Source organism: Heloderma suspectum, chromosome 4, assembly GCF_057233095.1.
Source record: "Heloderma suspectum isolate Gila_16-S chromosome 4, 16-S_ref, whole genome shotgun sequence".
Classification (NCBI taxonomy): domain Eukaryota; kingdom Metazoa; phylum Chordata; class Lepidosauria; order Squamata; family Helodermatidae; genus Heloderma; species Heloderma suspectum.
In genome coordinates, this window is record NC_139461.1 from 137,830,679 (window position 1) to 137,902,486 (window position 71,808).

The 71,808-nt window shown below is 47.4% G+C and overlaps 1 protein-coding gene and 1 long non-coding RNA gene across 3 annotated transcripts; one reads left to right on the forward strand and one right to left on the reverse strand.

Moving 5' to 3' along the window:
- Positions 1-12,381: 12,381 nt before the first annotated feature.
- On the reverse strand, positions 12,382-33,774 carry IRX4 (iroquois homeobox 4). Of its 2 annotated transcripts, none has more exons than XM_084848154.1 (6): positions 33,628-33,774; positions 23,083-23,245; positions 20,692-20,946; positions 18,934-19,040; positions 14,943-15,256; positions 12,382-13,820 (listed from the first exon to the last, which is right to left on the reverse strand). In XM_084848154.1, the coding sequence occupies exons 2-6, from the start codon at positions 23,125-23,127 to the stop codon at positions 13,063-13,065; spliced, it is 1,479 nt and encodes a 492-aa protein (XP_084704280.1). In that variant the 5' UTR covers positions 23,128-23,245; positions 33,628-33,774; the 3' UTR covers positions 12,382-13,062. The 2 variants fall into 2 exon arrangements, with proteins under 2 accessions (XP_084704280.1, XP_084704281.1); XM_084848155.1 differs by having other exon boundaries at positions 33,458-33,700.
- LOC146347445 (uncharacterized) lies at positions 33,769-47,956 on the forward strand. The gene is made up of 3 exons (XR_014789875.1): positions 33,769-33,892; positions 41,564-41,713; positions 47,212-47,956. It is a non-coding gene; the product is annotated as an uncharacterized LOC146347445 (long non-coding RNA).
- Positions 47,957-71,808: the final 23,852 nt, after the last annotated feature.

Sequence of the window (71,808 nt, forward strand, 5' to 3'; positions counted from 1 at the left end):
CCTCTTTGTGTCTTGACCATGTCAGACCTGACACCCATTGTGTCCTTGAAAACTTTGTTAAAACAATATAAGGGGGTTGGACTCGGTGGTCTTATAGGCCCCTTCCAACCCTACTATTCTATGAATCCCAGGTTTCAAGCCCTCAGCATGCTGGTTTACCTAATCGGTTCCATTTGTGGCTGTTGGACCAGTAACATACTTGGACCAGGCTACTGAAATCTCTTTAGTCTCCTGGCCTACCCACTCATGGCTTGGTACCAACCCGCTTTCTGAGAGTGCAGTAAACTTTGGAGTTCAGTAAGCACCCAGGTACTATTCCCTTTTATTACTGTAGCTGTGTACCAGGACTAGCCTGATCACACCACCTGCTGTTAGAACAAGCCTCCATGAAACCCTTTCTGTCATCCCAGTCCTTTAAGCTCATCCCAGCTTTCTTTCCTTCCCTTGGTGGAGAAAGGGCTCACTTTGCCTAGTCCTGACTGTCTCACCACCTGTGCACTCAGAAGTCCAGCCAGCCATTACACGCCTGTCCATAGCCTAGTCCATGCACTGCAGCCCTGAGAACTAATCTCCACAGTATTCACTCTTGACTGCATCTTGGTAGAGATGCTAGGTCCTTCCTACCAACACACACTCTTGATTGTTTTTTTCTTTTGGGAATGCTCTAAGGAACACTCTACCAGCAAGCTTTCTCAAGTAATGAGTGTGCATTTCAAATGTTTGTGTGTTTAACACATTCCACCTCTTTTGAAGAAACCAATATGTGTGTGTGTGTGTGTATCATTAGGTCCTTCCCACCAAGACACACTATATTTCATTTATTATTGTATTTATTTTATTTACAGTATTTGTATACTGCTCCACATCCAAAGACCTTGGAGCAGTGAACAGGAAACAGGATAAAGAGTAAAAACACTGTGTTAAAACAATGTATTTAAAAAAAGAAACAGAAAGCCAACGTTTAAAAGTCCCTCAACGAATGCGTGTCTTGAGAACATGTGTAAGTTTGTACAAGTGTCTAAAGGAGTACATTCGGTAACAATTTGGTTTTGGATATCCCAAAAGACCCTATGTATGGATTTAAGTCATGTTTCCCAGAATATTTTAAAACATACACACATAAGATTATGATGTTGGTTTGAGAGGTGAAGTTATTTGTCCCATCTAATTTGGATCCATTTATCACCCTCTTTCTTCATCTTTTCAATGGCTTTTCAAACCGCAGATAATGGAGGATGCTATGTATTTCCACTTGCAGAAATTAGACAGATCGATTCAGTTTGCATAATTTATAGAAGTTGCATATTTTCACTTTTCTTACTGCAGAATTTGGATTGCCTGGGTGCAGAATTTTAATTTTCTTTTAGGTCAGAGTATTCATAGCCCTGGGCATAACGTTGCAGAAGGCTTAATCCCAATGGACCTGTCATTAAGCATTCTTGATGCTTCATTTCTATCACTTCCTGGTTGCTGTGATCAAGCAATATTGGTACTAGTGGGGGAAAGTATGTCATTTTCTTCATGTTTATGCTTGCAGTGCCATTAATTCTTTCCCTCAGTGTTTGTGCCAGACAAGATTTCTGTTGACTAACAGAGATACCTCTGAATCAATACTTTTGCTGCACTTTTTGTGGTTATATCTTCTTTTAATTTTTTTTCCTATGAGCAGTGAAGATGTGCCAGACATGGTGAATTTTGGGCTGCTTGCAGTAAATCTTTGTTGATTTCAATAGGAGATAGTTATGCATCTGTTTAAATTTCCCATTAAAATCAATGGGATGTGATTAACTTTGGCTGGATCATGCTCCTCCATTTATATTTTAAAATCTGCCTCACTCTGCCTAATGGTAGGGTCAGCCCTGGAGAGGATGGAAATGGGTGTTCCTTCATTTACTTGAATCCCATGCTTAGTTTGTGGAGCTTTAAAGGTAAGCACCAACACTTTGAATTGTGCTAGGAAACAGACTAGATGCCACTCAAATCAGTGCAACTTCTTATCATAGATTCAAACTGGATTTGGTCTGTAGATTCAGTTTCTTATTTCTAATCCAGGGAATATTGCCTTATGACTTCTCCAATGGCAGATTGAATGGTAAATAATGATAATCATATAATCTCTGGTCCTTAATCATATAATCTCTGGTCCTCTAGACCTTACGCATGGCTATCAATTGATTGAATAATTCTTGTTGATTCATTATATGCCTTTATATTATTTGATTCAAGGTAAATAATTTTTATATTGGTAGAAATTCAAGGCAGGCACCTTTTTTCAGATGTAGGCAGTATAAAATAAACACTATTAAAACAACTACCACCACCTTATCATTCTATGTTAGAAGGAAAGGCCAGCTGTAATGTTTTCTTTTTCATTTTCTATTACAGTAACACATCAGAACTGAAATAGCCAGTAACACACCCACAGCTCAACAAGTAAACAAGTGCGTCCTTAGATTGCAGCCCCATTGATTAAAAATGTTCTTCACTGATTAACCCACCAAAGCTTTCACTGATTAACCTACCAATTAAGCTAATTAAAGCTTGTGGCCATAATTATAAGAATTTTTATGAGTCATTATTAATAGGTTTTCCTATCAGTGACAGTGACTACTTCTACAAACTTGCATACATACAACATTTTTTAAAGGTTTCAGATGTTTACAAATGGTTCTGCTTTATTGTCTTTCGGTCCACCTATCACAAATGCTTTTTCTTGTTGATTTTTCACTTTCCACTTCCCTGTTTGATTTATGTGTTTGTCTTTTGTACAGTCAGTGTGGAGTAGGGAATAATGTGTCCTTGGACTGAAGGAGACCAGGATGCAAATCCTTGCTTAGCCATGAAATTCTCCAAATGACCTTGGACCAATCACTCTCTCTCAGCTTAGCCTACCTCACAAGGTTGCTGTAAAGATAAAATAGGGGAAAATACCCTGGAGAAAGTTAATGTTGTAATCAGTCATTATCAAATATCTTCTTTCATTTCTCTTTTACTAGAATGTATTTTAAAGCAATGCAGCCTTATCTTGGCATTGTGACTATGGAGCTATTCTGCCTAGCACAGGAGAGTCAAACTATTTGTGGGGGGGGGCAGACTCCCCCCCCAGCCTTCCATGGGCTGGATGATATCAGGGGTGAGGCCCCTGACATCAAGGGATAGTCCATACACCCTGACAGCATCTGGTCCCCAGTCAAAACACTGTCTAGAACGCCTTTCCAGGCCCAAGCAAACTGCTTTTGAAATTCCCTAAAATGAGATTAACCAGTAAGAAATGTACCGATATTTTCTAGCTTACTGTAGTCCTTTTACAATCAGTTTGAGCCAAGTACACATGGAAAGAATGTGCTGAAATTCAGTATTTATTTATTTAAATGTAAACATTGATAAAGTTGCCAACAGAAAACTGCATTACTTTATGACTAGGGATTTTCCGGTGATATGACTTTATCTCTTTTGAGATCTTCACGATTAACATCAATATTTCAAAGAGAAAACAAATGGTAAAGACACAATCCCTGGTTCTGCTTCAGAGAAATTAATTGGCAAAACTCCAATTGATTTCAGCTGGAGACCTATTGACCTCTGAAGTGAAATCAATAATTATTTGGCAGTTTAAGGAAATTAAATAAAGTGGTATCACTGAGAGAAAGGGGGGGGGGTGAATTCCAAGCTCTAAGACTCTCACCCTGATGCTAATATGTGTGCAGGAGATTTACCGACTGTCCCAATTTTTATGGATTTTTCATATTTCTCAAGTTCTGCCCATATTAAATACAACAGGCATTAGGATGGAGTTTGTTTACTTTTTTCCATGTAAGGGCAGAATTACGTGCCTGAATCAGTCTTCCCTATCAAAAATGTGTGTGAGTTTAATAAGAGGGTTCTTGAGGCACCAAAGTGCACATGCGTGTGTGTGCACACACACATGTAAGGCAGGCTTCCAAACAGCAGAAGTGATGCTAAAATTGTTCCTATACTGAGTGGGATTGTTTGGAAGTTTGCCCATATGCACATCAGAAACTAGATGACAGGAATAGCCAGGCATTGTCCCTGATCTGCTTGTTTTTCCGTGTTGTGATTTTTTTTCCTGTGGGTGAGAGAGATGGATTCTCTTGGCCCAGCATTGCTGCTTGCCATCTGAAGTGGTACAGTCCAGATTTATCACTGTGTTTGATGTTTGTGCAAACCAGGCCTGAGTTGCATTGTGTTTGTGTGGGTGTATGTACACACACACACACACACACACACTACCCACACTGAAAATGAAGCTGCAGTGGAGGAAGATAAAAAGCTAAAATGACCATTAGAAACTAGTGCAGCCTTCTCCAACCTGGTGCCCTCCAGCTGTTTTAGACTACAACTCCCAGCATTCCTGACCATTGGGCATGCTGGTTGAGGCTGATGGCAAATTGAAGTCCAAAACATCTGGCAGGCACTGGGTTGGGAAAGGCTGCCCTGGGACATCTGCCAGGGCCCCCAGGGAATAGATGATACTATCAGTGTTTCCACTGATACTTTAGCATTCAGATTATCTTTCCTAGTCATGTAATTGCCTTCATTTGGTATATATGTTTTTCTATTTGTGTTCAATTAAAGAATGAATGAATCAATACAATACAATACAATACAATACCATGAATGAATGAATGAATGAATAGTTGCACTAGTGAGCCAACAAATGTACATTCAATTTTCAGTGAATGTCTATTTGCAGCTTTCTGGCTTGAGTGGAGAGCCTCCATAGATAGAGGAGGCTCTTATTTTCAGAGAGTTGCTTTCCATGAGTAGAGGGTGATGAATATGATGATAGAGAGCAGCAGGACTGGAGTGCTCCCTCTCCTTTTATGTTTGCCCTATTCTGGCACAGAAGGTCGGAATAGGGCTATTCTGACACCCTAATGGCTAACAACTTTATTCTGGCATAAGCTCTCATGGACATCGGAGCCACCAGCCGCCACTGCCTGGACAAAAACATCTATCAGCAGTCCTTGGCTGGTAAATGAAACCTCTGTGTTCACAGGTATTGTGCTTCTGAGCACACTGAGGTCCAACCACACATGCCCTGCTTGTGAGCATTTAGTGTGCTGCTGCTGCTTGAAATCGAAACTGAATGTTCAAACTGGCTCTGGTGACACAGGCAAGAAAACCCTTATGCTCCTATTTGGAATGACAAGTTCTAACAAAGCAGCATTTGGTCCTTCTTGAAGTTGTTCATGCTAAAGGCTAAACTAATGCTAACCAAGAAATCACAGAAATGATATCTGGCACCTGGATTGCACAGCCACAATCCAGCATAGAATTATGCATACATATCCCAATGGAATCACTGGAGTTGTAGTCATTCAATTTCTATACTGCCCAATGGCTGATGCTTAAGCGCATAACTCTGTGTGGAATCATAGCCATTTACCTGGAAGTCATGTCTTGAGCACGCTCCGGGAGAGAGCGGAGGACAGGAAGGCCTGGGGTGCTATGAGGACAGGAAGGCCTGGGGTGCTATGGTCCATGGGGTCACGAAGAGTCGGACATGACTGAACGACTGAACAACATGTCCCTCTGGACTGTATCCAATGTTAGTCCTAGTTAGAGTAAACCCACTGAAATGCAAGGGACTAAAGTTAGACTAACATTGGATACAACCCATCGTTAGCAATTGGTCTTACTCTCAAATAAGTATTTTAGCTTCTCTGCATAAAGTTTTTGATTGTCCAATTCCTTTTTCTTTCTTTGTTGGCCTACATAGAGAAGAGTTTATTAAACTCCATGCATTGGGGTCAATTAATAAAGGGAGTTGATAGTCAGACACAGAGCAATTTTGAGAGAGAGAGAGAGAGAGAGAGAAGCTCAGTGAAGTGTTTCCAGAAAATGCCTTGATGCTTTCTTTAAAGCTTTTTTTTTTCATTAGCAACATAAACACTTAATTGACTGCTGCGAAAGAGCCTTTTCTTCACCATAGTTAAAGTCCTTATTTTTGTTAGCTTCTGGCTAACCACCGACATTGTTGAGAACCCATACTTGTCGCTGGTTATAATTGCTACTATTTCTTCCCTCTCTTATTAATATACAGAGCTTCTGCGTATATCTGCCTACATTTATGCACGTACATGCACGAACTCTGCTGTCTTGCGATTTTGCACGCATGCTTGGAAGAAGAGAAAAAGAAGCAGAAGCAGGTGACATAAATCGCATGCAGAATCTCAGGAGACAATCATTTGAAATCTTAATTGGCTGCCTTTTAAATATCATTTAAGGTCTTGTTCTCCCTGTCTCTCTCTCTCTCTCCGATTAAGAAGGCGTTGTGTCAAAGCCTATTGCTTTGTTGGACGGCTCTCTCGCCTCTTATGTTTTTTTCCTTACCAAAAAAAAAAAAAAAGAGTGGGAAGAAAAGAAAAAAAAAAGAAATAGACCCATCAGCCGAGGTTTGCGAGGTCGATAAAGCTTTTAGATTTGAAGATGTTTTCAGAGAGCCCATTTCCTGCGGCTAAGAGTTGTTAATGGAGCTTAAGGAATTATCTTATGACTCCGGCCGGGAGCACCCTCTCCCCCTCCTTATATATTCCCCCCTTTCGCCTTGCTTCTGTTCCCTTGTCGAGACTGAAGCTACCGCTGCCGCCGACGCTGCTGTCAACCTCTCTTAATGAAAAGTAACGCGCCGCTGATTACAGTTTTATTTGGGCCCTATGTAAAAAGGCGCCGTTAATTTCCCATCTCCTCCTTGGTGGGTTGGAATTTGCCACGGCCGATTGAGTTACTAGAGGCCTTCCCTTTCAAGCTCTGTAATTCCCCCCACCCTCCCTTTCGGATCCTTCTCCCCCCCCACTCCGTTCCAGTGGGTCCCCCCCCCCCGCCCCGGTGGCTCTTTTCATAGCCATCATCACCTCGGGGTAGATCGGGAGAACCTTTAATACAGATAGATAGATAGGTATAGGATGTGTGGACCTACGAGAGAGATGTGAAAGTTATTGATCCGGGCACGCTCGAGAATAATTTCCCCGATAGTCTGATGTTCGGACTTGATGTGGCTTCGCTGGGGAAATCGGTGGATCTCTGTCGTCGTGCTTCCTTTGAACACAAAGGGGCCCAATCCACTCGGAAGATGCCCTGCGCGAGCCCCCATTGAAATGGATAAGGACATATTTTCCAATGCGGCTTGCACGCCACACTTGTCCCTCGAGATGCGCACTCCATTCCTAAACACTAACTTGGGAGTAAGTTCCGGGACAGTGAGCTTTCTTTCACACCCACCGCGCCTGGGGTCAGAACGCTCCTGAGCAAGTCCAGTTCATTTCAGTGGAACTTGCGCAGGAGAACTTCCTGGAGGATTGTATCCCCATCCTTTCTCCATCATCAATCATGATCAATCACCATCGTCGTCATTAGAAAATTACAATTTCTTGCAAAGGCAACAAAACTTTTTTTATTTCTGGGAGCCCTCCTCAACCAAGTCCTGTTGCAGAGAACTTACCCCATATCTTGGCAAAACCTTCCCATGCTTTGCTAAACTGAGCTGAGAGGCTCTCAGCCCTTAATCCAGGCCTTTGAGCCTGTATTCAAATTAATGGTGCTGGTAAAGGGGAGGGGATGTTATCTGCTAACTATCTGCGAGGAAATATAATCAGTGATACTTTCAAATATAGGACATGATCCATCTAAATTTACAGCGCAATCATATCCGTGTTTTCTCTGAAGTAAACCACAACTGTGTTCAAAGAGCCTTACTCCCAGGAAAATATGTATAGAGTTGCACTGTTAAGCACTTTTATGTCTCATTCATCTCAACTGGACACATTTTTCCTGCAATCTTATACCCGCTTACCTGGGAGTAGCTTCCATTGAACTTAATAGGGCTTACTTTTGAGTGGACATCCATAAGGATGGTGCTGTTAAACATGCGCTTTAGTCTCATTTTGAGATTAACAGGACTTCAGAGCGCGGCATCCTTTCACCAGGTATTTGCTAGCATTACAAGAGAACAAAACCCTGCAAAGTAACAGTGAGCTCTCTGTTGAGTCGCTCCCTTCTAAATTTTTCGAATAAAACTCAGAGATCGGGAATAAAGGTTGTGGGGGGAATTCGGCATGAAATAGTTGAAAAGCTCCACCGCAACACCCCGAAATGTTTATGGAGGTTAGTCGGTTGACAGGGAGGGAAGTCTTTCCCTCTTCGACGTTTTGAAACTCCTATACCTAGTTCCAGTTGTATGGAAAATTAAATACTTAGATGGCTTGGAAAGATTTAAATATTTAATGTAAAAAACCGGTGAAAGAAGGATATCTGAATAACAGCAGATAATTCTCTCGAGATATAATTTCTAACTCTGGCGTGGATTTCCTTTCCACGGTCACTCGGGGACATAAAGAGAGACCGAAGAACAGCTCAGCTGGAGAGGAAGCTGTCTCTCTCCCCCTTCCTCCATTTTTAAAGGCTTCTTATCCCCTTTGCTTTCACCAGAAGGTGGACTCTCCCCAAATCCGTGCCCTCCGTCCCCCCCCCCCCAGCTCCCACTGCCCTCCTTGTTTTGGCCTCAAAGATGATTTGCTTTGTCTATCCACGGGTTTGTTTCTTTGCAGGCAGCTCGCAGCCTCCCGCTCGCCCAGACTGCATTAAAATTCCTCTTGGTCCAGCCTCTGGCTGCAAACCCATCTCCCCAGAGACTCCACTTTTCGCTATTACTGTCAAGTACCCTTGACTCTTTATTTTTGCCCTTTTTATCTATTACAACTAATTCGAGTTCTTTTGCCCTTTTCAGACTTAAGACGTGGCTTTCCATAAAGTCTCCCCTCCCTCCTTTTTCCTCCCCCTCCCCCCTCCCCCCTCCCCCCTCCCCCGCACCGAGATCTCCGGGTGCTGAGCCTTTTAGAGATGGAAGAGGGTTTTTTCTTCTTCCTCTTTTACTGTCAAAATGAAAATTTCACTTCAAATTATCTTGGCTGATGCAACGGGTCCCCCCCCCTCTCCCTCCCCTTCTCCTTTCCCCCCTTCCCTTTCCCGAGGCCGGGGGCCTCCTGTCTCAGCCTTTTGACAGCCCCCATCAGCAAAGAGGTCCACTCGTTTCAATAATATCATCCAAGAGAGCGAAAGTCAATATAATGACAGGGGGGGGGGATAGGAGGAGAAGGAGGAGAGGGGGTTGCAGTCCAATTACAGCCGCTTGCAGTGAGAGGGAAGGGAAGCGGCGCGCTGCAGCCGGCGCCTCCCACACCCCGCGTCCGAGCGCCCCTCCGTTCCATCGCAGCGGCCCCATAGCAGGTCTCGCCAGAAACTCCGCTCGGCGCCCGCCCGCGCTCCCTGCGCCTTACAAAGTCCGGATCCATAACCCACTTAAGCCCAAGTATAACCCGGTGATTATTCTTTTCTTTTCTTTTCTTTTCTGGTTTGAAGCCGACTGCAAGAACTTTGGCTGCGGACCAGGTGGCTATTGCGCGGCGCCTGGTTTCGAATGCATTGCCTGGTATTCCAACGTATGAGGTCCTTGGAGAGTATGCTCAGGGGTGCCCTTTCGGAAGATCATACAGGGTGGGAGGTTTCACGGCATTTCGGCAAGGAAGAAGGGCCGGTGCAAAATCCACATCAAGTCCCATACAAGTAAATTCCATTGTGTTCAATCGGGCTTGTTCCCAGGTGGGTGGGTATAACAGGATTGCAGCTTAAAAGGCCGGCTCTAGGTTATTTAAGTGGCAACATCCCCCGCACCATAACGGTGTATTTTGAGGATATCTGTTGTGGCTGGGTACGGAAATCCGCCGCAACAAACCCCTTTAACATACACTGTCGGTGCGTGCGTTGCAATTTAATCCTGAACATACACACCTCAGATTAATTATAGCGAGGTCAAACAGTCAGTTATTTTGAGGGGGGGGAACAGAATATAAAGGGATTTGAACCTTTGGTTCGCAGGGGCCTATTTAATTGGCTCAAACAAAGTCTCTTGGTACGCAGAACCGGCCGGAGATACAGGTGCGCTTGAGAAATAATCATATGTGTTCCGAAGAGGGGGGAACTCAATCCCCCCCCTTAAATGACATTTCTGGTGTGAATCAGATCACTTACTGGCCAACGTGGGATTCGGGTGGGTTTTCCCCCCTCCATAAAATTCTAGTTCTTTATATTGAAATAGGTGTCCACCGAACATAGCTTTTTAATGTTTGCTCTGAGGGTGGGAATGGCGGGTGCCCCCTCAACTCATCAACCCTCCCCACTTCCGGATTGTGAGGATAGACTTATTTATTTATTTATTGCATTTATACCCCGCCTTTTTTCCTCTTGCAAGGACCCCAAGGCGGCTTACATTATCCTCCTCTCCGTTTTATCCTCACAACAACAACCCTGCGAGGTGGGTTGGGCTGAGAGTCTGTGACTGGCCCAAGGTCACCCAGTGAGCTTCCATGGCCGAGTGGGGACTAGAACCCAACCCGGATCTCCCGGCTCCCAGTCCGTCACTCTCACCACTACACTACACTGGCTCTCAGACTTCACAGACTTCAGACAACCTCTTCAGTCGGTACTCCCCTCATCCTGTAGAAAAAGTTTACACTTCTGCCCCCAGATTGCGGGAGGGAAATCTTGAAAGAGAAGGAGACCAGGTCTTCTCAAGAAACTCGGCCAGGGCGGGGGTGAAGCGTTCCCTCTTTCTCTTGGCTGCGCTTCTCTTTAATGTCAAAACGGTAAAGCATCCGTCCTGAGGTGCTGAAATATTCATAGCGAATCCAGCGTTGCTCTCTCCTTACCAGCGCAGAAGCGTCAAGTTAAAACGGTAGTTTAAAACATCAAATGTTCCATGAGAATCAATTCCTTCGCACACATTTTTTTTAAACAGAAAAAGAGCTCTGGACTTCCCGACTTCGCATTCGAGCAACTCAATTAGCCCCGTCCTTTCCCTTCCCATTCTCACTTTTCATGGAGTTCTAGCCTATTTCTCCCCGCTCTCACCCCTGCCTCTGAATAAATGGGGTTCACTGATCATTTAACCCTGAACACTTTTATAGTCTCGACACTCTGCATATTTACTCGGAAGGTCCCCGCTGGGTCAGTTGAGACTTGCTTCCAAACAAGCGTCCATAAGATCGCAGCTTTACAGAGCAATCCTATACTCAGAAATAAGCCCCACTGACCTCAGTGGGGCTTATTCCCATGTAAATAGGATATAGGATTGCAGCCCCAGCTGGACGGCCCCAGCCAGTCTGAATCACAGCACTGCATCACTCTTTTAACTGGCTTGTGGATAGCCAGCCATTGCACTGCTTCGTATGTAAAAGGCCATGCACATAAAGCCATAACTTTCTTTTTATTAAAACAAAACAAAGCTCAGGAGGGGGCATTCAAGGGGGGAAGGAGCAGGGCTTCCCCCAAGTTCCAGACCGCACGTGATCCTTGCTCAAGAGCCCGTGTTTCTGCTTCTACTACACACTGAAGGACTCTCATAAACAGATTGGCCTGTCTTTTTGCTTAATCTGCGTTGCATAATATTATTATGCATAATCTGCATAATAACAGAGTTATGAGGATTTTAAAAAGCATCCTGATATACAAATGTTTTTCTCCTTCATCCTGAAATATATCCAGCAACAATCCTTTGACCTTTGCTGAGGGTTTTGCCTCCCGATTTACTGACACCTGAAATGCCCCCCCGGTCAGATTCCATAATCGTGGCAGATGTCCGTAGCAAACTTCATGGGGAGGGGTGTTAGCTAAGATTCACTGGGTGACTGTGGACAGGAGGGCAGTTTGTTCAAAAGAGTCCTCTCTTGGCTATTTCCTATTTCAAACTGAAAGTAGAGGTAAAAAAACCCGAATCTTTTTAAAGATGAAAAATGATCTGCCTCTCAGATTTCTCGTTGGAGCTGCTCATGATCTGACGGTTCCACCCTGAACCAAATTAAGCCGAAGTTGTGGATGTTAAGCTCGTTTAAGGGGCAACCCAGATCACTGGCAAATTCTCCGTTGGGTTTAGAGGTTGCGGCTTGCAGCGCTGCTCCCATTGGCTCATGAATTAGACCTTTACCACCCGATCTCTTGCAAGTTTACTTGGAAGTATGTCCAGCTGTGTTGAAAGGGTCAGCGCAAACGTACATGTACTTGGAAATAAATGCCACTGACACGTACTCCTAAGAATCGCTTGTCTTACATATATTGACTAGGAAACTCCATTAATTTCGGTGGGACTTACTTCGAAATAGACATTGGTCTGCAAACGTGGTTAGAATCCAGGCGTACAAATTTAGTCCAGTTACTTCATCCTAGGCTGCAGGAGATCCCACTTGGCTATCTATGAACTCACCCCCACCTCGTGCGCTGATCGCTACCCGCTTTTCTGTAAATGCGATTGCGGGAAGGTACTTCTTTCGCGGACAATGCCAACAGACCACAAATTATAGGGCAGCTCTGAGAGACAGACAATTTATTTGGAGTGAGCATACCTTTTCGACATAACTTATTTGTCAAGTTCAATTCTGTGTTTGTGTGCGTGCACGCAATGGTGTCAACTCGGTGGAAGAAGTGCAATTTTTTTTTCTTTTGTGGGTGAGATGCTAACAAGGAAAAGAGGAACGTGGGGGGGGGGGGAACAAAAGTCCAAGGAAGTCTTTTTGGTAAGATTGGCATGCCACAAATTAAAATAAAAATAAAAACTAGGACAAACAGCTCCCCGCCCCCCCGCCCGAAGAAGCTGAATTTGAATTTCTTGTCTTGTAAACTTGCCCAAGGTAAACTCTGAAGGACGCCTCTACAACTAGTGGAAACGTGCTATGGACTTAAATAACCGTGAAGACGTTGATCCCGTAAGGTCGCAGCCAAGTGACAATCTTCCAAACTGCAGAGAAGTCTCTCTCTCTCTCTCTGTCTCCTTGAATCAGCAAACGGGACTTTTAAAATCCGTGTTTTGTTTTGCTCCTGAAAAACGCCTCCTGTTTAAATTCAAACTCTCTCCAAGTCTCCCCCCCCCTTTCTTTTTTGGCCCCCCCCCACCCCGCCAGGGGCTCGTCTGGCCCGAGTCTCTCTCGCTCGCTCTCTCCCCGTCTTGCCTTCCCCCCACCCTGCCCCAGGGAGGCGGACGGGGCTTGGCCGCTAGGAGCAGAACATTTTGCCGCCTGCTTTGGGGAAAGCCAGGAAGTCTTTGCCGGAGTCCTGGGGCGCAGCCAGGCCCGCCAGCTGCCCCTTGAGCACGGCGGCGCCGCCCCCCAGCGAGCGCCCCAGGGCCCCCGCATCCAGGGCGGAGCCTTTGGCGGTCGCCCAAGACACCGCGGCGCCGCTCAAGGCCTGGTTCAAAGTACTGTGCCTGAAGAGCGGGTCGTGGAACACGCCGTCCACCCAGTTCCTGAGGCTGGCCACGGGGGAATCCCTCGGGGGCCGCTCGATGACGCTGGCGGCCGGCGCGGCCGCGGCGCTGGAGGCGCTCGGCGCCCCCTGCGGCCGCTTCAGCATGCACGACGGGTACTCCGCCTGGCTGAGCGACGTGGCCGTGTGCGCCAGCGACCAGATCCTCGGCTTGCCGCCGGCCTCCAGGAGCCGCTGCCGCTGCTGCTGCTGGTAACACGGCTTGGCCTCGCAGCTCCGCTGCCGGGCGCTCAGCAGCTCCGCCGCCTCGCAGGCTTCCGGGCCCGCCGTCGGGGCCTTGAGGCAGCTGGCCTTGGCCCGCTCGAGGCCGCTCTCCGGCGCGCCCGCGCCCAGCGAGGGCTCCTTGCAGGGCTCGCTGGCGCACGCGTCGCTCTCCCCGCGGCCGAAGGCTTGGGCCTTCAGCTCGCCCTCCGAGCTCTCGGACTCCAGCGGGTCGTAGTCGTCCAGGTCGCTCAGGGCCAGCTCTTTGCCCTCCTTGCTCGCGGGCTCTGAGAAGAGAAACGGGCGTGGGCGTCGGGGGCGTGGGTGGGGAGAGAAAGTGTAAATTAATGTGTGGAATTCAGCCCCTCGAAATACACAGTGGCCACCCACGAGTCGGGGGCTAGTCCAGCCGTCTTCAGCCTGGTGCCAAGGGTGCTGGCTGCGGGATGCTGGGAGTTGTAGTCAAACGCATCTGGAGGGCACCAGGTTGGGGAAGGCTGGACTAGACAGACACGGTCACGGTCACGGTCACGTTCAAGGAAGCCTCCAAATTCGTCTGCATCCCCCCCACCCCTTTTACAATGTTGCGTTTCCTCAGGCAACAGCTCTGTGGGGCATGCGGGTCCTATTCCCATTGAACAAACAGGGCACTGAAGGTGGGAGTCACTTGTCCACGACCACCCACCGACTTGATGGCTTACAAAGGATTTGAAACCCAAACAGAGATGTCTTCTGAAATTCCGACTTTGTGTTTAGGCCTGGCAGAATAAAAGACATATGTACAGCAAGCACATTTTCAATGGAATTTAAGGTTATCTCTTAAAATCAGTTATATTTCTAGTCCTTGGGGTCACAGGGTGGCAAGAAAACAAAATTTTTAATTGAGGGGACGGGCAAAATGCGAGGCCTAGTTGCAAAGCAGGGCAGCTGCATCCTTCTTTTGATAGCCACACCTATCAGCTCAGGTTGGCATATGGGATGTATAGCTAGATTCTCCTTGAATTTAGGGATATTTCCCCGGCAGAGTTTGCATATTTGCCTAATGGGGCTACAAGACAGGACATTGGCCTGCACAACTCAAATGCAAGTTCACAAGATTCTTAAGTTGTCTGAGGGCAACAAACTCATACCATTTATTTTCTACAATTTAATATATTTTCCGTTTTAATTATCATCCTCATACAGCACTTTCCAATGGAATTTCCCCATCGATCCACCCTGCGCTGGAACTAGGATACTATGCCCATCTGCTTCCCACTTCTTATCTCTTATGTGAGTGGTACCCTAGTCCCAGTGGAGGAGGAGTGCATATTCAATGGCTGCTGCTGCTGCGGTGAGATGGTGGGGGTAAAAGGGATAAGCTGGTTCCTCCAGTATTCTGCAAAGGGGCTAGAATGTTTGGCAGATACCCTCGAGTTTCTCGTTCTTCAGGCTCTCCCCTTGACCCTCTCCCTCATCCTCGTCCTCGTAGGGTCTCTTTTCATCGGCACATTTGTTCCTCGGGGGCCAGGTCATCTTGTTCTCCTTCTTGAGCCGCCGCCGGGCGTTGGCGAACCAGGTGGAGACCTGCGTGAGGGTCATCTTGGTGATGATGGCCAGCATGATCTTCTCGCCCTTGGTCGGGTAGGGGTTCTTGCGGTGCTCCTGCAGCCAGGCCTTGAGGGTGCTGGTTGTCTCCCGGGTGGCATTTTTCCTCCGTGTCCCTCCGTCCATGGTGCCATATCTAGGGTTTGCAAGAGGGTGAGGAAGGAGCATCAGTGAAAATGCACCCTGGCGAAAGTGCACTGCCATTCACTCAAGGAAAGAACCTTCCACTTTGATGGATTCACATAGGTCACTTTCATATCCAGTGGAAAAGGAGTCCTGGTATCAATGGATATCGTGGCAATTCTTCTATTGCAGCAAAGCTGAAGGCCTGGATCTTATCAGGCAAACTATTCAGCTCAGTTAAAGCAAATGACTAGAAAGATTCATTGCTTGGAAACACAGTGACAGTGCAGTCCTTTATGTGTCTACTCAGAAGTAAGCTCTTTTGAGCTCAATGGGCCTCAGAGCCTTACTTCCAGGTACGTGGGTACAGGATTGCGGCCTTAGACTGCAATCCTATACCCATTTACCTGGGAGTAAGCCCCATTGAACTCAACGGGACTTATTTCGGAGTAGACACATATAAGATTGCACTGTTAATGTCGGAAACCCAAGCAATCGAATCTGCCTGTCTTTCAATCCTATGCCCGCTTACTTGGGAGTATGTCTTGTTGAACATAGGATTGCACTGTAAATCTTGGAATTTAGGCTAAACTAAGTTATGGGTTGAGTCGTTGTGACTTTGCTCACAAATAATTTACTGGCGTAACTGAACGTTTCCTGTATAAATCAGTTTAAATGTCAAAAGCCAAACTTGCACTGTTTAGAAGTGTGCTGCTGTCAGATCCTATTTGCTCAGAAGTAAGTCCCAGTGCTTCTATGGGGTTTACTGTCAAGTAAGGATGCTTACGATTGCAGCCTTAAATAACAGTCTCAAAAGCAAGCCTGACTGTGTTCAATAGGACTTCCTCTTAAGTAAGTGTGCATCGGATTGCAGCCTGCATGCCAAAGAGAAGGAATGCCCTGACCTTTGGGAGCATCAGAATTCAGCTCGTGTAAGATGGATATACTAGAAAAACATGCTACGTCTCCTGCATAGAATATACCTAAGTAACCTCAGGGTGCAATTGTTAATATTTCTTTTATTATTAGTAAATTTCTCAACTACCCTTTCCTTCTAGAGAGGTTTTTTTTTTAAAACACACAAGACATTGGGTTATACCTGAATATTTAATGTACATCATCCAAGAAAGGTCATCAGCACCCACTGGGCTTAAAAGGTTGAAATAGTGTAAGCGGGATTCTTGGCATGTGTTTTTTTTTAAAAAACAACAACAACACACCCACTAACCATACCGAAGATAAAAAGGGGTTGTTTAACATGATGCAAACATGGTGGGGGTGGGGACAAAAAGCAGTCTCAATTCATGGGGAATATTCTGAAATCCACCCTTGGAAAAGACGCAAAAACCATGTGAAGGGATGAGCATTTGGTTCCCACATGCAGACTGACTGATGAATGAAACATCAACCGATTATTTGCTTGTGTGAATGGGCCATGATCAGTCTAATGCAATGCTTTTCAGTGGAGTCAATTCCACTGACACATTCAGGTGTCATTTAAGAAGGGCTGGTTCACCACTGCATCTCAATCAGTTGATTATTGCTAGGTCAAGTGATGAATGTGTGAATAAGGCCATCAAAGACTGAACTTTTGTTCCAACAGAGTCAGTTTACACATTCATATGCCAGTTATAAAGTTACACTATGCAAGTGTAGAGAAATTATCTACTCATAGGCTGAAGTCACCACTGGACTTTCTTACAGTCACTTGAGAATATAAATATTAAATGCTTGAGAATATTGAGGAAATTAGGGATTGAATCGCTAGGGGAAACTGTTGCTCGTTTGACTTCGTGTTGCCTTCAGATGTTTAGTGCTCCACCAATTGAGGCATGCATTTGCCTTCCACTTCATGTGTTTGGTTACCAATCCACTGTTTTATCAGTTCCAAGTATGGAGGTGCAAAAGTAGGCTGTATTCTGTAGAATGTGCAGGCCTGCCTATAAACCTTTTAGAGCATGGAGTCATCAGGGCATTCTCCTGTGGCTACTATCCTACGGCCCATTCCTAAATCCTAATTGCGCATCTGTCCCACTGCAGTCAGTTTACTCCCTAGTAAAATAGATTGCATTGGGGTATTGGTCAGTGGGACTGATCTCCATTTAATCAATGAGCCTTACTTTCAAAGAAATATAGCTGGGACCTTGAGAACAGGGATGCCAACAAGATTAACAATGTATTCCTATGCAGTTCCATACAGAAGTAAGCCCCATTGACTGGGTATAGGAAAAGTGTGTGTACATATGATAAAAATGTGTATAGGATTGCAGCCTAAAATGTGGTTGATAGATGAACAGCAAAGGTCAGAGGAAAGTTCTGCGTTTGCTGCCAGTTTCTATGAGATAAAGCAAGGATCAAACGGTGTAAACAAGCTCCAGATTAATGCAAAAAGACATGTATAAGGGTTCATATCTTGGAGACAAAACACAAACATAACTTGTTATTACATTTATGGAGGTAAACACTGGGTGCAATTAAAGTCCATTTAACCCCCTGGGAATTTTACAATTTATTTCATTGGATTCCTGTGGATACACTCCTGTGTTCATTTTTAGGCTGCTCGCAGTGCATTTGTATGCATGACTAGTCAGAAGTAAGCCCCAGCGAGGCCAATGGGACTTATTCCCAGGTACAGAATTGCAGCTCGACAGTGTAGTGCTATACATATATACTCAGCGGTCCTGTTGAGTTCAATGGGACTTACTTCCCAGTAAGTTGGTACAGGATTACAGCACCCACCTGTGAATAAGTCCCATTGAACTCGATGGGGCTTCTAATATACTTGTAGGGGATTGCGCTGTTAATTTGCTATCAAAGTCAGTGGGATTTAAATAGCACAAGAGCCAGTTCATACGTGCAGTCTATCTCACTTGATTACTCATCACTGAATAATAACACTCGGCTATATGATACAGCTGATTGCAAGTGTGAAGAGCACTTTTCATTCATTATCTCAGCGATTTTTACAACCCTCCTGTAAGGCAGGCCAATGTTATTATCCCCATATTGCAAATGGAGTGAGTGGGAAGCTGAGACGCTGGCTTGTCTAAGGCCGCATCTAAGTGAAAAGGGAGGTAGGACCTGAGTCAGTGACACTAGGCCACTACACTACCTCACCACTAGGGTGGCCATTTCTGCAGTCGGTTTCTTGAACAGCCTCTGCTGAAAAGCATTGCCTTTTGCACTCAGGTGAGGTGCATTCATACATGCAGGTCATCCACTGGAGGCTGGAATTGTCAGGTGATGAACAGGTCTGTGCAAACAGGCTCCAACTGTACACCGGATTGCATAAAAGTATGAGTACTAAGAAATTATTTCCATGAATATCAATTATTATTTCCATGTTTTTTGGATAAGCACAATATCCAGCATTTTAGCCCCTAAAAGGTACTAGAGAAGCAGTCTGCTTCCATTCAGGATTCTGTCCAATGAGACCTGCAAATGTTCCATTCACCAGACACAAAATCCAGCCACGATTCAGTGTAATCTACTCCTTTACCCATCCTTTGCACATTAATCCCACACTGATTACTATAACCCTTTTAGAAATGCACAGATATACAGAGATCATGTAGCCATCTTTAAAATGCTTCTCAATTAGGGGAAGAAACACGATCACGCTTCTCTTCCACCTCCCCCACCCCGTTTCCCCTGGTTCTGCCTTGCAATTAATTGTTGTTTGTTTCTTACCTGTCATATTGATACTGACTGAGCGTGTGATCGTAGGGATAGTAAGCAGCTGCCTGGGTAATTCCCGCATGCGCAGATCCACTCCCATCCTTCGAATCAAAGCTATTCTGGAGCATTAAAACCAAATACAGCCACTTATCAGCCCTCCCCTCCCACAGCAGAGTGGGCAAGGGAAGCACAAAGCAACGGGGAAAATTAATTTTTATGTTTTTTGGATGGAGAAATATAGGGACAAATTTAAGCCCCTTATAGTCCCATTAATTTATTTAGGAAAATTAACAGCATGCTTTAATATCTCCCATTAAAGTAAAAGGGCCTTAGAAGTGCTTAACTGCAGGTGAAAAAAAAAAACACCCTTTGTTTTCACTTTCTTCCAGAAGAGAGGTGAGCAACTTGTGGCCCTCCGGATGTTGCTGGACTGCAACTCCCATCAGCCCCAGCCAGCATAGCCAATGGTGAGGAATCATGAAAGTGACAGCCCAACAACATCTGGAAGGTCATAGGCATTCCAGAAGGCATCCTCCCCACCTCAGGATTAGTATTTATCAGCCCATCTTAGGCATGTCTACTCAGCAGTAAGTCTACTGCAGTGGAGTTTACTCCCAAGTAAGTGTGCACAGCCGCATTCTACTAATTCCAGTGTTTCCCTCACACTCCCTGCTACTACCCTGTTCCCCTCGAAAAGACCAAATAATAATTATTTTACACATTCGACTCTACTGAGTGGTTTAGGATAAAACGGGACACTGTAAATGAAAAAAACCTGGCACGCTTTTGATGACCTCAGAATCACAAAGTGTGAAAGTTGAAAAGCAGCGGGCTCAGATTTGCTCCCCACTGAAAGAGAGGGAAAGCCTAAAGCTGCAATCTTAATCCTAAACACAATTTTACTGGAAAGCTCAGTTCCAATAGAAGGAACTTAACATGTGTGCCAGCAGAAATTCTAGGAGGATTGAACTTTCTTTAAGCGATGGTCAAGCCCACTCTGTTGATTACTCATGGTGGTGCCTCAAGCAAATATTCCACATAGAATTCTATTTTTAACTTTAAGGTACCCTCCCCCCAACCTGGTGCCCTCCAGATGTTTTGGACTTCAACTCCCATCAGCCCCTGCCATCATGGCCAAAGGTCAGGAATGCTGGGAGTTGTAGTCCCAAACATCTGGAGGGCACCAGGTTGGGGAAGGCTGCAAGTGTAAGCAAACCGGAGGTCTTGTGCCACCCCAGACTCACTTCTGTGGGTCAGTTTCGGTATGGGGCATCACAGGGGTCAACAGTTGTATGAAAAAGCACAGAACGAAGCTGGGCTGTGCAGTACAATCCTAAGCATGTTTAGCCAGAAATTAAATCCAGGGGAGGCTCTGATTTCGGTGCGGCTGTGAATCCGCTCTGGGTTTCAGTCAGAACGACGGAGCTGCCCAAGGTGCTGAACCCAGTTTTGGGGCCAGGGTTCAGCACCTTGGATAGCGCCTCTAGAGTTCTGGCTGGTTCTGACTGAAGCCCAGCATGGGCTGGCAGCCCCACCGAAATCGGAGCCTCCACTGGTGCCGTCCCGTTGAGCCCAGCTCAGCGCGGTTTCTCCCTCGCAAGTGTGCTCAGGATCGCAGCCGTGGTCAGAGGTGGCGTTTAGGATAGAGGCGCGCCTCCTGGCTGGCCGAGACTGTCCTCTGGCTTCCGTGGCAGCAGCCAAGGTCCCTCGGCGAGAGGGTCCGCGCGCGGATGGGCCGCGCCGTCCACACGCGCTGCCCAGGGGACTTACCAAGGAGTAGAAGGCCGACGCCTCGGTCCCGTAGGCGACGTAGTTGCCGTAGCCCTGGGAGTTGGCGTAGGGGGTGCCATAGACTCCCAGGGCCGCCGCCGAGTTGAGCTCGTGCCTGGCGGTGGCCAGCAGCCTGCTCTCGTACACGGGGCAGTAGACGGGCGTCTGCGCGGAGGCGGCGGCCGCCCCGGAGTCCGTGAGCGTCCGGCCGCTGGTCTCGCAGCAAGTGGTCAAGGAATTGGTGGTCATCAGGAACTGGGAGGAGAGAGAACAGGGCAATGAGCGCGGGGGCGGAACCGCAAGCCCTCGCGCCCCCCGAGGCCGACCTGCCAACCGGCGGCGGGCGAAAGCCAGATTGGGGTCCTCGGCCACCTCTTGACTCCCGTGGCGAACGCGTTCCTCGGTTCTATTAGTACCGGTTTGCACACCTCTTCATCTTAATTAATCTGGAACAACTACCGCCCCCTCTTCCCGTCCTCTTCACCCATGGGCACACACAAACGACCAAGCCGTCCCCCCGAGTAGCTTGGTGGGCTCCATCGTCCAGCCAAGGGGTAAGGAGAACACACGCCATCAAGTTGCCACACGCATGGTCAGGTGCAGACGTGCGGTGGAATGTGTGACGCATGGTCGTCTGTAACCACCCAGTCACTACAACCGCGGTTCGGAGTCCTCATGCATCCTCATACACTCAGGGGTAAGTCCTATTGAATCAATGGCACTTACCCTCAGGTAAGGGTGTATGGGATTGCAGCCTACGGCTGTTAGGAAAGGGAGGGAAACCCAGCTTTAACCGACCGCCATAATTGCGATAGCAGAGGGCAGTGAAAGGGTAACTTATCCGGGTTAAGTGATCTCAACTATATACCTTATATATTATGTTAAACCCAGTTGCTTAACTGGTTTGTGGATCGGGCAGTAACTTAAAGAACTGTTGAGGAAACCTAGTTCCAGCTGACACTTGTCAACGAGAGAGAAAGGGTTTAAAGAATGCTAGTCAGTGTTTAATGCATTCTTTCCACGTGAAAGACCGTTTACATCGGCACTAAGACATATGTCCGTCCAACCCGTTTATTTCGAAATAAAACTCCTGTAGAAGTTTGTGGAATGTACTTCCAGATCCTTCGAGAGACCTCTTGAACCTTTGTAAGAAGTTGCAATTATACAGCCGCTTCTGGGTTGGGTGGGTGGAGTTCATCCTGCTCCCACGGCACGGCAGATCTTAACGGAACGATTCAGAAAGCAGTTGAGCCGAAAGCCTGGATTCCAGCGGATGTAGCCCCACTGAATGTAATGCTCCCAAATGCAAATTGTGGCTTGAACCTGGTCAGGAGAGTTTGTTTTGTCTGTTTAAAACCTGCCACCATTCAAGCTCTCATCCCAGTAGTCCCATTGCATTGGCCAGTGTGAAGGAGTTTCTTTCTACCCCCACTCCCCTTCCTGCAACTCAGGCCAGACGACATCAGTGGAATTAAGTAGTGACTTCAGGAGCGCCTCTGAAATTAATCAGGCTTTAAGGTGCTGCAGTAATCTTTGCTGCTTTTGCTGCCAGATTAAGGCCGCAGCACCCCACTTACCTGGGAGTAAGTCCCCTGAACTCAGTGGTGCTTAATTCGGAGTAGATATGTATAGGACCGCAGTGTAACACCGCTAACCCCCCCCCCTAAAGTGTTACCTCGGAAACTAGACTGTTAAAAGTCGGAAGACCGTCACGCTGCACCCCTAACCCTTACACAAGCCCCCACCCCCACAACTCCTCCGCTGTTGAACTTTGCTTAACAGTGCAATCCCAGGAATGCAGGCTGGTGGCTCCGATTTCGGTGGGGCTGTGAATCCATTCTGGATTTCAGGCAGAGCCAGCCAGAACGCTAAATGAGCTATCCAAGGTGCTGAACCTAAATTGGGTTGTTCAGCACCTTGGATAGCTCATTTAGGGTTCTGACTGAAGCCCGGTATGGATGCATAGCCCCACCGAAATCGGAGCCACCAGCCTCCACTGTTCAGAAGTAAGACCCACAGCATACGACAGCACTCCCTCACCCCTTTAACAGCTTGCCTAGGATCCCAGCCTTAACGTACCAGGGCCAAGCGCTCCCTTTAGCGGGCACAACTTAATCGTGTTTACTTGGAAGAAAGCGCCTCTGATTTTAATGGGATATCCTTCCATGTAGAGATTGCGGTCTAAGAAGGGCAGCTCCCCGTTCTTGAAGGAGTTTGCTCCCCCTCCCCCCGTGTATCCATTCCCAAATACATCACAGCTTCCTGCTAACACATCTGTTACGAAAGACCTGTGCGTGCGCGCGCGCGCGCGTGTCCCAGCACAATGCCGCCGGAGGAGAACACCGAGGCAAAGGAAGGGCGTGGCTGCGATCCCGGTCCGGCAGGTCTTACCTGGGGTGCAGATGAGTAGGGGTATCCGAACTGGGGGTAGGACATGGCAACGGGGCGTTTCCAGGCTCCAGGAACCACCAGGAGAGGTGTCGGATCTGCGAGCTCCGGCGGTAGCCTTGGATGGCTAAGTCCCGATGGATGGGAAGCTCGAGTTTCCTAGGGGCTTAGAAGACCAAGCACAAATTCATCTATCTGAACCGGAAACTTTTTGCCTTAACAGCGGCGGTGGAGGCATCCCCCCACCCTGCCACCCACCCATCCATGTACACAAGCACCCCCACGGTCTTAAAAGGGGGCGCCTAAGGAATGTGGCGTTTCTTCAAGGCGTGCGAGACACAGAAATAGCGGCTGCTCCCAGGTTTCGTAGAGAAATACATAGATAACGTTTTGGCCACACACAGGCAGAGGGGCAGAGAGCGGGGTGGGGAGAAACCACCCGTAGTTCAAACACACATGTCAAGGGAAATAATATCTGGCGTCAGGAAAACCCCTACAGAAACGGTGTACGTGTGGAGGATGGAGGAGGAGGCAGGCGTGTGGATGCACCTTTGGGGTAGACTGTAGTCCGGATTTAAACCACGCCAAGGGGCGCATACAATGGGACAAAGTTTGCTTGATCTCATAAAGACCGGGCCCTCGCTGATCGTCGTCGTTTCGAGTTCTATTGCGGAGCCGAAAATGAAAGTGGCAGAATTCAGCTCGCAAGCCACGCGCGCGCGCGCAGAGTCGCACGAACACCGAAGCTTCCGCAGACTGGAATGATCCATAACCGCATCTCAGAAAAAGGAGTTTGGAAATGAGGAAATCAGTGTTAGACACCCTACACCAAGGGTGGACAGGCGGTAGATCTGGATCTACTGGTAGGTCTCTCGGCAATTCGCAAGGGATCTCCGCGTGGTTTCCAGTAGATCACCAAGACTTTTTGACTTCCTGTTGCTTAAGAATAGCAGTAACAAAATGACCCTCCCCTTCAGTCCTAAACTACACTGCTGAAGAAAGCTTGAATGCTGCGTGTGAGTAACCAAGAGAGGACTTTTATATAGGAAAACAGTTCCCTTCAGTTCTGGTACTTAAAACAAATTCCTGGGCTCAACATTCTTTAATTCTAAGTGTATGTCTTTTATACCACGCTCCAGTTGATAGATCTTGGCGTTCTAGGGAAAAAAAACACGAAGTGGATCCTGGCAGCCTGCAGGCTGCCCAACACACACACACACACACACACACACACACACACTCTGAAGGGTAGTCAGGACTTTTAATTAGAAATTAATTAATGAGCTTGCTGCTTCTCTCTTCTCGCCCTGTATTCATCAGTCCCACTTACAAACAAGATCGACGAAATGCACTCGGGCCAGGAAGGCTTTTAAATCAACTATTGAAATGAGCCCAACGCTGGCGACAGGGCCGGGGAAAAGAGACCCCTGCAGACCCCCGGGGGCCCTTTCCTCCAGATCCGTGACCCCCATTAATCCGTGACCGCCATTAAGTTCCCATCACCAACGCCCACATTAAGAAAGGACAAGGTGCAGGAATTTACAATGGAACCGAGTTTGAGCACCTGAGGCGGCAAGGTTTTGTCTACTTACCTGCAAATAAGCCCCATTGAACTCACTGGGTCTTACTTTTGAGTAGACAGGTATAGAATTGCTCTGTTAGACGTCTTTGGAGGATGGAGGTTGCTTATAAAGACAGCTTTTCAACTTGGGGTGGGGTTATCTTCATTTCTTAAAGCAAAGGTGGGAGGGAACCACACCTTCAAATAAACTTTGTTTTATTATAGGAGAAACAGTATGGATCTTTAAACTCATGCCGAATTTGATTTGCACATTGACGACTTTTATCAATACTCCTAACATCACCTGAGATAGCAGGGTAGAATATTCATACACATACATTATCTGAGTAATCCTTACAATCACTCTGCAAAGTAGGTTGGTATTATCATCCCTATCTTGCAGGCTGAGACTGAGAGAGTGGTTTGCCTAAGATATCCCAATGAGTTCATGGCAGAGGCAAGATTGGGGGAAGGGGCTTCCTGGAGAATAGCGTAGACTATCCTTCCCCAACCTGGTGCCCTCCAGATGTTTTGGACCACAATTCTCATCAGCACTAACCATCAGGGCCAATTGTCAGGGATGATAGAAGCTGTAGTGCAAAACATCTGTAGGATACCAGGTTGGGGAAGGCTGCCAGACTCTTCAGTACTATGCATCTCCCAAGCTCTCTTACAGTGCAATCTTATGCATGTCTACTCAGAAGTAAGTCCCACTGGGTTCAATGAGCCTTTATCCCAGGTAAGTGTGTATAGGACTGCAGCCTTAACAGCTTTTAAAAAAATATTGTGTCGGTATATGGGACTCTTTGTAGACCAGAAATGCTTTGCATCTCTGGAAAGTTTCCACATTCTTACACTAGGAGAAGCTAGTCCAACAGTCTGTAGTTATGACTTTCTGGAACCAGTTATAACAACTCCCCATTTTGTCCACTCAAGCCAGTATTGTCATCTGGTTTCCTCTCTCTCTCACACACCCAATTATCCCATAACATCTCTTAGAGCAAGACATTACATCAGCTCTGTCTGTCACCCTTGGTTCTCAGTCCTTGATCTAGGTCTGATATATGTATCATTTCATTTAGTAAAACTTCCAGGTTGGATCACAACAGCACAAATACACACACACACACACACACACACACACTGCTCCACATATATGTTTCTCTCTCCATCAATACAGATTTTATCAAGCTCAGTGACTCCTCTCAGTGTCCACAAATATAATCCTGTAGATGCATACTCAGAAGTAAGCCCCACTGAAGTCACTGGGACTTACTACCAGGAAGTGTGTTTAGGTTCGCAGCCCATATGGTATGCTTTCATTCCCCAGAATTCCACTGACCAACCTAAAACACTAGGAGTGGTTAGCTTATAGTATAGCTGGAGGTAGGACACAGCATCCTGCTCTCTCTGAAACAAATTTTTATTGATTTTTAATGAGAAGGTAGGGACTGGCATAAGGACAGGAGCTGGACCTGGCTTATTCCTCCATCATCACACCTCTGTATTATCTCTTGTCTCTTGTCCAAGCCACACTATCAAATTATAGTGGCTTTGAAAAGTCACGTAAATTCTTGGTCTGCAATACCAATCTGAAAAAGCAAAGGTAACCCTGTTGGTCCATAAGAACCACCCCCCCCTCCAAAATCCACAATTGGGCAATACTTTATTAGAACCAACCAAAATGTCACAAAATAGTGCACAAGTGTTTGGGTTCTCCAAAACTTTTTGTTTGGTTGGATGGTACATGGATGGTACACGAAGCAAGATGCATGGTAAAGAGTGGGTGTGTGGGGTGGGGAATTGTGTGTGTGTGTGGGGGGAAGCACACCCCTTAATTACCCTGAGGGTATAGCTGAAGTGTTTTAAGTGGTGACAAATCTGTGTAATCTTTGTATCCATTCTTAATTTCATTTGAACACCATACATATAAGAACCCCTTAAGAAAGGCATTTGCTTGGATACTCCCCAAACTCCAGTTCTGAAAACTTGATCTTTATACTCAGGCTCTCTTGCTTTCTCTCTCTGGTTGTTCGCCCAAGATGCCAATACCATTGCTGGAGGAGGGATCCACGTTTCATTGACATTAACAGAAAAATGCCTAAGAATTTCAATAGAGCTGGAACTTCTGCAGTGTGGAGTACTGGTTTAGGACGACCTGAGAGAGATGCATTCAAAACCCCCACCCTGAACCTGTAAGCAAGTCAGAGATCTTGGATTCTCAGGCTGTTGTCTATGGTCTTACTTCTAAGTAAGCATGCTTAGGAATTCAGCCATGGCTGGAAGGAGCTAAACTCGCAATGGGATTTGCATCCACAATAAAAGGTTGGCTTGAGATTAGAAGATCAGTTTACCATTCAATGAAATAGTATTAACTGTGGATTGACCCACAAAGTTTTGGGAGAATGAACAAGGTAAAAATGGAAAAAAAACCTTTGGCACCTTAGCAGGCTCTCCATAAAGATGCACCCAAAAGGTAAATAGCATTTCATTTCAGTACTTTCCCGTTGATAGAAATCCCTTCCTTGGAGGAACCAGAGCCATAGCCTAGGCATACAAGCCATGTAGGACCTTGAGCAACCCCCTGGTAGCTTGGCTGGGTTGAATGGAGGTAGGTGTGTGTGTGCAAGATGATATCTGTCCTCAGCCATGGGGCAGGCCAGGATATAAACTCAAAACACTTCACTACATTTACTTTGATTCCAATGGGACTTACTACTGGCATGTTTATTAATCCTGAAGTAACCTTTTACTTAGGCTGCAATCCTACACACATTTACCTGGGAGTAAGCCCCATTCAACTCAATGGGGTTCACTTCCAAGTAGACACACATAAGATTGTGCTGTTAAAACATGACTTTATTACATAAGTCTTAACGCCAAACACAAAACAATATATTCAGGTTGAAGTGATCTCAGATATATTTAATGATTCCAAAGATTTTCCAAGTCACACCTGGATCCTAAATCCTCATTAGTAAGACCCACTGAACCCGGTGGAATTTATTTAAATCTGCTTAGGTTTGGGGAATAAGAAGTTCTTCATAAATACTAAGACTTATGAGAAGTTCCTCCACCCTATCATTCGTCCTCACCTAGTCACCTTTGATCTAGGCCTTTCCTGCAAAGTCTCTTGTGCATATAGTTTCCCTCCAGGTTTGTGTTTGTTTTGTGGGCAGTGGGGAAGAACCCAGTCTCTCAAAATACCATTCCCCTGGCTAGGGGAACGTGCAGTGGGCAAGTTTCGCCAGACCCCTGGGAGCCTTTGCAAGCTCTGTGTCTGTGTTTATGGAGGGGAGGGCAGCTGGGGCAAGGGGAGGGGAGGGGAGGGGAGGGGAGGAGTGCAGACTTGCTCGGAGAGCTGCCTGGGTTCAGACATGTGAATAGCCCCAGGGTCACACTCTAATTAATGATGATGTTCCCTTCTTCTCCCCAGCTGGAAGACTTGGTGCCTCCCAGGGACAAATCTGCCGGCTCTGACAGCTCGATTGAGGGTGATGGATGACTACCTGGAGACCGCAGTACACCTAATATAATCATATCTGCGGCGTAATTGCTATAATTTACCGAGGCAAAGACTTGGGCTCTAGGAGGCTCGAGTTCAAGGCAGCAAAGGAGCACAGCAGTCCCTTCCAAGGAGGAGGGCTCCCAATCCTAAGTGCGCTTACTCGGAAGGAAGAGATCCATAGACATCAGTGCTGCTTCCTCCGGAGTAAATCTCTTCAGTCTAGCGATGCCAATCGCTGGGAACTTCGGTGGAGCTGTTACCCGATTCTGTCCACGACATTATTAGAAAATACATTCCACTAAAACTAACGGGGTGCATGCTTCAAAGCAACAGCCCGATTCTGTGCGTTACTCAAAAGTAAGTCCCACGTCGCTCAATGGAAACTGGGGGGCAAAGAACAGCCGAGGGGGGCATTCAGACAGGGGAAACCGGGGAAGGGGTTAACACGCCCCCTTCTGCCATCTCCCCCTCCCCGCAGGTGGCTTTAAGTGGAAATAAATAGGAGGAGGAAAATTCTGAGAGTGCCTTGGAGTGCAAGAAGATCAAACCAGTCCATCCTCCAGGAAATAAAGCCAGACTGCTCGCTTGAGGGAATGATATTCAAGGCAAAACTGAAGTACTTTGGCCACATAAGGAGAAGACAGGACACCCTGGAGAAGATGCTGATGCTAGGGAGAGTGGAAGGCCAAAGAAAGAGGGGCCGACCAAGGGCAAGGTGGATGGATGATCTTCTGGAGGTGACGGACTCGACCTTGGGGGAGCTGGGGGTGGCAACGGCCGACAGGAAGCTCTGGCGTGGGCTGGTCCATGAAGTCACGAAGAGTCGGAAGCGACTGAGCGGATAAATAACAAAAGTAGCACATATCCATACCCCAATCTCCCGTATAATGTGAAGTATGACCCTTCCTAGTAAGGCTGCGATCCCATGCACATTTGCCTGGGAGTAGCTCCCACTGAACTCAGTGGGGATTACTTCTAAGTGGACACGCCTAGGATTGCACCGCAAAGTTTATTGATTTAGACCTAAGGTCGTATCAATCTATAGAACTTTCTTCCACTTAAGTAGGCATAGGGTTGCAGTCTTCATGCAGGGTGTGTGTGGGAGAGGGCGGGTGTGCGTCGCTGTGGTAAAATGTGGGAACTTAACATTTGCAGGGTGTGGAAACAAGTGTTCAGGTCGCTCCTGTATTTATGTAAAGGGTGCAGAAAAGCGCACTCGAACGACTTCTTGGGGTAAACCGATCCACAACCCGGCTAAGCCAGAATGGCTAGGTTTAAGTCGATTGGCACAACCCCGATCCTACTGGGACTGTGTCTCGTTGATTCCAGTGGGACTTCTTTCCACCTAAGGCGCTGGATATTAGCACCAGCCTCACAGAGCATTTAAAGCTGCTTCACTGGTGCACGGTGGTAGCTCATACCGGATTGAGTGTAAAGTCGCTCCAGCCCAACCCACCAAGTAGTTTAGGGATCGTCAAAGACTTCTCAGTCAACGTGTTGGGGTTGGGATAAAAGCGATTTCCTTTCTTTTATTGCTTCCTGGGCAGGCTGTGAAATTGATCCCTTTCCCCCCTGCAGTGCTAAAACGGTTTCCCCTTCTTGTCTACAGACGGTCACTGATGAGGGATTCAGTCAGCCAACTTAGAGAGGGGGCGGCCGGCCGGGGAGGAGAACCCCTTTCTGGAGCGAATCCCATTTCTCCTGGTTGCCTTGAGCGATCCGACGTTTTCGGCGATGCCGTAGCTGGAGAGTCTAAGTCTCATTTAGAATCCTGGAGGGCTAGGGAGGAAACCGAAGCTGCCAGCCCCTAGCCAGGCTTGCGCAGAAGCCCTCCCGGATCTAACTGGAAGTTTCTTCGGAGGTGCCTTGTCTGCGATCCTAAGCACCCTGACTGGGACCTAAGGCCCCTTGGAGACCGCGCGGCCCACTGTGAAGAGACGGGGGAGTCCGACTGCAGAGCAGCCCAGGCGTCGGCGAGGCCGCGGGGCTGTTTGTTTCCTGCCGCGCGCAGACGCGCCATTCCCCGGGGGCTGGTGGAGGCGCGGGGCGGGGGCGGGGGGCTTCCCTCCGGTCTCCAAAGCAGCTCAGCGCTTAACGCCGCAGTTAGCTGGCGCAGGCAGGGAGCTATTTGGGTCGAGAGGACGGGGCAGTTTTTCAAGCCAGAACGTTGGGAAACCCAGACTCCCCCCCCCCCGACTTTTGAAAGGCGAAGTCCCACTCTCCACCGGGAGCGCCCCGAGACCCCGGGCCCACTGACGTGCCGCGCAGCGCGCAGAGTTTCTCGTCCGGTTCTGTGCCTGCAGCCGATGGCCTCTCCTCCGCAATGCACCTTACGCAGCTCGCCTGGGAATTTCCTTCTCAATGAACCATTCCGGGGCTCAGTAGGAATCAACGCGCTTTTTAATTTTTTTTTTTTGGCCCAGTGGACTTCCAGAGATTGTGTCCGGCAAAGCCGCGGTGGCTGGCGAGCCCGATCCGAGCATATTTACTTGGAAGTAAGTCCCACCAGGCCCGGTGGTGCTTGTCCACAGAATGGCAGGTTTCAGCTTGCGTTCCGAAGCACATTTACTTGGAAGCCGGCCTCTCGGCGACCCATGGGCCCCATTTCCGAATAAATACGCTTAAGATCAGGCGGGCAGGGCTGTGATTCGACGCCCCCTTACTGGGGAGTAAAGCCCCACCGGCCTCAGTGGGACGGACGTCAACATTCATTAGAGCGGGCTGCAAGGTTGCAACTCTGTGCACGCTGACTCGGAAGTAAGTCCTATAAAACAACGTGGGATCCAAATGCACACTTAATATTAATATTTTCCCATTCGTCCCCTCCATCCTGTCATCTTAACCTCTCCTAAACAAATTCCCATTCCTATCCTATTTCCAGTCGCCTACCTGTTTGGAAAACCGACTCATAAAAACAACAAAACCTGCTCCACTTTGGGGGAAAAAGGGTTCTTTTGCGAACACGTTCAATTACCCCCCCCCCCAACTTCTAGGGCCGGCAGAAAAGCTGACAAGCAACAGTGTCCTAAATGCGCTGTAGGATAGAGCCTTAAGAGGCTCACGCGGATATCCAGGCAGAAGGGGCTGCGTGGTATCCTGATCAGGCATTTGCAAATGGACACGTTCGTTTGGTGGTGCGCAATGCAACACACAGAGACTTCTAGACACAATAACCAACAGTCCCCCGAAACTAAACGGAACGGAACCGGTCTCTCTGCAATGGAGTCCACCAGGACCAATCGGCGATGCGGAAAATAATAATTCCCAAAGTCAACACGAATGGGTGCTATCCAAAACCACAAAACCCAAAACAAAACGCAAAAGGATCAGAGGCAAAAGGAGCGTGCGGGTCTTCAGAGTTCTGTAGATTTTTTTATCCTTCCCCAAGAAGGTGAAGCCAAAGTCTCTATGTTTGTTTGTTTGTTTCTTTCTTTCTTTCTTCCTCCCCAAGAAAACTTGAAAGAAAGAGACAGGGCAGGTGGAGCAGGCCCTAGCAGGTGAGACAGGTACTTGACGGCCGGCCGGCAAGGAGGTGATCTGGACACGTTTTGAGCAGTCAGAGAAAACACAGCGTCTTGTTTTGCGCCAAGTAAATAAGGTAGGGGACGGCAGAGGATGAGATGGCGAGATAGCATCACCGATGCGATGAATATGGACTTGAGCACGCTCCGGGAGAGAGCGCAGGACAGGAAGGCCTGGCGTGCTATGGTCCGTGGGGTCACGAAGTCGGACACGACTGAACGGCTGAACAACAGCAACATAACCTACACGTTACTTCGCCTTAATTGCCCAGGAATAACTACTACCTCGGGTTCCGAATTTATAGTCATCAACTGGGATTAGAATTCGCAATGCTCTGTAAAGTGTGTTAAAATCCCGTCTCTCCCCTCCGCCCCCCACACACTTTGAGCACCCAGATGGTGACCAATGAAGTTGCAATCCTGCTCATTCTTTACTTGGCGAATCCCAAATGAAAACGGGACTTCCTCCGGAGTAAACCTGGTTAGGATGGCTGGTAGGGACGTCAAATGAACTTGAGCCCATGACCTTGGAGACGGAGCCTTAGGTCAATCTTCCCAACTATTTGTATTTCGGAGACTGCCTAAAAGCCTTAAGCTAGAAAGTGCGGATATCATCTCCCCGGCGGTGAACACACACCAGACCTGACCCTGGACTTGAAGTAGCCAGAAAGCTAAAGCCGGTCTAGGACAACCGTTGCACGAAGTGATTTTAAGTATGTGCCTGGTCTGAACTACTAGGACCTCCCTTCCCGCTTTATTTCTGCGGATATTTGGGGCCGTTTTCATTCTTATGGCATACATAACAATTAAGGGGCCCTCTAGGCGATTTTTCTTCTGTTAACAAAACAAAAAATCGATGGGATTTATTACCCAATATCTTCAGGAGTAAGAAAATTGACCCTCCCCCAAATTAAATCTCCCCTAAGCGTTCTTCCTCGACTTCCAATAATGAAAAGAAATCTGTGGTGAGACGTTGGCAGGGTAATATCTTGGAAAAAAGAAAGAAAAATCACATTTCGACAGGGCTAATTTAGAAACACGGGCCATCTGGAACCCGTTTTCAGTGCCGAAACCTACGGAAAACCTAGCCCAAAGCGGCGAAATCAATCAATAAAAACTGTATCCCCAGGCATGTGCAGAGTGCCACGCATTCATTACTGAATAAAGTACGAAGAGTCCCCTTCCACACAACTGGCACCAGGGGAAAGAGTTTGGGGGTCTCGATTTCTAGGCGGGCATCTCGCATTTGAGGGGGGGGGGGATTCTCCTGCAATCCTCTGTCCACTTAGGTGGGCGTAAGCCGCATCGAACTCAACGGGACTTGCTTCTGAGTAAACCGGTATAGGGTTCCACCGACAACCGCGGAGTTGACAACAGCGACAAAAAGCCCCCCCTCCAAACGAACGGATCTTATAGCAACACTTCCTCTACAATGGTGCCCCCCCCGCTCTGTCCGCCAAACTTTCTTAACACAGGAATAAGCCAACGCCCCCCCCCCCGCCCCGCATCTTCTGTAGAAACCCGCGGAAGTTGCCCTCCATGCACACAACCCTCCCGTCCCCCGCGCAGCAAGGCACGCACGCGTGGCTGGCTCCTGGTTTGCCCGCGCAGCCCTGGGTGAACAGTGCCAAAGGTGCGTGATCGATCACCGGGAGTTCCTCTCCCCTCCAGCCGGAGCTTTTCTCCCAGCCGGCCGGCTACAAAAGGCAGGCCCTTGTGGCGAGGGTGGGCGCAGAGGCAGCGGGGCGCGGCGGGGGCGCGAGCGAGGCGGCTTCCCGGCCTCTTTACCTGCAGTCACGCCGGGCTGCGCCTAGGATCGCCGGGCGGGCGCTTGTCCATGGCGAAGGGCGGCCGTCTCTTTTCGCCTCGATCGCAGCGGCTCGCTCTGGAGGGAGCAGCAGCGGCGGCGGCGGCAAGAGGAGCGCGCTAATGGAGACATTGCGCAGTGTATGTAATACCTGACTGGAGTCAGTCCGGCCAGCGAGTGCCTCCAGTCCCCGGGCGCCACAGCCACTCCGCTAACCCTGCGCCGGAGTGACGTTCGAGTGAATAGCTGCGCTCGTCGCGCGCCTTTTTCCTCCTCCCGATTAACACTTTCCGACGCTGCCCCTCGCTGCTCGCGGCGGCGGCGGCGGCTACTCCCCCGCGCGCAACTTTCTCTGACGCCAACGCGGCTCGGAGCTCCGCCAGTTCGAGACCGCCGGAGCGAAGGGAAGCAAGATGGTAATAATAAGAACCCCCGAACACCCCCCCCCCCGCGTCCCTAATACGAATAAACGCGCAATTCGATCACGCGCAGGATTCAGAGTATTCAGAGCTCTTCGCCAGCATCAGCTCAGCCGTCTTTACACAACAACCCCGGAAGGTGGGACTATAGTATTGCCTGCAGACGGGGCGAGGGGCTGAGGCGAGATTCGAACCAGGCGCTAGTGCCGAATTCGCTGCCCGCTCTCTTAGCGACTATGCTACAAACGTTCATGCCTACAGCACTTTCAGGGCCCAAGGCCATTTTTTAAACCCATGTCTCTGGTTGCGAAGTGGGCCAGGGAGGTGAAAAATGCTAACCTTACATCATAGATCCCTACAAGTAAAAGTAACCAAGAAGCTGCAGATTTACTCAGTATAGCACAATCTTCAGTTCCACAGAGTTCCATGGGATTTACCCCAGTAAATGCCCATTGAACTGCAGCCATGCAGCGTAGGCAGAGGCATGTTTACTCAGAAGTAAGTCTGACTGTGTTTAATGGAGTTTACTCCTACATAAGTGTGCAAAGGTTACAGATTTAGGATTGCAGTCTGTAGGCCCATATCTGAAACACACCATGGGCCAATTTATTTAATTTATATCCGGCCTTTTTTCCTGTTGCAAAGAACCCAAGGCAGCTTACATTCTCCTCCTCCTCTCCATTTTATCCTCACAACAACAACGCTGTGAGGTAGGTTGGGCTGAGAGTCTGTGACTGGCCCAAAGTCACCCAGTGAGCTTCCATGGCCGAGCCAGGACTAGAACGCGGATCTCCCGGCTCCCAGTCCAACACTCTCGCCACTACACCATGCTGGCTACATTCAGGAGGCTCTGTGCCAGGAGTCTCCCCTGCCCCCAAGCACTCAGAAATGTAATGCTTATGCTCTTCACCTGTAGCCTGAAGTAGTACAACGCACAACAGGCTTTACCGCATGATTCTGCTGAATGCATCCATGGAAGCTAAGTATTTGCTGGCCAGATTTGCTGGTATGTAGGCACTGATTTTAGTGGGGCTTGCAGTAATAACACTTAAAGGCCATGATAACCAAATTAGTTTAGTGGAAAGCAATGCAAATGATACTGGGATTGGCTGTGGGTGAATAGCATGGCTCCCTTACCTAGCCAGCAAACATGTACTTGGAAGCAAGGCCTACCCATTTCAATCACATTTACCTCAGAGTAAGTTTGCTTAGGACCGCAGGCTATATTTTGGAATTGGGATTCTCATGCTGTTGTAATCTCTGCTATCTGCTAAACCTTTAAATGGTGTTGTTGGTGTATACTTCTGAGTTGAAGGGTTATTGATTTAGGTTATGTACTGATCCTAAACACCTTGGCTTGGAAATACTTCCAAGGTTCAGATGCTTTGCCTTTTTTGACTGCCTGAATGTCAAATTAAGGTGGAAGAGGAAAAGAGAGGGTGAAGGCCCTATCACTAGCAGGTATATCTATGGGTTGGGTTAGGGATGTTTTGGCTACAATCCTAGACACACTTACCTGGGAGTATACCCTATCAGACTACCACTGAAAAGGCCCTCTTCCTTGCTGTTGTCCTCTGAACCAGCCTCAGAGGAGGCATTCAGAGGAGATCCTTAAAAAGCAAAGAAAAAGAAATAAAAGTTGTAAGGCAGGGGTTGTCTTGTTTAATTGATTATATGTAGGTCCATCTGGAAGCCTACAAATATTTTTATTTTTGATTTTTATAGCATAAAAATACCATAAATGAATAAAAATAACACCCAGTGGAGGCTGGTGGCTCTGATGTCAGTGGGGTAGTGAATTTGTTCCAGATTTCAGTCAGAACCACTCAGAACTCTAAAGGAGCTATCCAAGGTCTTCTGGATAGCTCCTTTAGAGTTCTGATTGAAACCTGGAGCAGATTCACTGCCTTGCTGACATCAGAGTCACCAGCCTCCACAGATAACATTTTATACAGAATACGTGTGGTGGGAGATGCAGAGGAGGAAGAGGCTAGAAAAACAGTTGAGCCCTCAAAACAGTGCAATTGTGTAAATGGCCAGAGTTTTTGTCCAGTAAAATTGAGCTTGTTCAGGGTATGAGGACCAAGTGAGTAAGGTATCAGCTCTTTGCGGCAACTATTTGAATTCCCTTGTGGCTTTGGTACACTGTTTCTTGCTCATCTCCAAATAGCAATGTTGATCCTAATGTACAGGGACCTGCAAAGGGGAACATTTCCCCCTTTTTTCCCTCACACTAAGTTTGTGAGGTGATGTTGAAAGGATTGAAATAGTTAGAAAGGCCTTTAGGGCTTTCAGAGTGAAAGGAAAGTTACAATGATGGCAGTGCATAAATTTAAATATTAACTATTTCCCTGGCATTGACTGCGTTTCGCCAAACCTACTACAGAACTGTAAAGCTTTAAAAGAAAAGGTGGGGGAAGGGGGCAAAGAGAAACGTAGGGATGGCTGGTTCTGACCATTTAAACTGTGTCTTTTACATGAAATCAAAATATGGAATCAGTTTTGGGCAGCAACCCTACACATGCTTGGAGATAATTTCCATTGAAAGCAATGGGATTTACTCCCTGAGTACCCATGGTTGGATCTGAGGTGTAAATGGTTTCCTGAATCTGATAATTCTCAAATCATGTGCTGGCTGTGTGTGTTGGATGATCCATTCTCTGTTGTAAGCTCTATTTATCATAGCTATCAGGGAGAGTTTTTTTGAAACTTGCCTGGTGAGACCAGGGATCTGAGGCCACTAGTAAGATTCTGAGATGGAATTTCAGGTTATAACAGGAATGTTGAACCTCAGGATCACAGGCCGAATCCGGCCCCATTCTGGCCCTCTGGGGTGTGCCAGATGGCTACACCCCCTCCCCCAACTGCTGATTATTTGGTGGTTTTCTGGCATCTGTGTGCCCCACCCCTTCTAAAAGGTTGAAACGCTTCTCTAAGGCTAGTAACTGCAGTAACAGCTTCAACCTAAAACATGCTGCTATTTTTGGCCACACACCTTTGCCTCTGACTCTGCCCACCACTGGAATGCAGCCCCCGAGAGCTTCCTTGAAATTGAATCTGGCCCTCTGGCTGAAAGAGGTTCAGCACCACCTGGGTTATAGATATTTTGGCCCAGAGCTTGCTTAAGCCAAAGTGTTTGAACAGAAAATTTGGTCCTTGAGAGTAAGCCAGCATACATATTAGAGCTGAACTACATGCAAGCAAGCGCATGTCATAAAAGGCTGATGCTTCACTGCAAAGCACCACGGGGAGAGGACAATTTGGCGTGAAGAAGTGTCAGAAGGAGGGAGTGCAGAATGTTTGGAAGTTGCTTAGTGGGTAAACAGTTTAGACATTTTGTTATATCAAGTGGCATGCAAGTACTATTAATAAATAAACAAATCTGGGGTGGGGAGTTGCTGGGAGAGTTGCAGCAGAAAGAAGGGGAAGGATTATACCCCTCCCCCCATACTTCTTTACTCCAAATTTCCCCCTCTTGAAGATGCTTTTCCCACAGAAGAAGTGGCTGTTAGAGTTCTGCTCCATGTGTTTGCATGTTATGTGTACTTCTGCCAGCCATGTGGTGGTGGTGGGGAGATGAAGGCAGGAATTGATATCTGAGTGGTGAAACAAGCAAGACCTTTTAAAGTGTTGGCCCCTAGCATGGGGGGAGCAGAACAGGGGGATGCCATTTGAGCTCTGCTTCCAGCAGCTAAATGTCTTGGAGTGTCTCTACACCAGCAATTTATTGCATACTCATGATTGGCCACTCATGGAAGTTTGCAGGTCCATTACATGATGTCAGCAACATCCAGGGCCCCTCCTGTACTTTTCCAGGTTTATCCCGCTGTAAAAAACACCAGATTAAATCAGGTATTTTTTTTAAAAAATGCACAGAATCAGTAGCGTGTAATGCCACTGTAGCACTATTTTTCAGCCGCTAGATGGTGCTGTCTAAAGGAAAACATAGGAAAAGTGCCCAAAATGGAAGGTTTCAATTCACACCATGTGATCTGCCCATGTAATGGAACTGATCATAATCCCGCAAAGAATCTGGAAGCAGAAAGCCCTGGTAAGGCAGCAGGATTTTCCATCAATGTGGAGAAGCCCTTGGTCCTACCAAGCTTCACTACTTTGAGGAATCTCATGGTGCTGTATTTTTCCCCCCACAAAAAGTCAACTATATATCAAAGAAGGCTCATTGATGGTTTTATAAAGACAACTCAGTCTAGTTTGTCTTCCAGCTTAACCCTATTGTATACAGCAATAGTGAACTCAATTCCGACCTCGCTTGTGTTACCGAAACCTGGTTGGATGAACAGGGAGGAGTCAGTCTCTCCCAAATGTGTCTGCCAGGATGTCTTGTGCAGCACAAGCTTGCCTAGGGGGGTGGTGTGGGGCAGCCTTGGTCTATAGGGATTTGATCCCCCTGGTCAGAGTCCCTGTCCAACAGTCAGCCAGTTTTGGGTATCTCTACCTGGTGTTGGGCACCTGAGACAGGATAGGGATTCCATTGGAGTACTGCCCACCCTGTTGCCCAACAGTCTCCCTGCCTGAGCTGACTGAGGTGGTCTCGAGCATGGTGTTGAGGACCCCAAAGCTTATGGACTTGGGGGACTTTAATATTCATGCTGAGGCTACTTTGTCAGGAACAGCTCAGGATTTCATGGCCGCCACGTCAACCATGGGCCCGTCTCAAATAATACCTTGCCCAACACATGTGGCAGGACACACTTTGGACCTGCTTTTTCGTGCTGGACTGGGAGAAAATGATCTGCAGATGGGGGAGCCAGTGATGACTCCTTTGGCATGGACAGGTCTGATCAGTTTTGACCTTCAGGTCACCTGTAACCTCCGCAGGGGTGGGGGACCAAATTTGATGGTCTGCCCCTGGAGACTGATGAGTCCGGATGGATTTTTGAGGTCTCTTGAGGATTTTCCTCCAGGCTTAGCCAGCAGTCCTGCCGAGGTCCTGGTCACCGCTTGGAATGAGGAGATGACCTGAGCTATTGAGACGATCACTCCAAAATGTCCTTGACCTAGTCGTAGAACTGTGTCAGCTCCTTCATATTCTGAGGAGCTGAGGGCGATGAAATGACTGTGTTGACGATTAGAGCGCAAATGGCAGAAGACTTGGAACGAATACGATCAAACACAGGTAAGAATCCACTTGCGATCTTATTCTGTGGTGGTGATGGCGGCGAAGAAATCCTACTTCTGTGCCACCATTGCAGCTGCTCAGTGTCGTCCAGCGGAGCTCTTTCATGTGGTTAAAGGCCTCTTGGGTGTAGGCCTTGGAACACAAGAAGTCGAACCCTCAAAGGCCTGCTGTGAACAATTTGCCAGACACTTTGCAGATAAAGTTGTTCGTATTTGCACTGACTTGGATGTCATTATTTTGACAGAGTCTGATATGGACGGGGCTGGTGCACCATCTAGTCATGTTATGGATACCTTTTGGCTTGTGCAACCTGAGGATGTGGACAAACTGCTTGGAGGCCTGAGGCCTGCTGCTTGTTCTTTAAATCCTTGCCCATCCTGACTTGTAAAACCTGCCAGAGCTGGGCTGGATATCTGGACCTCAGAGGTGGTAAAAGCCTCCTTGAGGGACGGCAAGGTCCCCACAGCTTTGAAAGAAGCTGTGGTGAGGCCCTTGCTGAAGAAACCAAATTTAGATCCTATGGTTCCAGATAATTACCGCCCTGTGTCAAATTTGCCATTTTGGGGCAAGGTGCTGGAGCGTGCGGTGGCCTCACAACTCCAAGCCGTTTTGGATGAAACTGATTTATTTAGATCCATTCCAGTCAGGTTTCAGGCCTGGTTATAGGATGGAAACAGCCTTGGTTGCCCTGGTTGATGACTTACGCCAGGGAATGGATGGGGGGAGTGCTACCCTGTTGGTTCTTCTGGACCTCTCAGCAGCTTTTGATACCATTGACCATGGTATCCTTCTGGATCATTTATCTGGATTGGGCTTGGGAGGCACAGTTTTAAAGTGGTTTCAGTCCTTTCTGGAGGAGTGGTCTCAGAAGGTGGTGCTGGGGGACTTCGGTTCCACCCCGTGGCCATTAGCCTGTGGGGTGCCGCAAGGTTCTATTTTGTCCCCCATGCTTTTTAACATCTACATGAAACCGCTGTGGGAAGTCATCAGGAGGTTTGGGCTGAAATGTCATCAGTATGCGGATGATACCCAACTCTACCTCTCGTTTCCATCTGCACATCCCAGGGAGGCTGTGGAACTCTGGAGGCTGTCTTGGGATGCATGAGGGTGAACAAGCTGAAACTTAATCCAGACAAGATGGAGGTACTGGGGGCTGGGAAACCAACTACTTCAGATGGAGGTTTACAACTGGTCTTAGATGGGGTTGCACTCCCCCTGAAAAACCAAGTGCGCAGTTTGGGAGTCCTCCTGGACTCTGAGCTAACTGGGCAAGCCCAGGTGGCTGCAGTGTCCAGGAGTGCCTTTTACCAGCTTAGGCTGGTACGCCAACTGCGGTCCTATCTGGAGAGGATGGACCTTGCCTCAGTTATCCATGCACTAGTCACGTCCAGGCTGGACTACTGTAATGCACTTATATGTGGGGCTGCTTTTGAAGTTCAGAAACTTCAGCTTGTGCAGAATGCAGCCACCTGAGTATTGGTGGGGGCAAGGTGATTCAATCATATAAGACCTATACTGCGCCAGCTACACTGGTTACTGGTGCGTTTCCAAGTCCTATTCAAAGTGCTGGTTTTGACCTTTAAAACCTTAAACGGTTTGGGACCAAGTTACTTGAAGGACCGCTTACACCCATATCAGCCTGCCTGTACTTTAAGATCAGAAAGAGAGGCCCTTCTCATTTGCCCACATGTGAGAGCAGTCAGGTGGGTGAACACATGTGACAGGGCCTTCTCTGCAGTGGCCCCACATCTTTGGAACAAGCTGCCATCGGAGGCCCGCCATGCTCCACCATTGCAGACTTTTAAGAAGGCCTTGACAACATATTATTTTACCTTGGCCTTCTATTGATGTGACTGCTACTGTTGCTGTTGCTGCTGTTAACATCTTTGTTGGTTTTAATTGATGTTTTAATTGTTGGCTTTTATTGTTTTTATTGTTTTTAATTTTTAACACTTCACTGTTTTTATGTATTTTACTGTTGTAAGCCACCTTGGGAGAGCTTTTGTCCTGAAAGGCAGCCAAGAAATATTTTAAATAAATAAAGTGTCTGAGTATGGATCCAGAGTGGTACCAACCACACACAAGAAGGGGATATTAGCAGTGGAGGCTGGTGGCTCCGATGTCATTGGGCGGTGAATCCACTCCAGGTTTTGGTCAGAACTCTAAAGGAGCTATTCAAAGTGCAATACACCTTGCATAGCTTCTTTAGAGTGCTGACTGGTTCTGACTGAAACCCAGAGCAGATTCATCATCCCACTGACATTGGAGCCACCAGCCTCCATGGGGTATTAGCAAGCTTGGGAGAAGAACCCCAAACTTTTAAGAAGTACAAGAACATCTTTAGGGGACAAAAACCCTAAGGGAGCCCCCCCCCCCCAAACCCAGTGAGGACTGATCATACTCAGTGGCAATGGAATGCTGGCTGACTGTTGGAAGGGGAAATATGGAAAACGGAGATGGGTGGTGGAGAGGAATGGAGTATCAGAACCCTGCACAGGAGCACTCCGTATTGCATCTTTTTGTTGCAGGTCCCACTTGTCAAGGCAGTGGTCTTCAAATGATGTGCTATGGGGAACCCTGGATTCCACAAAAATTCATCACGGGGACCGGTAATGGCAAACAAGCTCCCCTGGAAGACATCTTGCCCCAAACGACAGATCTACTCTTTCAATATGCTGGTGAGAGTATTAGGTATACTTTAAGATGGACTCTCAGGGCCAAAATATATGTGATGCTTAAGGCAACATTAGCAACTGCATTTTTTTTTTTATAAATAAAATAATTAGAAATGCACCCCCTCAGTTTTCATTGGGATAGCAGCATGCAGGGGAAGGGGTGTTTAGGCCTTTGTTCCCATCTACGATCCTTACAAAATCCCCCCTCCCTCCACCAGGGAGGGTGCTGTTGCACTCATGTCCTGCTTGTGGGTTTCCCGTGGGCAGCTGGTTGGCCACTGTGTGAACAGAACACTGGACTAGGTGGACCTTTGGTCTGATCCAGCAGGACTCTTCTTATGTAATGTTCTTATGATGCTTAGAAAGAAAGTGTCACTGAGAGCTTTCTCCCTCACAACTATGCAGGAGGTGTACAGAATGAAAATCAGTGATGGCTGCGGGAGGGAAGGATTAAGCCTCCCTCCTCTGCATACTGTGGTCCTGATTAAAATTGGAACACATCTGTGATTAAATAAAGGAATAAAAAGATGTATTTGCTAATGACACATTAAGCATCATGTGTTGTTTGACCCTTAGTTCACTCAGGGCAAGTATGACCTTTTCTACATAAGCTTGTTAATTGGCTGTTAATCTGCTGCATCTACTTCCAGTTTTGTCCCAGAATTGAGCTCTGAGCACTACACGAGGAGCAATTCCTTTCCTGCTTTTCCACTACATAACATCTAGGTGGCACTGTGGCATAGCAGAATAGCACAAATACAAAAGTGAAAAAGTGGTTTCTTTTGCTTTCACAATTAAATGCATTTTCCCAGCTCTAAAAGAACTCACTGAAAATGCTGTTTAGACACCGAAGCGAAACTGGAGGGTCACGATGTCATCTAAAGAACCTGTAAGCAACTGTGAGTAAGGAATGATGTACGCACGATAAATGCCTTCTGTAGAAAAGCCCTTTGAAGCCCAGTCAGTCTGGCTAGAGGTTCATATGAACTGAATGTGTAGCTTAGAACATGCCCCAATGGAATCTTAAATACTCATGGACTCCACAGCAGACCAACAAAGGTTCCTTGGCAGACAAATCAATGTGAGAGGGTTCTCTGAAGTTCCAGAGAATCCCCAAACACATTCAGGAATCCATTCGGATCCATAAGATGACTGGGGCGGACCATTTTAATGGGTACTCCACCCCTGCAGAGGGGTTGTGGAACCGAGAACTCGAACGTCACCAGATAGTGATCTGACCACGACAAGGGGGTGGTGGATATACCCCCAACTTTCAGATCACTCCCCGCTTCTCCAGAAACAAATATATGGTCTAGCATGACCAGCTACATGGATGGGCCCAGTTGGAATAGGGTACAGCTCCCAGGAAGCCAAGGTTTCCATGAAGTCCCAAGGTGCCCCCGTGAGGACGGCCTCTGAATGTACATTGAAGTCCTCCAACACCAATAAGCTAGGGGACTGTACACACACATCAGAGACCACCTCAAGCACCTCGGCCAGGGAGTCAATCGTGCAGCGGAGTGGGCGGTACATGAGCAGAATCCCCAGACTGCCCTTTGGGCCCAACCTCCAGTACATGCACTCAGCAACCATGGTCTCCTGGAAAGGGGGTCTGGTGAAGGCCAAGGACTCCCAGTAGATAACAGCCACTCCCACTCCCCGATCCCCAGCCCTCAGCTGCTGTGCATATGGAAATCCGGCTGGGCACACCCGGCTGCAAGGGTTGGAGCGGCAGCCTTAGCCAGCCGAGTCTCCATAATACATGCCAGGTCTACACCCTTATCCCAGATCATGTCATGGATGATAGATGTTTTCTGGGTAACAGACCTGGCATTGCAGAGCAGCAGACAAAGGCCTGAAGGTGGAGTCACGCCTCCCCCAGCGTGACTCCACCTTCCCCCTTTGGCTCTGGACAGGCCCAGAAGAGGGGACAGATATTACACATCTCTCCCTTGTTCCCTTTACCTGGCATGGTCTGCCCCTGTTGCACTCGTGCCCTGCTTGTGGGTTTCCTGTGGGCAGCTGGTTAGCCACTGTGTGAACAGAAGCTGGACTAGATGGACCCTTGATCTGATCCAGCATGGCTCTTCTTATGTTCTGAGGACATATGTGACACGCTCACACAAATATATGCATCTGTGTGTTGGAAGATAGTTTGATGTACACACAGATATATATGTCTCTGTGTATATCCTGTGTATTTCTTCTTATGTGTCACATTTCCTTTTCAGCTGGATCTTGTGTTGCATATGATATCTGGGAGTATTAATGGCACATTAATGACTATACCTGTTTGCTTTTGGATGTGCCACGTATATTTGGGATTCTTAGAGATGTATGTTAAGCCTTATTGGACTGATATGCCTTCTGATATAAGCCGTGCTCTATAATAATTCAGTGTAATCTTTTGATACATTTTGTAAGTTCACGGTTAGGGATGTATGATTCCCTTACCTGGTTCCGGTGGGGGCATCCGGTAGGGGCGGGGAGGCGATCTGTTCCTCCCCCCAGAATCCTCAACAGGGGTGGAGGTGATCCGGTCCTCCCCCCCAGGATCCTGCCTGGCTGGCTCCGCTCCGCAGCCATGCTGTGGAGCCGCCGGCCAGGCCGATCCACAGCAGGGCCTCCAGCCACTGCCGGGCTGGTGTGGACGCAAATGGCGTCCTGCGTAGGAGACGCCATTTGCGTCCCTATGGTAGCCCTTGATAGGCTACGTAAATATTTATATAGCCTATCGCGGCTACAGCAGGGACGCAAATGGTGGCTGCTACGCCATTTGCACCCCTGCTCTTTGCCGTGATAGGCTATGTAAGTATTTACGTAGCCTATCACTGCAAAGAGCAGGGACGCAAATGGCGTAGCGGCCGCCATTTGTGTCCCTGCTTTGTGCCATGATAGGCTACGTAAATACTTGCGTACCCTATCACGGCTGCCTGCAAGCACGCAAATGGTGGCCGCTACGACGGCCGCAATTTGTGGCCACAGCAGCCCAGCAGTGGCTGGCCGGGAGACCAGCTGGAGCTGCGGGTGGCGGAGCTGCCGCCATCGCATCCGCCCCAGGTAAACTCCGTCCCGGGGGGATTCTGCGGGGTGGCAGGGGGCGGGAGGCCGTTCTGCCACGGATTCCTCACTGGAGTCCGTGGCGGAATTCTCTGACATCCCTATTCACGGTATTGTTCTTTTGTAGCTTTCTTTCTTTTTTCCTCCAGAAACTTAGCGCCAAAAACATATTTCAGCACATTCCAATGCTAGAAATACAGATTGCAAATGTTTCAGAATTTCAGATCTGTTGCCAAAGTTTTGGCAACTTTGAATTCAGATAATATTTGAATGTATGCCAGATTTTGTTTTGACTCTAGTTTGCATCTTATTATGAGTGATGCAGTGCTATATGTAGTGTTGATGGCTCATGTTGGTACTGTACATTGACTTGGTAGTCTATAGTCAGGACTGTTTCTATTTGAAGCTAACAAACTAAAATGATGCATTATGGTAACCCAACTTTTACTTCCACAGAAGCAGAATCCTGCAAAATGGTATGCGTTATGTAAATTAAATAAGTTAGCACAAGTTTTCCTTGTGGACAATTGATGCTGCAATGTTTTCTATTTGGCATAATTTATGCTGCTGCTATTGGTCACTGCGGAGTGGCAAGAGGTTAATCTGATTCAGAGATTTCATCAGGCATTTCCAGTACACCTTCAGGGATATTGTCTCAAACCTATGGGCTAGAAACTTTGCCTTGGGGGCGGGGCGGGGCGGGGGGGATATACATGCCAGTTTTCAGAAAGCTGGATTCTGTGCTTGTATAAGCACATGATCTGTCCTGCTTATAGTGTCAGTGCAATAGCTCTGACTTAACCAAGCTGATTTGCCTATCTTTGCATCCTCTGAAGTTACCAAGAATGTGATCATATGATAGAGCAGCCTTGTACTGAATCAGTCTATTGGTCTGTCTGTCTGTCTGTCTGTCTGTCCGTCCGTCCGTCTGTCCGTCCGTCCGTCCATCCATCCATCCATCCATCCCAATACTTTGACTGCAGCTGCACTCCAGAATCTTAGGCAAAGCAAAGGCCTTACCCAGACCTAATACTTAAGAGATCATGTTTAACAGATGATGGTGGGGACTGAAACCGAAGCATTCTACATACAGAGCAGGTGCTTTTCCACTGAGTGATGGGTGCACACAATACTTTCTCGGGGATGATGATAATGAGGCTCACCCACTGTAATAGGGACGATGCACAAGCAGGATTTCATTGAAATCATTTTGCAAACAATTCTAGGGGCCAAAAGGCCATTCCATATGTGCTCTGTCTCTTTACCAGGGAAATACTCTCTTTTCTGGCTCATGTCCCTGGTTAGACATTGTCCCTATTTTTGTCTTTTGGAGAGAAGTAAGTCCATGGAGTTCAACAGAAGATACTCCAGCTCGTAACATTACAGGTGTGATTACTTAGCTAGGGGTGAAAAAGAGGCAGGACAACACCTCCTGTTTTACCAAAAGATGTAATCCTGTGCCCACTTACTCCTGCAAAAGCATTCATACGATCAGGCTGCAAAGATTCACTCCATTAAATGTTTTTTAAGCTTTAACAGAGACTGTTACCAACACCCTCTTGGTACTGAAGCCAGCACAGGACAGGTGATTGCAGAGGGAATTAATATAGCATACAACCCTGCAGTGATGTGCAATGAAGTGGGTACAGCACTCGCAAAATGATCCTTGGTGCCCTGTTTGCGTCTGTCAACCCTTGGAGAGTTTGCCATTCACACATTACACAGAGGCAAAACTGGGTTTTGCCACTCAGTGGATTGGATCCAGACTTAGTCATACTTAGGGCAGACCCATTGAAATCAATGGGACTTAAGTTAGTCCTGACTAACGTAAGTCCCATTGATTTCAATGAGTCTACTTTAAGCGTGACTATGTCTGGATCCAAACCAGTGCAAATGGGTAGCTGCAACCAATCACAGCTCCCTAATGGGTGCACTGGAATGGAGTTTATGTTTTCAAACACTTCTTTGTTGCATTCACACTTTACATTTTTAGGTGCACACAACACATCCTAGGTTTATACCTAAAATGTAATGTGTAAAATGGTCCTAAGGTCCATCATAATAAAGTGAACTCTCCATACGGATACCTGTTGTGAGGGTTTGAGGCCTACAGAGGCAAGGTAAAAAGGTCAGGCCTAAAGGCCTAGGGTTTTATGATGGGGTGGTATCCCTGAGAGGAGTAGTTTCATTTCCCCAGTAGGTTTCATTTTCCTGAGTTAGGTTTCATTTCTCCAGGTCTGAAACAGTACTTTTGGTTTTGGGGAAGGAGGGGATATAAAGGGGGAGAGAGAGCCAGTGAGACAGAGACAAAAGAGAAGGGGACCAGAGAGAGAGAGGAAGACCTGAGCATGAAGAGAGAGCAAGAAGCAGCAGCCTGGAGAAGCCTAACTGCAGCTAGGGTAGAGGAACTTGCATTTTTTCAACTTTTATTTTGTCTTAAGGCCTCTACACCCCACATTATTGGGAAGGAGAAGTTTAAAAGAAAGAAGGTGGGACTCTCAAGAAGACAAGAGATCATTGAGGAGTTGCTCAGGGGGTCCAGGTCATAAGAGGAACAGCGACACTGTAAAAGAAGAAGAAATGGGGGATTGACGCAAGTTCATTATATTTAAGTGGGATTAATAACACACGGGAGTTAACTGGGCAGTGACAATTATTCCATAATACAATAATTAATGTAACATTTACATTTTCATGTTAGGAACTGCTTGAACAAAACTGTCTGCTAATGATTCTAATTAGCATTTTAAAAAGCTTTTCTTGCACTCACAACTACCACTGCTGCAGAAGAAGAGGCTGTAAGCCCATGTATGTATGTTACTGATTATAAACAGAGAGAGAAATGAATGAAGCACAATTTACAGTAACAAAAACTTGGTATTTGTTATTCAAATGTTTTTGATATGGAGTCTAATTGTATTTGCTTATCACTGTAATGTAAGTATCACTGAGCTTCAGACTAAAAGTGTGCCAGGATTCCGGGGGGAAAAATTAAAGAAAAGGAGACAATTTTCCTTGGCTTGACAAGTCTTTCACATTGCCTATATGTGTTTTAAGTCAAACCAAAATATAGCCAGGGGCAGACAGGAGTTTCAGCAGTGTCCACTGTAATACTGAGTGTTTTTAATTACTGTAACAATAAATCACAGAGGAATGTCCTCCAGGAATGAAATGATTTTCTTTTTTAAAAAAACCCTGTCTTGGAATATTTCTGAAATTCAATTAATTGAAGGCACCAGATAAAAGGTACATGTTCTTAATGGCTGTAAAGGAACCCTAAGGGATGTAACCGAGCTCCGAGCTGAACTTCAAAGTGTGACAGAAATACTTACAGTATTACTTTTAAAAGTATTCAGATCAATGAATCAGTTAAAATTACTTATACATTTAACAGCTTTTTCATTTTTTCTTTTTGAGCTGGAGAGACAGAATTGCTCTCATTTCCTGCAATACCAAAAAAGAAAATGAAAAGAAAAAAAGGAGAACAAAAAGGGGGGCGCTGTTGAAACCTGTAAAAGAAATTGTAATTAAAGGCAGCCTTCAGTCAAAAATTGGTATTATGAATTTCCAGTTGACACATGATAAACAGGCCAGGATAACATAAAAGTGGCTTGATGAGACCTACATTTGGAGGCTTTATGCTCACATTTCACAGGGTTGTGTAAATATTTCTTTCCTGAACACCTGAGGTATGCTTCTTGTTGACATGCAAGTCTCCCGCAGCTATAATGTGCTAATCCTTTGACTCACTATTGCCATATATGATTTAGCCAAGTGGAATCTCTATGGTCACAGGCAAGTTATGCTCTCCAAGTACCAGATACTGGGAAACAGATGACAAGGAAGAGTTGCTGCCTGTGTGTGACCTGCTGGTGAGCTTTCTGGGGCATTAGATTGGCTGCTTTTGGAAGCCAAATATGAGAGCAGGGGTGCTGGTAGGTAATTGTAGATCCTGGACTTAATGATCTTACAGGGCCCCCTTTACACGGGGCCCTGTACTATTTCTCCTGTCTCCCCTACCCACTGCCATCTCCTGCTTGACAACTGTCTCTACATTTCTGATAAAAAGGTAAAGGTGTCCCCAACCAGTCGTGTCCGACTCTAGGGTGTGGTGCTCATCTCCATTTCTAAGCCGAAGAGCCAGCGCTGTCCGAAGACGCTTCCATGGTCATGTGGCTGGCATGACTGAACACCGAGGTGCACTGAACGCTGTTACCTTTCCCGCCGAGGCGGTACCTATTTATCTACTTGCAGTTTCTTGCTTTCGAACTGCTAGGTTGGCAGAAGCTGGGACTGAAGACGGGAGCTCACTCCGTCATGCGGCACTCGGGTCTCGAACTGCTGTCCTGCCGACCTTCCAGTCTGCAGTTCAGCGTCTTAACCAGTAAGCCACAAAAACAAACAGACAAACTCTTTGCCACCCCTGATGAAAAAAACAACAACTCCGAGTGTGTGCAGTTGCACATTTTATGCTCACTCAAATCAAAGTTCGAGAGGCAGAAACGGTGGCTAGTTTTAAACGTCTCTTGAAAACACACTTGTTCACACACAGGCTTTCCCTGACCTGTGAGGGACTCTGCTACTACCCAGTTTTATTGTGTATGGTGCTGTAATGTTTTTAACGATGGATTATTTCTATCTTTTTTTAATCTTGTTTTATTGCATTTTGTTGTGGACCACTTAGGGCTTTTAATATATCAGCAGTATAAAAGTATTATAAAAATAAAATAAAATAAGTATATTCTAGCACCCTTTTGAGTACAGGAATATAAAGGACGCATCCGCTCCAGTGGCTTGACCCTGGTGCAGAGGCCAGGCCTGTTTCCTGCTGTCCAGAGCCCCACCTGCTGCTCTCTGGGTGATCATTGGTGGGGAGGCTGTACTGTGGGGCTCTGGACTTCTGCCCCATGGTTGAGCCCTAACTGTACTAATGTTTGACAGGTCTTTTGGTCTCTTCAAGCAGGGCAATTCATCTTTACTTGTATGACGCTTAAGAGTGTCTCTACCCAAGTGATTTATTCTACACTCATTGACTGGTCATTCATGGAAGTTTGTGGATCCTTTCACCAGCGGTCCCCAACCTTTTTGGCGCCAGGGGCCAGTCCAATTTTTCCACAGACCAGGGGGCTGTTTCCACTGGTGGACTTCGGGACACTGGGACGCAAATGGTGTCCGCCATGTGGACGCCATTTGTGTCCCTATTCCTTGCAGTAATCGGCTACGTAAAGATTTACGTAGCCTATTACTTGTAGAACAGGGACGCAAAGGGCGTCTGCATAGCGGATGCCATTTGCGTCCCAGCGGCCGGAAGTCTGCCAGTGGCTAGAGCCGGCTGGCAGCTTTGGGGACTCGCCGCTAAGTGGAGTCGGCCGGGGCTGGCGAGGATTCCGGGGGTGGGGGGGAGGGATGGATCGCCTCCCCCCCTGCGGACCCCCACGGACCCAAGGTGAGGGGGTTTCGCACACCTCTGCGGCCCGGTTGCTGACAGGCCATGGACCGGTACCGGTCTGTGGCCCGGGGGTTGGGGACCCCTGCTTTACACAACGTCATCAACCTCCAGGATGTCTCCTGCACATTTCCCCCTTTATCCCGCCTTCAAAAAGATTGGAGATAAGTTAATGGTGCCGGCGTAGTGCTATGAACTTGCCAAGGAAGGACTTCCCTTGATTCAAACCATATTTCTGCCATGTAAATGCTTGAGCAAAATGCCTCCGTTCAGCGAAGAGAGACAGATCTGATCCCCCACCCCACCTAACTTGGAATCAACATCCTCTGCTAATTCAGAGCACCCCATTACGTTCAGTGGGGCTTACTCCCAAGTAAGTGTGCCTAGGATTGCAGACTTGCAGCACAATCCTATGTCTACTCAGAAGTAAGTTGTAGCTTTTCTGGGGGCTGCGAGGTTAAGTGATGAAAGCAAGACTCTGCTCCTTCGCACACATGCCAGGGAGGGAGGGAGGTGCTCTCTCAATTCAAACCACGTGTCTGCCGTGTAAAGGAGCCCATCCTAATCCCACAAGGAAACCAAAAGCAGAAAGCCCAGGTAAGGATGCAGGTTTTTTGCCTAAGAGGTTGCTTTGGGGAGGCTGTTAACAGGCTGCTGGAGGAAGGAGGCCTTCTCTTCCCAGTCTCCTGGCTTGGCTTTTCTTTGGTGGTGGCTTCTCTGGAAGCTGCAGAAATGCAAGAGAGCCAGGCTCCTCCCTTTGCTGGCTCCCTGTCCCCTGCAATACTTTCCTCACCTTTGCAGGGTGAGGGAGAGTTGAAGCTTTCTCCACTTAACACTGTTGTGGCTGCTGTGGAGACCGGCATGATCTCTACCGTTGTTTGATGATGGTGGCTCTTCTGGAGTGTGAGTGGTCTGCGCACCCTGGAAAGGCAGAACCCGGTAGTTAGCCTATCTATATGGTGGGGGTGGGAGGAGAAAATGAATGGGGCCATGGCTCGGGACATGCTTTGCATGCCGAAGGTCCCAGGTTCAATTCCCCACATCTCCAGGTAGGGCAGGAAAACCCCCCGGCCTGAAACTCTGGAGAGATGCTGCCTGTCAGTGTCAACAACACTGGGCTAGATGGACTCAGTTATGACAGCTCCCTATGTTCTTAAGACAACACCAAAAATGGTAGAAGAAGGCAGAGGAGAGGCAATCGGCTGATGCAGAGAGAGAAATATAATTCCAAGCTGTCTGCTGGAATGGTGATGGTAGTGGGGGTGTCCAGTGCAAAATGCATCCTCTGGATTTCACTCCTGCAGCCTGACTGCACGGATATCCCTCTGAGAGGTTGGAGATAAGAATGGATTAAAGATGGAAGGGATGACGTTTGACCATGGGCATGCACACAAAGAGCTCTGATCCCAAGGCAGGTATAAGTCCTCTGGCCTTCCATGCTGCCACCACCACTGTACCACCACCACCATTCCAGTTAAACAAACAAAGCAAGCCCCCACCCTCCAGAGCTGTGGCCTTGGCATGCTCATCTCTTGGGGCCTGAGTCTTTGAAAGAGCAGAATACATAGAATTATTACCCTTGAAGAAGGCACATGACAAACTATGTTGTGCAGGCGTGTGTGTGTGTGTGTTCATGTTCATTTGGCATCAATGTGAGGATTAGCCCTGTGCAATCAGGTTACACTGAAGGCATGGAACAGAGGCATAAGATCATATCATCCCATCCTGTTCCTCTAGCCTCCATATGTGGATCATGCTTTGTGCTGTATGCAGGTTGGCTCTGTAATGTGTGATCGGAGACCCCTACTCTCTCCCTCCATGTATTCACTGTACTCCACTTGCAGTCGTCTGCATGTGGCTATAGAGTACACCAAAGTACTCAAGGGTGTGAGCACATAAATGCATGGTTAAGGTGTGGGTGGTGGTATTTGACCTTGGGTATTCTAAGTCCGACTGTTACCTCCTGGACGACACGGAGATGTCCACCAGCTTTTTGTGTATGTTATGGCTCATAAACCCCTTGGAGATGCATCACGCTACAGCTGTTGAGCATGGCCCATGCACGTAGAAGGTCCCAGGGTCAGTCTCTGGCATCTCCAGTTAAAAAGATCAGGTAGCAAGTGATGTGGAAAGCCCATTGCCTGAGTCCCCGGTCAAAGCAGGCAAGACTGTGATGGGTGGACAAACAGCCTGGCCCAATGGAAGACTGCTTTCTGTGTACAGCACTTAGAATTCCAAATGTTAAGTAGCAGGAGCAGGTCTTTGCCCTCACCACCACGCTATTGCTTTTTTCAAAATGGGCAAGTTCAGTCCTACTCAACGTATTGCCCTTGGAGTCTCCGGTGTGGTGCCCATGGGCACAAGTGGGCCTGTGGGCACCTGTCTTGGTGCCAGTCAGGCTCCCTGCTCCTCCTGATTTTATTTTTCTGAATATGTTTTTAACTGAAACATTTTTTAAAAATGGGGAGGCTGGTATGCTGCATCTCAACCATGCGTTAACCACCTTAACCATGCGTTCTTAACGTTGAGTCTACATTTTAGATGAGGGGTCAGCTCGAGGACCAAATTTCATTTTGGAGAAGCTTTTGGTGGGCCTATGAGAGGCATTTCAGCCTTTTAGAATGGGAAGAAAACTGCACAAAAGCCAGGAAACCACCCAAGGATTGGTGGTTGGGGGAAGAGGGTGGGGCCAGAAGAAGGGGGCATGGCCTGCTGGGGAAGCCCAGTGGCCAGATTTGGCCCCCAGGCCTGATTCTGCTCTTCTGTTTTAGACTGACCTGAGGACTGTGGGCTCTTTCCAACGTTACACCTGCAGAGGAATGACAAGAGTTGGCATCGTTCCACTTGGGGCTGCACAACTGCCAACAGAACAACTAGCACAACTAACGTAAGCAACACCGAGCTGAGTGAGGTCATAATGCCTTGTGCAATGCCTTGCACACGTGGACTCCAGGTACTGAATATGACACTTGCGCAAGAACGAAAATGAGGTTTCTGCAAGCGATAGAAACTTTGTGCGGGTGGAATGGCATTGTTGGCTACAATCCCCTGTCACAACAGTGCAGTACGCATGTGTATTTGTATTATAGCCCTCCTCCTGATGTGCTAGTTTATAAATGTAGGGCTTTAAAAAAAAATGTGGGATTGCAATACAAAAATATGACTCCTCAGATGCAGCCTGAAGTGGGAAAATCCTACCACTTCACTCTGCACAGGGTGAATCTCGGGTCTTAACTTCACAAGCGCTTATAGTTTATGAAAATGAATAGATTGCTCCATGGCTATACTTTCCAATAGCCAGTTACAGCGAGCTAGGTCTAATTCTTCTCACAAACAGGTTGGTGCTTAGGGATTGAATGCTCCTCAGTAAAAATCGGCAGTGGAGGCTGGTGGCTGTGATGTCTGTGGGGCGGTGAATTCGTTCCGGGTTTCAGTCAGAACTCTACAGGAGCTATCCAAGGTGTTTCACAAAGCACCTTGAATAGCTCCTGTAGAGTTCTGGCTGGTTCTGACTGAAACCTGGAGCGGATTCACTGCCCCACTGACATCGGAGCCATCGGCCTCCACTGTAAATTTGGTTAGCCATATTTGAGAGCCCCCCAACCTGAACTTCTACAGACCAGAAGCAGGTTTACGCCTTCCTCTCCTGTCTGCAAGAAGCAGGTGTAGAAGAAGACTTGGACGGAGGGAATTGTGACTCGTCACCAGGAAGGGAACTTTTAAACACTTTCTCAGACATTCCAGCAAACTCCTTTGATCCAGCTCACTCGCTGGATCGTCACCTTGCTGTGGTGAGTGGGCTTGTGTGTTCCAATGAACCCTGTGAGCGAAGCTGTTGGGGGTCATGTACTCCCAGCAGGGCCACTCATGGCAGTAAGGTCAAGGGGGAGGAACCAGACAAAGAACGATCCAAGAAAGTCCTCAATGGCAGAACAGGTGGAAGATAACAAGGTGTATGTTACAACGGCTGTGAAGGTGGATGAAGGCTGCAGCAGATAAAGGACTACCAACCGTCATCTTATTCATGCCATTGGATTAGAGCCTTTTTCTGTGAAGATTTTGTGTTGATCATTGTGCACTGATCTCCACACATAAAACAAAGTCACGCACAGGCGCCTTCCAATCCAAACCCCAAACAACCAAAAGTCCCATGGCAATCGGCAGATGGTAATGGGGGCAGGACTGTGAAATCCAGACGCCTCTAGCCATGGACCGGCACATGGGCGGTGGATACAGATTCAGTCGTCCTGACTCAAGGACTGAAGCAGTTGAGTAGTTTGGCAGCTGTATCCACGACTGAGCAGTCCTATTTAGGATCCACTCTGCTCACCCCGTATGGGAAGGGGGCTAGAAAAGGTGCCCTAAAAATAGTCTGCCTCACCTCTTCCCTGACTGGATTACCACATCCAGTGGGGTCACCATTTAGCTGTCGCAAACAAATGAATTTTGGAACTTGGAATATACGGACGCTGCTGGACAATACAGATAGTGAACGCCCTGAACTGCCATCATGGCAAGGGAGCTGAGATGTTTTAACATTGACATAGCAGCACTCCAGGAAACCCGAAGAGCAGGAGAGGGACAACTGAAGGAAGAAAAAGGAAGTTATACCTTCTTCTGGAAAAGACTGCCTGAACAAGAATGATGAATACATGGAGTAGACTTTGCTATTAAAAATGATCTTATGAAGCTCTTGTCAGAAGTTCCTACTGGCATTAACGAACGACTCTCAACCCTTCGAATAAAACTTGCCCCAAACCAGCAGGCAACTATTTTAAGTGCTTATGCACCAACATTAGATGCTGATGAAGACATCAAATAAATTTTTTTACTCCCAGCTGGATACCATCTTATCAGAGATACCTAAGGAGGACAAAATTATCCTCCTGGGTGATTTCAATGCAAGAGTTGGGCATGATTTTGACTTGTGGCTGGGGACCATTGGGAAAGAAGGAGTTGGCAATAGCAACCAGAATGGAATTCTACTTCTGACTAAATGTTCAGAGCATAATCTTGTTATTACCAACACACTCTTTCGCCAGAAAAATAAATTTAAAACATCATGGAAGCACCCTCAGTCGAAGCACTGGCATCTCCTAGATTATGTAATTGTCCGTGCCAGAGATCGCTGCGATGTACTCCTCACCAGAGCCATGACGAGTGCTGACGACTGCTGGGCAGACCACCGATTAATTCGTTCCACGATGGCCATTAAGACTGTCCCTCAATGTAGGCTCCAAGGAAGAAAACTAAGATGTAAAATCAACACCCCAGCCCTTCAAGATCCTATTAAGCGAGCCTGCTTTCAAACAACTCTTAAGGAACACCTACCTATGGAAACCCCTGAAAATGTCGAGGAACACTGGAATAAACTGAAGACCTCCATTATCGCAGCCTGTGAACAAACTATCGGATACCAAACTAAGAAACATCAGGATTGGTTAGATGAGAATGATAGGGAGATTGAACATATTATTGTTAAGAAAAGGAAAGCCTTCCAAATATGGCAAAAAGACATCAACTGTGCTGCTAAGAAAAAAATCCATGCCAAAGGTGCAAAGGCTGAGGTCCAAAGAAGAACTAGAGAACTTAAGAACACCTGGCGGATAAAGAAAGCTCAAGAAATCCAGCATTTTGCAGATGCTCATGATGCATGGGGCTTTTCTAATGCCACAAAGGGCATCTGTGGACCAACAAATCATGGTACATCCCCCCTATACTCAATAGATGGTGCCAAACTTCTAATGGACAAAGAGCCTATATTGCACTGCGTTGGAAAGAGCATTACCATAATCTCCTTAACCGTAACTCTATTGTGGCTGATAAGGTCTTCCTGCAAATCCCCCCCCCCCCCCGAGATGAGCTTGCAGTATCCCCTAGTTTGGAGGAAGTCAGTAAAGCCATCAACCAAATGAAAAAAAAAACAAAGCTAGCAGACCCGATGGGATCCCTGTTTAAAGAAGGAGGGCCTGAAGCTACACGACAGTTTCACAAGCTCATCGAAAAAAATCTGGATGAGGGAGGAGATCCCAGCAGACTTCAGGGATGCCATAATTATCACTCTCTTCAAAAAGGGTGATAGAACAGATCGTGGAAACTATCGAGGCATCTCCTTTCTAGCTATGGCAGGCAAAATCCTGGCAAGGATTCTCGCAAACCCGCCTTTTACCTGTCTCAGAAGACATCCTCCCTGAATCCCAAAATGGCTTCTGCCCCTCCAGGGGGACAGTGGATATGATCTTCACCACACGACAGCTCCAAGAAAAATGCAGGGAGCAAAACCAACCTCTGTACAAGGCCTTTATTGATCTGACTAAGGCCTTTGACACTGTAAACCGAACTGCTCTCTGGACCATCCTTTTGAAAACCGGATGCCCTAATAACTTTGTGAACATCTTGCGGCTCCTCCATGATGCCAACAATCTTGGATAACAATGGCTCTCAAAGTGATCCATTCAAAGTGGGATCAGGTGTTAAACAGGGATGCGTCATTGCTCCAACTTTATTCGCTATCTTCATCGCTATGATTCTACACCTTGTTGAAGGTAAACTTTCCACTGGTGTAGAAATCATATATCGAACAGATGGAAAACTTTTTACTCTCAGTAGGCTGAAAGCAAAAAGTAAAGTAATTACAACCTCTGTCATAGAACTTCAATATGCTGATGATAACGTAATCTGTGCACATTCAGAGGAAGATCTCCAAACTATCCTAGACATCTTCGCAGAAGCATATGAAAAGCTCGGCCTCTTGCTTAACTAGGGGTGCACGAAAGCCACTTACCTGGTCTCGCAGCTTGCTTCGCGGTGGGGGGGGAGGCGTTTCGCTACTCCCCCCGAAGTTCAGGCCGGGGGGGGAGGCTTCCCGCCTCGCCCGGCCAAAATTCAGGCCGGGGAGGAGGCGCCTCGCCTCGCCCGGCCGCGAAATAAAAAGTTTTTTAAAAAAACACGCCCCCGTGATAGGCTACGTGACGATTTACATAGCCTATCACGGCTAGATCTGCAAAGTCAGCCGTGATAGGCTACGTTAATCGTCACGTAGCCTATCACGGGTGACTTTAAAAAAAAAAAAGCGCGTACGGCTAATGGCGGCCCCCATAGGGAGCCGCCATTCGCGTTCCTTATTTGGTCGCTGTAGTCTACGTAAATCTTTACGTAGACTACGGCGAAAATAAGGGCAACGCAAATAGCCCAAATAAGCGACCTACAGCGACCAAATAAGGAATGCGAATGGCAGCTCCCTATGGGGGCCGCCATTAGCCGTACGCGCTTTTTTTTTTTTAAGTCACCCGTGATAGGCTACGTGACGATTTACGTAGCCTATCACGGCTGACTTTGCAGATCTAGCCGTGATAGGCTATGTAAATCGTCACGTAGCCTATCACGGGGGCGTTTTTTTTTTTTTTTACTTTTATTGGAATGGCGGCGGCGGCAGCCGGTCAAAAGACCGGCTGCCGCCTCTGCCCCTGTCGAAGACCTGCTGAACCGCCGCCGGGACCCGCCACCGGGAGGGACATTCGGGAAAGGTAAGTCCCATCCTGGGGGGGGAGTGCGGGGGGTGGGGGGGTACGGAGAATTTCTCCCCAAAACTACTTTGGGGGGCTGAATACATTGGCACTCGGCCCCCTGAAGTTTCGGGGAGAAATTCTTCCCCATCCCTATGCTTAACATAAAAAACCCCCGAAGTGCTTTACCAGCAAGCACAAACCAACCCCTCTGTAGCGCCATCAATTCAGCTTAATGGTGTGATGCTGGAAAATGTCAATCACTTTTCTTATCTTGGCAGCCATCTCTCCACAAAAGCTGACATAGATGCTGAAATTCAGGATTGCCTGAGCTCTGCAAGTGTAGCATTCTCCCGAATGACGCATAGAGTGTTCGAGGATTGGGACATTCCAGGAAGACCAAAATGCTTGTTTACAAAGCCATTGTACTACTGACCTTACTGTATGCCTGTGAAACATGGACCACCTATAAACGCCCCCTCCAACTTCTCGAAAGATTTCATCAACGCTGCTTCCGAAAAATTCTGCAAATTCCTTGGGAAGACAGATGGACTAATGTGAGCGTACTGGAAGAAGCAAAGACCACCAGTGTTGAAACAATGATTCTCCAACATCAACTTTGCTGGACCGGCCATGTTGTTCGAATGCCTGATCATCGTCTTCCAAAGCAGCTACTTTATTCCCAACTTATGAATGGAAAACGGAATATTGGTGGACAGCAAAAAAGATTTAAAGATGTTCTCAAAGCTAATCTAAAAAAATGTAACATAAGCATTGAGAACTGGGAAGCTCTAACCCATGAGCATTCCAACTAGGGATGGCGGAGAATTTCTCCACGAATCTTCGGGAGGCCGAATGCCAACGCATTCGGACCCCTGAAATTGGTGGGGAAATTCTCCGCCGGCTCCCTGCCCCCCCCCGGGATGGGACTTACCGTGGCTGAATGTCCCTCTCGGTGGCGGGTCCCGGCGGCGTTTCGGTGGCGTTTCGTCGGGGGCGGGGGCGGAGGCCGGTCTCCCGACTGGCTGCTGCCACCGCCATTGCAAAAAAAAAAAGTGAAGTAAAAAAAAAACACACACACCCGTCATAGGCTACGTAACGATTTACGTAGCCTATCACGGCTAGATTTCCAAAGTCAGCCGTGATAGGCTATGTAAATCATCACGTAGCCTATCACGGGTGACTTTGGAAAAAAAAAAAAAGCGCGTACGCAAATGGCGGCGGCCCATGGACGCCGCCATTTGTGTTCCTTATTTTGGCACGTCTAGTCTACGTAAAGATTTACGTAGACTACGGCGAAAATAAGGGAACGCTATTTGCGTTGCCCTTATTTTCGCCGTAGTCTACGTAAATCTTTACGTAGACTAGACGTGCCAAAATAAGGAACGCAAATGGCGGCGCCCATGGGCCGCCGCCATTTGCGTACGCGCTTTTTTTTCCCCCTCCCAAAGTCACCCGTGATAGTCTACGTGACGATTTACATAGCCTATCACGGCTGACTTTGGAAATCTAGCCGTAATAGGCTACGTAAATGGTTATGTAGCCTATCACGGGTGTGTGTGTGTGTGTGTGTGTTTTACTTTTTTTTTCGCGGCCGGGTAGACAGGGCGCTTCTACCCGGCCTGAATTTCGCCGGCGAGGGATGGGGCGCCTCCCCCCCGGCCTGAATTTCGGCCGGGCGAGGCAGGGCGCCTCCCCTCCCTCGCCTGAACTTCGGGGGAAGAACCGAAGCGCCTCCCCCCCACCGCGAAGCAAGCTTCAAGAACAGGTAAGGGACTTTCGTCCATCCCTAGTTCCAACTGGAAGTCAGCCTATATTAAAGGCACTATGGACTTTGAAGAAGCACGAGTACAAAGCGAAGGGGAGAAACGAGCTCCGCGAGAGGCACGTCAAGCAAACGGTCACCGTGACCACCTTCCACCTGGAAACCTATGTCCTCACTGTGAGAGGTTGTGCGGATCCAGAATTGGCCTTCACAGCCACCTACAGACCCACTGCTAAGACTCTACCCCTGGAAGACAATCTTACTCGGTCACGAGTGATCGCCATGATGATGATGATTTGGACACATTTTTGATAACACTGTGGACTGTTTCCCACCTACTGCACTGGCAAAGGGGAACACTGAGGGGCACTGAACAACAGGAAAACTCACAGTAGATTACAGTCACAAAGTCAGCTGTGCTCAGGTGTCTTCTGATGGTTCATTCTCTAGGAACCAGAATAACAACAAGGAAGACAAGGGATTCCCAGCAGGCAGAATAATGGAACGACAAGAGTGACCTACAAAAATGTACTGATCTCCATGTTGCAAAACAAATACTTTTCTGTATGAGATTGTAATGCAATGTGTATAGAAGAGTACAAGAATGCACGATGATATATTAATTAAAACTGAATGCAAGTTGTACAACACTTCCAACTTTTAATACCGTCTGGCTTAAAATCTGCATTTAGACTATAAGTTCTGACTATAATGCACGTCACTGACAATGATGCGAGAGTAGAGGCTAAGAGACTGAGCTGTATTATTATTTCCTTTGAGGAGAAAGTCACTCATATTCGCGCAGAACTTGATGCCACAGTTATCGCAGAGTCTGGGGAAGTGTCCAGTGCTCCGTCTGGTTGTGTTTCCTGGGATCAGTTTCAGTTGTTGCAGCCTGATGATGTGGACAAGACGCTTGAATCAGTCCGTCCTACCACATGTAACCTTGACCCTTGCCCATCTTGGCTAATACGATCTAGCAGGGGTGGATTAGCTGGGTGGGTCCAGGGAATGGTAAATGCTCCGCTCTTTCAGGGGGTGGGTCCTGCTGCCTTGAAAGAGGCTGTAGTGTGCCCTCTCCTGAAGAGGCCCTCCTTGGACCCGAGGTGTGTGAGAACTATCACCCCATCGCTAATATCCCCTTTTGGGGCATGGTGTGTGAGTGTGTGGTAGCTGGGCAGCTTCAAGTGTTCTTGGAGGAAACTGATTATCTGGACCCATTTTAGTCTCGTTTCAGGCCAGGGTACGGCACTGAAATGGCCTTGGTTGCTCTGACTGATGACCTACTCTGGGTGAAAGACAGGGGGAGTGCGACCCTGCTGATCTTCCTGGATCTCTCAGCGGCTTTTGACACCATTGATCATGGTGTCTTACTGGATCAGCCCTGAGGGATGGGAGTTGGGGGCACTGTGCTACAGTGGTTCCGCTCCTACCTGCAGGGCTGATTCCAGAGAGTGGTATTGGGGGATTCCTGCTCTACCCCGTGGCTATTAAGCTGTGGGGTGCCACAGGGTTCTGTTCTATCCTCCATGCTGTTCAACATCTGTATAAAGCTGTTGGGTGAGGTCATTAGGAGTTTCGGGGTGGAGTGTCACCAGTACGCTGATGATGCTCAGCTCTATTTCTCCTTGTCGTTGGAGTCAGCTGGGACAGTGAAGGTGCTGGACCAATGCCTGGAGGCTGTAATGGGCAGGATGAGGGCCAGTAAACTGAAGCTGAATCCTGACAAGATGGAAGCTCTGTGGATTGGTGATTCCCGAGTCTGGGAATTGAGTAAGTGACCTGTCCCGGATGGGGTTGCACTCCCTCTGAAGGAGCAGGTGCGTAGCTTGGGAGTACTCCTAGATCCATCCCTGTCACTGAAGCCCCAGGTGAACTCTGTGGCCCAGAGTACTTGGGGCCAGCTTTGGCTGATCCACGAACTACGGCCTTTCCCACCCAGACAGGGATAACCTAGCCACAGTAGTGCACATGCTGGTAACTTCCCGATTAGACTATTGCAATGCACTTTACGTGGGGTTGCCTTTAAAGATGACTCAGAAGTTGCAGCTAGTGCAAAATGCAGCAGCTAGACTGTTGATTGGAACATCAATTAAAGATCACATAACACCGGTCTTAAAGGAATTGCACTGGCTGCCAATATGTTTCCAGTCAGAATTCAAGGTGCTAGTGATGACATCTAAAGCCCTAAGCACCTTGGGACCTTGATATTTGAGGGAGTGCCTGCCCAAGGATGGAGATCTGTTGGAGCAGCCCTCCTCTGCATCCCACCGGTGCAAGACATACACTATGGTGGGACATGGGAGAGGGTTTTTTCTGCTGTGGCACCCCAGTTGTGGAATGGAGGCCCAATTGGCACAGCCACTAGTTTCATTTCAGCGCCAAGTTAAAACACGGCTTTTAACCAAAGTCTTTGAGGGCTAATTGGATTCCCTGAGTTTGCACACTGTTTTAATTGTTTTATTGTTTTAGATTTTAAATTGGTATTAGCTAGCTTAATGATTTAGCATGTTTTTAGCTATTTAAAGTATTTACTGTTTTACACAGTTTGAATTGATTTTATCTGTATGCCACCCTGAAATCCTAATGATATAGGGCAGGATACAAATGTTTTAAGTAAATAAATAAATATGAAGGAAATGTGCACACAAAATGCACAGACAGTGAAAATTTCACAACATGCATTATATTAGGGAACATTGCTTGCAAAAATGTGTATATTAGGCCAAATGGAAATGCACATATTGGGAGAAATATGCATGAAAATGTGTACAGATTTTCGTGCAGGCTTAAAAAAATCAAGTTGATGCAGAAACAGGACATGATTAACTTATAAGTGGAAAAGATGAAATTGAGAGAAACTGAAATGGACAGATTCATCTATACTATCCCTCCTTGTTCTGGAATCGTTTGATTGCATTCCCCTCACAAGTTTTGGCTTCTGTCCTGCACTTCATTAGGCTGGGTTCAAGGGATATTAAGCTGTCTTGCAGTATGTGGCACTGCTGTGGCAGTTCTGGTCAGAATCCCACTCACCCTGTTTTTATCAAAGTAGCATAAATTGAGACATCTGTTTGTAAGGAGCAGTGTTTCAAATGCAGAATTATTTGGAGTGGTGCAGTTTGATCCTCTGCAGCTTCCCTTTTTCCAATTCCATCCTCACTTTTAGGGAAAAGCATTGGGTTTAGAAATCGTTGGGGTGGCCAGAGCTTCACTGGAGATAAATTTGCATGAGTGATAGCGATTCTCATTTCCCAGCTCCAAATGGTAAGAGATGTATTAATTATCACGTTGGGGGAGGAGAGCAGTCCCGCCCACCCCGAATACACTTATACCTGTGAGTGAAGCCATATCACCGATGCCAGCCAGCCTTTATTGTAAGGTATAGCTGAAGCTTCCCAATGAGGCAGAGTGATGGATAACTTCATTATACGACTTGTGAGGCCTTTATTTCTTTGTCTTGTGCCTTTCCAGGTTCTGTTTAATCACTTAGCTCTGGTTGAGCCAGGTGATTTCTTCAGTATTATATGAAAAAGCAAGTTTTTAGCCTAGCCAGGCTAAACAGAAATGTGTGCCTATTCTTGAAGATAGCATGTACTTCATGCTCCCAAGTCCTGCAATTTGGAGTGGTCTATAGCTCCCTTCAGACATTATTTTCCCCATACATCCAAAGAACACGTTGAGGGGAAACGTCCTACATGTATCTGTCCCGCCCCATTTCATTAAATGCCTCCCTAGCCTTTCCTCTAATAGAGTATATTCTATATAAATAATTTGTACAGCACCTATAGGAACAGAGCTGGGGGTGTGGCTTATGAGGATAAGTGGGAGGGGCTTAATTTGTAGGGATCGGGAAGGAGGTTGGGGTTTCTGGATTTCATCAAGGGCTCCTCTTCAACCCCTCTCCCCCATAATTTGAACACTCTGAGCAATCAGTTCTCAGAAGCCTATTCGCTCTGAACCTTGAGGCTGTGTAAAGCCATCATGATTAATAGCCATTGATAGCCTCATCTGCAGTGAATTTGTCTAGTATCACCTTTTAAAGCCATCTAAGCTAGTGGTCATAACTACATCTTCAGGAAGCAAATTCCACAAACTAGCTATGAGCTGTGTGGAGAAGTGTTTTCCTTTATCCGTTCTGAATCTCCTCCCAATTAGCTAGGATGACCCCAGCTTCTAGTATTATGCAGGAGAAAGTCTCTATCCACTTTCTTAATAACATGCATATTTTTTTATAAACCTCTGTCATATCCCCCCTTAGTTATCCTTTTGTAAAATTAAAACCAAACCAAACCACCAGTCATTGTAGCCTTTTTTGGCAGGGAAGTTGCTCCATTTTCTTGATCACGTGGTTGCTCTTTTCTGCACTTCTCCAGCTCCACAGTATCTTTTTTGAGTTGTGAACTCAACTGTACACAGTACTCCACGTGTAGGTAGCTGCACCATAAAAGCATTGGGAAGGATAGCAGTTTGGTTTTCGATCCCTTGCCTAATGATTCCTAGCATGGAATTTGCCTTTTTCACACCTGCTGCACATTGGATCAATGTCTTCATCGAGCTCTCCACCACAATTCCAAGATCCCTTCCTGGTCAGTCACAACCAGCTCACACCCCATCAGTGTATATGTGAAATTAGGATGTTTTGCTCCAAAGTTCATCACTTTACACTTACTTTCCATTGAATCTCATTTCCAGGTGGCTGTTTCTACGACAACAGAAAGAGAAGCGAATGGAGGAGTATGGGATTTTAAAAAAAGGAATCAGCTTTGCTGCACTTTGGTCCGTGCAAGGCTCCACGAAGGAATGCTCTGCGCCAGTAAAAATAACTTCACAGAATATGCTTCCGGGTGGGGGTTGGACTGAATGTCATCTGACTGGCAGGGGCTGCTCAACCAGTAAGAGAGGCTCCCCCTCCCTTCACCTTTCCATGAATGTCCAGATGCACCTGCATTTTAGAAGCAAGCCTCATTGACCACAGTGGGACTTACTTCCGAGTAGACACACATATGCTTGTGCTGGGAAAGATGCCGGGGCGGGGGGGATGGGAAACCAGCCGCTTTCTAACCCGATGCTGTGCAGGATCCCTATAATGAAGCTGTGAAGTAGTTACTTCTTAAGGCGATAAACCAAATGACGGAGAATTGGAGCCTCGAAATAGCACTTCAAAGCATTTAGGGAATGTGCTTTAAACTGTGTAGGGGTGTAGGAACCCCACTCACCGATCCGCCTGGGGGGTCTGCGGGGGGGGGGGAGGTGATCTGTTCCTCCCCCCATAATCCTCCCTGGCCAGCTCCGCTCTGCGGCAAGTCCGCGGAGCCGCCGGCCGGGTCCATCCGCAGCCAGACTTCTGTCCGCTGCCCTGCCAGCGCAGCAGACGCCATTTGCGTCCCCGCTCTTTTTGTGATAGGCTACGTAAAGATTTACATAGCCTAAACGAAAAGACCAGGGATGCAAATGGCATCCGCTATGCTGGACGCCATTTGCATCTGCACACCGGCAGCGGATGCAAGGACTCGGCGGACGGACCTGGACCTGGCCGGCACCAGGTAGGGTCCGTCTGGGATGAAGTTCGCGGGGTGGTGGGAGGGAATGGTCCATTCCACCATGGACTCTGGGGGATCCGGCCTCATTGGACTCTGTGGCGGATTTCTCCACCACCCCTAAAACTGTGCCATTTCAATTGAGGGGGATCTCTGTAAATTCTGAGGTGGGCATTCAGGGGACAAGCCTCATTGAGCACAATGGGAATTGCTTCTGAGCAGACAGTAACTGGTTTGTGCAGGGATGGGAAACGCACAAGAAACACCCCTTGACGGGGGTCACAGTGAAAGGCACACCCCTGGGCAGGGCTAGCATGCCTGAAGTAAATTCAGGTGTTGGGGCACACAGCAACTATACCGGGGAGAACCTGACTTGAGGAAAATAATTGGACTTTAAGCAGTCTCAGGAAATCTGGGTTTTCCGTGATAACCTCTGGGGTGGCTGCTGGATGGCCACAACATCATGTATCCCTAATGACTTCAACACGCAGCCAACTCAGAGTAAATGGCTGGTGGAGACACCCCCAGTTTTTGGCCCAGTCATCCAGCTTGGGGAGATCCTTTCAGAGCGCTTTGCAGTCTGCTTTGGTTTTCACCACCTGAGTAATTTGGTGCCATCTGCAAACCTGCCCACCTCACTGTTCATCCCTCACTCCAGATCTGAATAGGGATGTACGAAACACCTACCTGGCTCTGCACTGGGCAATCCGCGGTGGGGGGGAGGTGCTCCATCCTTCCCCCCGGAATCCTGCCCGGCTGGCTCCAGCCGCCCGCAGCTGGACATCCGGCTGCTGGGCAGCCCTGCAGGGATGCAAATGGCAGCTGTTGTAGCCGCTGCCATTTGCATCCCTGTATTGAGCCGTGATAGGCTACATAAATATTTACATAGCCTATCACGGCAGGGGGAAAAAAACCCCAGCGTACGCAAATGGTGGTAGCCTCCGCCATTTGTGTACGCTGGCCCCCCTCCCCCCGTCGTGATAGGCTATGTAAGTATTTACGTAGCCTATCATGGCTATGAAGAGGAGGAAGAAAATGGCGGCCGCAGGATGGCTGCCATTTGCAAAGCAGCGTGGATGGGAGCAGGTAAGTGCTCCGTTTCGCGCGCCTTAAGTGGGTTGGGAGGGCGGGGGATTCGTTTCGCGATGGATTTGGGTGCACTGGCATTCGGCCTCACCGAGATCTGTCACGGAATTCTCTGACATCCCTAGATCTAAACAAATTCTGTACAATGCTTCCTTGACTGCAATCGTCTTGGAACAGTACCTTGCACGAGGTGGAGGGATATGATTTCAGGGCAAATTGTGGGTGTGTAGTGGTTGATCACTGAGGATAGAGAGGCCAAATTGGGCCCAATCTACACAGCTGATTTTGTGTGGAGTGACAGCACGTCAGGGTTGTTTGTGACAGCTGACACTGATGTGAATCCGCAGCAACCCCACAGCTTCCCTCTGGAAAAGGCGTATTTTTCAGAAAGTCATTTTAGTGTGTCTTTTTTCCTTAAATGCAACTCCCTCTCGGTTCCACTGCAGTGTGCCCCGTCGCCCCACATTAAATCCTGAGTGTACCTATTTCTGTGACCTGGCTATGACCTGGCAGTGACCTGGTCAAGAGGTGAGGGTGCCCCCTTACCGCCCCCCATTCCCTCTTTTGTCCCATTCACAGTAGGGCTGCTTTCCCATTCACAACATCTAGCCCCTTTTTCCTATTCACAGTACTGAAGTATTGAAACAGCATTGTTTCAAGCATTTACAATAGTGCAGTAGCTGCTTTCCCCATTCACAATATGTAGCCTGTTTTTCCCATTCAGAATATTGCAGTAGCGCAATATCAGGCGTACACAATAGTGCAGTACTGCTTTCCCCATTCATAGTATGTAGCCTGCATTTCCCATTCAGAAGAGTGCAATAGCGTTGTTTCAAGCATTCACAATAGTGCAGTAGCTGCTTCACCCATTCAGATACTGTAGCTTGTTTTTCCCATTCACAATAGCTCCGTATCTTTTGATCTTTCACAATATCCCAGTGGTGGATGAGAGGGTAGAGGTGTGGGGTAAACAACTGGGGCTTAATTCAGTGCTTCCAGTAAACTTCCCTGAACGGGGGAGTGTGGACAGGGGCAGGGAACAAGCCTCTCTCATTCGCTGAGCAGTACCTGTAGGGTTGATGACATGCAGTTCGACTCTGCCCACCCAACCCTGAAGTATGGGGGTTTCAAGTGCTGTGTGACCCATGAAAGCGGGTTTTTAGGTAGCGTATACTCTGCTTTTCTTGCTTTGTGTGCCCATGATGGACCAAAGCAATTTCAAGAAAATCCAGATAAAACCAGAAAGTGCTTCTCATTCTGTTTCTATGTGGATGGAGCCTTGGAGCTGAACTCGATCCGCTATGTCCTGCATGAATCTCTCTAACCAAACAAACACAAATAAGGCTTTTCCAGTGTGAAAAGATGAAGAGATTATTCATTCCAGAAATCTGAATTGGCACCCTTTGGTAATCTTGGTGCCTATGATGACTTATTTTGCTTTTAAAGAATGGAGCCAAAATGATCGGCTTTAATTATTAAGCTTCCAAGAGGAAGTATCATTTTGATTATAATACAAACTAAGCAAGCAAGCAAACACCATGGCAGCAGCAGAAAAAAAGTATGGGAACGGGACAGAAGGGGCACTTCAGGATGTGGAGAGGTTTGTCACACCTGTTAGATTTCTTAAAGAGAAATCGTGGGATTTTCTTATTAATGCTCCCATACAATTTCCCTGAAGTAGGTCCTGTTGATGTTGATGGAGTTAAGTTTCAAGTAAGCACACTTTGGACTTCAACCTTATTTTAATTTCCAGTTTAAGATGCAGTTATAACTTGCATCTGAAAAGTGCCTTTCATTCAAGTAACAACAATTGTCCAGCAACCAGAGCAGATGGGGCCATGAAGTACCTGTTGTGTGTGTGTGTGTGTGTGTGTGTGTTGTTCTTGCCTCCTTTACCCTCTCTCTGACGTTGCCTGTGGCAACAACAGATAAAAAAGTGAAATAGTTAAAAAAAACTGTTCATGAGGGGATGAGTCTTAGGGGAAGAAGAAACATATCCCTGTTGCCAAGGGAACGGAGACCCTGCTCCCTTGATGCAAAGGCACAGCCCCCTGAAACTAATCTAGAGCAGAAGAATGGCAGCTGCATTCAATATCCCAAAATGCATCCCACTGAAAATAATGCAGTAGGGAATGCGTATGTTAGGGATGTCAGAGAAATCCGCAACAGAACAAAATGAGTTCAGATTTTGGTGAATCCAACCAGCAGATTCCACGGTGGGCTGGCTCCCCCCCCCCCGCCCCCGCTGGTCGGGAGGATTCTGCTGACTTGCAGACTGTTTTTTTTTAACTTTCCTGATTTCGCACAAATTTTGTAGTTGAAAAATATGCAAAAAATTTAAAAAGCCAGGCAAAAATGTGCATTTCGCCGTAGGCTAAAATGAGAAAATGCACATTTGGGGGGGATTTGTGCATTTTTGCACGTGCGATTTTATGCAAATGCGCATTTACGCAAAGTGCGCATTTGTGCAAATTTGGGAATTAAAAAAAAATCCAATTCGGTGATGGGTAGACTGCGGAATGAAAGGTGCCTGGCAGTCTCTGAAACACGATGTTCTGGATTTTACACAGTCCCTACATCCCTAGTCGATGTTGTTCCTTGCACTGCATTACTTTCATGTGAGGAAACATTGACCATTGATTTGGTGACGGTTTTAGGTTTCTCTCTTCTCACCCAAGGAACAGTAAAATGGGGAAACAATCGGCCAGTTCACATGATCGCCACAGCCTACTATGGCAGGTTGCAGTACTTGGGTGCGGCCATTTTGAATATTCAACCCTCGGCAGGGGGGTTGCCATGGTTTGTTGTGTTGTCCAAACCTGGGTGGGAGGGTTATTTGAGGGTGGCTTGTTGTGTCATCAGAACCCTGGCAGCAGTTGCTTAACCCTTCAAACAACCCCTGCTGCCAGGGTTCTGATGACACAACAAGCCACATCCAGGGCTTGAATAGGCAATTTGGCACCTGCAGGGGTCGCAGCTCATTATGGCTTAAATAAGACATGGTGAGCTGTGGTGATCATGCAGATCAGGTCAGTGGCTGTAAGCAGGCATGGAAAAATGTGTCAAAGAGTGGAAAGTAGGGACTTCTATGAAAATGTTTGCACCCCTCCCCTCTCTTGAAATGGCAACTTTCTCAGTGAAAAGGAAACCTCACAAAATTTGGCACAGAACTTGAGTAAGGATGGATGAATCTGAGCAATGGAAAAACAAACAATGAAAACATCAAAATTAACCATTAAAATCAGCACCAAGTACACAGAGGGCCCAGTAAAATCCTAACTCAGTCATAGGCCAAGGTAAACGGGTGAGTCTTAAGGGCCCACTTGAAGGCCTGTAATGATGGGACCAGGGAGCCAAGGTTCCATAAACAGGGGGCCACTATTGAGAAGGTCCTATCCTTTGTGCTCGTCAACCTCATTTCTCTTATGGGCAGATACACATAATTATAAAGTCTTTTCCACGCCCCACCCACCACCACCAGCATCAGCCAACAATGTGCAGTAGGGCCAGGAAAATGCGTATTATACTAATGTGACGAGGGCACAGGGTAAGTTGAACTAGACATTACAAAGAGGGAGGGGAGAACTTAACATAGGACTGCCATTTTCATCATCCCCCTCATGTTCTTTGGAACATGGAGTTCTGCCCTTTGTGGCCAGAGCCAGGCTGTTTTAATTTTAGGCTCCAGTACAATGATGTAGGAAATCCATTCTGAGTTCCATTCAGCTTCTGAAAATTCTTAGGATGACAGCTTAAAGCATCTGAGAAGTTAAATATATTTATTCCCCCCACTGTGCGCTGCTTTGCATGTGTTAATATTGAAGTGCCACCTGTCATCAGCTTCTCCCGTCACCTCTCTCTGCTGACTCCTCTGGCATTTGACACAGTTTCCTGGCGCCTCGACCTAAGTTATTTTTTCATCTTGAAATTTACCACTGCTTTGTCCATCCTCTTTCCAAGATCAGTAATGAAGGTGATATTTCTGCATCTTTTTATTCAATCTTTAGGTGACCTTGACTCAACAAGCCAACGTATGGTGGTGGTGGTGGGGGTGTTTCTGAATATGCCAACCGGGTTTTTCAGTAATTTGCTGTTTTGCTGCTGATTTGTACTTTGTTGTTGTTTTATTTGTGTATTTCAAATTGATACTGTTTTTATATTGTCTTTGTTGTTATTTATATTATGCCATTTTTGTTATTTACATTATGACATCTGTGAATGTCTAGTGGAATGTTTGGTGGAATAATAATGCTTGGTGGGAATGCTTGGTGGTTACTACTACTACTATTACTACTACTACTGTTGTTGTTGTTTATTCGGTCAGTTGCTTCCGACTCTTCGTGGCTTCATGGACCAGCCCACGCCAGAGCTTCCTGTCAGCCGTCGCCACCTCCAGCTCCCCCAAGGTTGAGTCTGTCACCTCCAGAATATCATCCATCCATCTTGCCCTTGGTCGGCCCCTCTTCCTTTTGCCTTCCACTTTCCCTAGCATCAGCATCTTCTCCAGGGTATCCTGTCTTCTCATGATGTGGCCAAAGTACTTCAGTTTTGCCTTTAATATCCTTCCCTCAAGTGAGCAGTCTGGCTTTATTTCCTGGAGTATGGACTGGTCTGATCTTCTTCCAGTCCAAGGCACTCCCAGAATTTTCCTCCACTGTAAGAATAACTGCAAGGGGGCTTTTCACACTTTGCAGTCTGTGAGTAATCAACACGCAAATCAAAGTACTGCTCACACAAAAACAGCATATTAATGTGGGGAAAGCGGAAGCAATTTGCATTCCCATTGGTGCTAGTCCATATGAATGGAAAGGATCAGATTGGGGGAGGGGGTATTTTTGTAGCTAAACAGCAGTGATGTTTCTTATGAGAATGTGTAGCTGCTGATGCCAGGCAACCTCAGACAACTGGTCCATCTAGCCCAGTAATGTCTACTCTGACAGGTAGTGGCTCTCCAAACCCTGCTATGTAAGATCCTTGTGTTGACTGGAGTGGGGATGCCAGGGATTGAAGCTGGGACCTTCTGCATTAGAGTACATGTTCTACCACCAAGCAGTGGCTTCTCCCCAGTACCCTGTAAGAGAAGTACCTCTTTACTAAGGCACTCTCTACTAAGGCACTCTCTATTTGCTACTGTTAGTCCTAGGAATCGACCCAAGGTGATTTATTGCTGCTTTGCCTGTCAACAGTCTACAATCAGCAGATATAGGAATTCATGAGTCTGGTATACACTGGATCCACCCCAAGGATATCCATCCTATGAGACTCCCAAGCCTGACTCATGTCAGTTTTGGAGGGCCTCTGGTGGCAGGTACATTCCAGATGTGGGTGGAGCTTAAGGAAAAAGGGGTAGGGCCACCCCCCCCCCCAAGAATATCAGCTTATTTTATCTTAGTGCTCTCACTGCCCAGTCACTTAGCCTTAAGAGAGGCATCTCAGAATGGGGGCAGGAATTGCACAAAAGCCAGGAAGCCACCAAATGATTGGTGGTTGAGGGAAAGGGGCTGGGCTAGGGGAAGGGGGCGTGGCCATCTGGGGAATCTCAGAGAGCTGAATTGGGACCCCAGTGACCTGGATTTAGACCCTGGGCCTGAGGTCCTGCATCTCTGCACTATGCATTCTGGAGGAGCAGTAGAGAACTAGATCCACAGATGTCATTTTCAGTGGCAGCCCTGAGTCTTCAATAACATCTAGTTCTA

Coding starts and splice junctions, on each gene's coding strand:
- IRX4 (XM_084848154.1), bottom strand. CDS start 23,127: ATGTCCTACCCCCAGTTCGGATACCCCTACTCATCTGCACCCCAG. Junction 20,947..23,082: donor CCTACTCATCTGCACCCCAG/GTAAGACCTGCC, acceptor CTCTCCTCCCAG/TTCCTGATGACCACCAATTC. Junction 15,257..18,933: donor AGTCAGTATCAATATGACAG/GTAAGAAACAAA, acceptor TGCAAACCCTAG/ATATGGCACCATGGACGGAG.